This window comes from Nothoprocta perdicaria, unplaced genomic scaffold (genome assembly GCF_003342845.1).
Source record: "Nothoprocta perdicaria isolate Ctin4 unplaced genomic scaffold, notPer1 scaffold_220, whole genome shotgun sequence".
NCBI lineage: Eukaryota > Metazoa > Chordata > Aves > Tinamiformes > Tinamidae > Nothoprocta > Nothoprocta perdicaria.
The window spans coordinates 1,115,482-1,187,570 of record NW_020455416.1 but is presented as its reverse complement, the minus strand read 5'-3'; the positions used below and the strand labels follow the sequence as shown (position 1 = coordinate 1,187,570).

The 72,089-nt window shown below is 36.5% G+C and overlaps 1 protein-coding gene across 2 annotated transcripts; it reads left to right on the top strand.

Moving 5' to 3' along the window:
- The first annotated feature begins 27,136 nt into the window (after positions 1 to 27,136).
- MANEA (mannosidase endo-alpha) lies at positions 27,137 to 38,081 on the top strand. Of its 2 annotated transcripts, none has more exons than XM_026039179.1 (5): positions 27,137 to 27,150; positions 31,099 to 31,691; positions 34,919 to 35,028; positions 36,332 to 36,408; positions 37,164 to 38,081. In XM_026039179.1, exons 2-5 carry the CDS (start codon positions 31,142 to 31,144, stop codon positions 37,798 to 37,800), a joined length of 1,374 nt encoding a protein of 457 aa, XP_025894964.1. In that variant the 5' UTR covers positions 27,137 to 27,150; positions 31,099 to 31,141; the 3' UTR covers positions 37,801 to 38,081. The 2 variants fall into 2 exon arrangements, with proteins under 2 accessions (XP_025894964.1, XP_025894963.1); XM_026039178.1 differs by lacking the exon at positions 27,137 to 27,150 and adding an exon at positions 27,390 to 27,514.
- The last annotated feature ends 34,008 nt before the right edge of the window (positions 38,082 to 72,089 follow it).

Sequence of the window (72,089 nt, the reverse complement as noted above, 5' to 3'; positions counted from 1 at the left end):
TTGCCTGCATCCTTTCAAAGGTGGTCTGTTCAGTGTCAGGTTTTCTTAGTTTTTCTAAGTTTTTCAATACATTGTTCTTAGTTTTTGTAATGTTGACCTTAATGTTTTCTAATATTACTGAAGCATATTCTTGAAAAATATAATAGAAAATAGAAATGCAAGATATTATCTGGGGTGATGAAAAATAAAATTAGTGCAAATAAACAGAAGATTATTCCTATATTAGAGCCTATTAAGAGCTTATTCTCTTATTGTATCATTTGCATTTATTGTAACAGACAAGTACTTTCAGCAAGGATAGGAGAAAAATGAGTTGGCTGATGAGCAGGTCATGGCTAAGTAATAGTCTGCAGACGTCCTTTTTAATTAAAAAAAATTAGCAACAAGTTAAGATGCTACAAATGGAGAACCACTGAAATATATTTTAAACCAAGATATTTAATAGCTTCCCTCTTTTGCTACGGAAGGAAAATATAGGAAGAAGCTAACTTCAAGATTTCCAGCCTGTGTAACAAGCAATCTTACTACCACCCACTAAAATACTATTGAGGATTATCATCAGTCTTAAGTGTTACAACATAAACCAGTCAATGCAACATTAAAAGCTACTCTGAATATCCATCACTCACAAGTCTGCGATGCAGAAGTTCTATCTTGTGTTTGACAGCTGTCACGTATCTATAGTGCCTTCTAAAATGTTACTCTTTCCATTTTCAATTACTAATGTACACACACTTAAAGACTGACAAAAGAGCCATATATATATATTGGAATTTTAATCCTGGGATAAAGCTTCTAATTTGAAATAAAGCTTTTGTATCCTGCACACTGACATTTAAACAATAAAGGATAAAAGCAGCTTACAAATATGAGGGAAGTGCTACAAGAAAGTCAGCATGCTAATATATTACATAGCTTTCAAGGTGCAAAATGCGCACAGGAAGTATGGTGTTCATAAAGGCAAGAAAAACAGAAGCATTAATGGAATTATAACTGATGTATAATTAAAGAAATACTCATCACCACAAAGCTCTTCAAATCTGGAAGAATAACCTCCTATTCCTCTTTCTTTTCTTCACCAAGGTAACTCCAGTATTCAGAATTATAACCTATATGCATATTGTGATAGAACATTTATGCAATATCAGGAGCAGCAGAGCTGTTAGCTGCTGATGATAGCTACTCTGTCTTTAAATGGCTTTCTGAGAGCATAAAATTGAACATACTATATCTGCAAGATATAACATTGCCTTTTTAAGAAACATTGCCTCAGGCTAATGATGTTTGCCAACATTAGGAACCAAAAAAGATAAATCAGGCTAATTATATTTTGTGATAAGCTTGCCACTATCCAATAGCTTTAGGGACTCTAATGGAATTTGGACAAATCAGACAATCTTGGGCTGAACAGTCAGGTTTGACTTCCCCTGCTGAAAATGCACAATCCATAAAACCTTCTCTTCTAAACCTGACATTCACTTCACTGTTTACATCAGTTGCACTCCTGCAAAAGGTATCTAAAATAGTACTAATGAGGCTATAGTTTTACACATATTCTTGTTGCTAACCGCAAAATCAAAGCAACATGATGAACTGACGTGTCCTTCTCTGCCACTGAAGATCAAGTCAGGCCTCTGAGGTAAATCATATACCTGGCAAAGTAAATTAAACGCCTCTGTGATGCTGTCTGTCTCAGCTTTTAGATTCCTCTTCTCTCACTTGTCTCAAGTGTCTCCGAGATACGTGGACCTCATGATAGCCTTCAGAAATTGAAGAAATCACAGACAAGAACCTTGAGGCAACTGGAAGCCCTTGTTTCTCCACACAGTCTTCAGATCACATGGATCTCTCGTCCCATGAGTGTGGCTCTGCCCATGGCTAATGAGGAGTGGACCACGGCACAGAAAAGCTCAAAGACCTAAACAAGCCAACATGGAGCTCAACTATTTTATAGATATTTGTGTTACTCAGGGTCAAATAGATAACATACCAAACATAAGAAATTTGTCTACTCTTGACTTTTTACAATGTATTCTGACCTTTGGTATAGCACCACAGCTGTTTAGAAATAAATCTAAGTTAAAAACTTTTTACTAATTCTTTTAGTATAAGCACATATTTCAGGATAATTTTAAGTGTAGCAGTTTAAACTTTGGCATATTGAAAATCATTTCAATAGACAATATGATAATAATAATTTAAGAATAAATCAGTTTTCATAGTTTAGGAGATCACATTATAGATATACAATGGCAGTGCAAATTTTACTTTCCCTTTTGGAGTCTCCATATTCAATTGGTAATCAAAATAGTGATTAAAACACTTTCAAAGCTAATTATTCTTAAATTATCAGTTGCTTGTTCCAGCTGTGTTAATTAAAACAAATAGTAAGTAGCTATTATTCTTCTGTCACTACCCTCCTCTTGTAGTCGAAAGCTTTTTATTTCATATCTTTATGGAAATTAAGGTGTGCTTTTGCTAATTCTGTCTAATTTATTGTCCCATACAGTAAAAAATTCCTTTAAATTCCCCACAGTTTCAGAGGCAAATGACAGTGAATACAAGATGCAGAAAAATAATATCACTGCAAAACAAAAACAATTATTTGCTACAGTGGATTAACTCAGCATATTAAATGTCAAAGCAGTGATCTGGAAGACATACTTACTTAAAAAGCAAAAAAAAAAAAAAAAAAGTTACATAAAATCCATCCTAGAAAAGAAATAATATGGTAATGTGGACAGAATCTGACTATTTATTAAGGCGAATTCACAAAGGACATTTTACATTTCACTGTCTCCATTACAATTAGGCTAAAGAAAGAAAGGATAGCACTCTACAATAAAACTTAGTTTTATAAAGCAAATTTTCCTTCTTATCTCCTCAGGGAATTCACTGCGGTAATAGAATGAGGGTGAGAAATAAAATTCTTATGATCCTTACAGGCTTTGAAAAGCTCCCTTAGGAAAAGGTATGCTGTATACAGAATAAACTGTGAATTTTAATGATAGTGTTTGGGGTATTTGAGCAATATTTCATTGGCAGGAAGAGGGGAAGGAAGTGGTGCTAAATTCCACCCTACTCTAAACAGTAGCTAAGAGTTGTTTTTTTTTCCATTTTTAAAATAGTCTCATGAGATTTAGGTTATTGTATAGTTATACTGCTCAAAGAAATTCAAATGACATGTCTATGACATTTTTCTTCTATTTGGGAAATTACCCTTGTTCTTTAAGAGTGTTTTGCTTTCTAGCATAGTAAACACTATGCACTCCAGAGCTTTGAGGTTTTGGGGTGGTTAGGAAATTTATTTTTGAGGAGAGGAGGGGAAATGAGATATGGTAATGGAAGGGGCTGTTAAGGCAAGGGAAATACTTTTACAGATAGAATGAGGAGTAGGGAGATAGAGAGAGCCCAAAGGAGCTCTGCTGATATTCTGGATGTGTCTATCACATCCTAGATTCTCAGAAAAATACATGCTGCTAGATGTCGTGCTGTGCAAGTTCATTTACAATATTGCAGATAAGATTTCAACTATAGGGACACTTTTTTTCTTGAAGATTCAGACAACATGGGAGGAAAAAAAAAATCTGTCCCCTGAAATTAATTTTTGCTTGTGATATTTGAATGAATCCTTATGTATGCAGAGCATACTTTTCAGGAAGAAAATCTTAATATCAGAAATTGCTTAAAGAAAAAAACAGATTATACATCTAGTGCATATAGGGCTCCCATGGTGTACTTCACTTGAAGTATAGATATATTTGTATATATGTATATGTATATAATAAAAAAAGAAAAAAAGAGGAAAAACAAAAAGAACATTATTACTATTTGTTCCTAGCAAGGCCAGTTTTGGAGCAAGGCAACATTCATCCACTCTACATCAGCAATGCAGATCATTTTTATACATTTAAGTATATCCAAAACATTTGTTGCTTCCTAGCAGAGATCTAGCCCAGAGATCTGCACACTCAGTCCTCAGCTCAGCTCCTCCTCGAGGGTCTGTCTGGTTGAAGTGCACTGTTCATCCCCACCTCTCCACGGACATCAAAGCCCACGTGTCCTGGTGGGAGCTCCCGGAGGAAAGGCAGGTTCCGCAAGAGGGAATGGGCATCCCTGCCTGCCCTCCAGAGCAGACTGAACGCTTATGGCACAGGTACTGCTATCATATGATGTATGATTTAAGATTTCTATTTAAATCACATGAAACAACAATACATTTAACAGGGCGAGATAAATTTATATGTGTTTGCAGGTGTGCACTCTCACTGAGTTGCACACACAGGTATTTGGCTATTCCAAGTGTACTAGTGCTCTTAACACTACTGAGAAGTCTCTTCACTGAATGTTCCAGTTTGGAGAAAGCATTTGAGCTTGGTAACATGGATGTCGGATACTTATTTAGCCACATTAGGGAATTTTAAGCAACCAGGCTTCCAACTCTTACAGAAACTGCTGATTTGCCCTATTCTTTCAATATAGGACGTCTTTCAAATTTTAGTTTCCATCATATATGGAAGTATACCAGTTGGGGACAGAAATAATATGGTATTTGTGGCTCAGTCTCTGTTAAATATCCCAGATGTCTTTCTGTTCTCCTTTTCCTCAAAACATTGATAGACAGCCTGAAATGTGGTAAAACACCACTCTGCCATGACAATAGAATACTGCAGCAAGAAAACCTGTACTTTCCTTTATTACTATTATTATTATTATTATTATTATTGTTTAGTTCAGGATTATTATATATATTTTAATAGCATTATCTTTTTTTAGAGATTTCTGTAAGTTAGGTGTTTCAAAAGTATGAATTTTACAAACAAACAAACAAAGGCCCAGGCTTTCTAGATTTATGAACATCTTTGCCCTACTCTCTTTATCAACTTTTTCTTCTTCTTTTTTTTTTTTTTTTTTTTTTTAATTTTTACTTTTCACTTTCCCTCTGTAAATGAATAAGACGGGGCTTCATTTTTTGTACATAATATTTGTGTTGTAAGCCTGAGAGGAAAGTCAAAACTTTCATGCTTTTAGGACAAGGCCTCTGCATGGTCTGAACATTCACCACTAGCCAAGGTTAATAGCTACAGTTTAAACATTCTGCTCCATTCATGTGAGTGAAATCTCCTACATTAAGGCTTTGTTTTAGATCCTGTCAAGTAGAAAGGTATTTGTAGGGAGGAAAGGAGTATTGTGAAATTTGCTATATCTCCCAGTGCTATTCCACCGAAAATAAATAGCATAGTTTGGGTGGGGAGTTAATTTAAAAAAAAATAATAATTCGTCTAGTATTATCATATGGACATTGGAAAGTCCTCTGAATTCCACCATCACAGACGTTATCATAATAACATAAGGCAAATAGTACAATAAACTCCTAATTCATCTAAATAATTTCAAATATGTAAAGGAAAAGGGTATAAGACTCTGCTCCAGTGAATAGCTCACAGGAAAAAAAAAAAAAAAAAAAAAAAAAGAGAGAGAGAGAAAGATTGCAAAATTTGATTCTACTTCCAGCTTCACTGCAGATCTACTCCATGGTCAAAGGCAAATCACATTAGTGTGCTATGACTCTGGTCTCCTTTATGAGCAATAAACACAACATTTTACAAAAAGCTTGCATACTTATGGTTGAAACCTGCTGCATTTAGTTGAAATCCAAAATTTTCAGGGGTGCTCGCTTAAAGCTAGGATTTCTCTTTAGTTTAAAAGTGATTGTAATTAGTAAGAAGCAAATCAGTTACAATTTTTCTTGCTTTTGCAGGCAGAGAACATTGATCTTAAATAAGAATCAGGGGTTATTTAACTAAATACAAGCCTAAATAGCAAACATTATCTACACAGGTATGAAGATTTTATTTCAACTGTATTTTGAGAGGTTTTTTTTTATCTTGAACTCATAAACTTATATTAGCAAACTGTTTTTTTACTTTTTTTTCTCCATTTTGGGGAAAGCATACTTGCTAAATAATAGTATCATGGCTTTGGAACAACAAATGAAACAAGTTAATCCTTTTGTTTCTAACTTGCACTGAATGATGTTAAATGGGGCTTTGGCAGTTACTCGCTAAACCCAACATCACTGATAAATTTACAACAATCCTAGTGAAATATATGTATGATTCAGCAGAGTTTCTCTGTATTAGATACATATACAGTGAAGTTTAGCTGCCCAAATTAAAACAAAACAAAACAAAACCTTAGAATGCTTTTGTGATTATTTCATTACTCTTCTTTGCAATGATAATTTGTATGTAGGCAACTTTTTTGCCCTCTCTGAACATTTAGAAAAATTACAGGAACTGCCTTAGCAACTGACATGTTACGCTTTAAAAGCTTTAAAGAATGCCATTGCTTTTAGCATATACTTTTCCACAGTTATTAATGAAGCATCATTTGCAGTAAGTGAATGTCTATTGCAAAGCATGGCAGGCATCATTTTCCGTGGATTTTTGGATCATCTCATTTTTATTTTGTACAAAAATACATGTGTCGACATATTCCATATATCTGTTTATCTGCTGACTCCTATGCCTTGTCTGATAACCCAAGCCTGGCAGGTAATGGGTGAATGAACATAACATATAAAAATCTATAACAGAGTGAAAGGTAGGAATAGATTAATGGCTTAGCACTTGAAAGCTTTGACTTAATGGGTAAGAAACAAAATCTATCTGTCTTGCTGATTTCTCAACCAGTCTGGTTTCCCACAGTGAGTGCATTATTATTAAAATAACTTCATGTGGATGAAACTGCTGATTCTTTTTTTCACACGTGTAATTTCCCTCCCGGATTTCTCTCCTCGCTGGCACTGCACCTTGGAGCATTAAGGCAATCAAGAAGCACCATTAGCCGAGTCAGGGAAGGAGATTGTGTCTCTCTCACACAGTGAAGGGTCTAATGTTTCAATTTGCTCTTACTAGTAGAGATTAATAAACATCATCACACAGAGAAGCTGTAGCTTCCACACTAAAGAATCTCATTATATACATCAATCCTACGGATAGGCTGAAATGCCTGCAACTATTTTTTTCTTTTCTTTTTTTTTCCCCCCAGAAAGCAAGCACTGCAAAAGTAATATGAAATTCTACTGCCCCAACATCATTAGGACATAAGTTAGAATATATTAATCTTTAAATGAAAAGAAAAAAAAAGCATAACTCTCCTGGTTAAAACAGACTTCTCCTGGTTTGCAGAGCCAGTTCCCCCGGGTACTTCCAGGACCCTTGCAGGTTGTTAAATTCCTCTAGGCAACTTTCATGCCCGCGGAAAACTTCCTTCCCCAGCCTTGGAGACCCTGTGGTGTCCTCTCCCTGTTCAGTTCCATGTTCTCCATCTCCGCTGCAAAATCCCCATATCTGTTATTTCTACCCAGGCAACCTGTCTTCTTCTGCAGGTTCTCCCAGGTGGGTAGCGTCAGCTACCTAGAGCACGTCATTGCATTTGCAGGCAGTCCTTCAGCAGCTCCCTGCCAAATGGCTCTGTACTTTTAAATATACACACACACATACACTTATATATATATATATATATATATATATATTTACATGCACTACTGTGCTGATCTAGGAGGTAGCATTATTAGTTTGGCTTATCTCTCAGCCTGCAAGAGAGCTGCAGGTTTTCAGGAAAGGAACTCGGTCATCACAAGCTGTGACCCTCAAATACAGAGGGCTGTAGGTGGAGAAAGCAGTGCCTGCTGATTACTCTTTATATACCTGCCTTGGTGAATCCATACACACACACAAACAGGTTTTTTTTTTTTTTTTGCTGACTAGGATGGATATGATTTGACTGATTAAATACAGCTTGCATTTTCAGTATTTTTCTTCACTACAGTGATATTTAAACATTAATTTTGAAAATCTTTAAAGCAAGTCCTTATAGCTCCAGAGGGCAAAAAATCTCTTTCCATAAGGGTTGGGCAGTCATCCAGACCAGTGTAAAAACAGAGCTAGAATCCCAGAAAAAAATGCTATATGAAGCTCCTCTCTTTTAGTGAGTTTGCAAGGCATGGAAGAATATATCTCTGGGATCAACATTTAGCCAATACTCAGCTCCTATTCCTGAGTTTGAATTTGCAAATCAAGCATGGTACAAAAAGCTCTATGGATGACTGAATTTCTGGCAGGCATTGATTATTTTCAGTGGGGAAAAGTGAGGTACTGTGAAAACATTAATATTTTAAAATCGTTTTCTGTTTCTGATTATTCAAAATATTCTTCTGAATCTACTCAGTTTTTAGTTATATCTACTCAAGCTCATAGCTTGCTTTAATAAACGCAGTTCTGAATACTAGTAGAAAAACTGATGATGAAAGAATTTCAGTGAACATTTCTGATAGAGATTTCAGTCAATACTTTCACGTGCACAAACACACATATACATATACATTTGCATTCATTTGTGTATACATACGTATACACTAATATATATATCTGTGTGTCTACACATATGTACACACATATACAAATATATAGAAGTGTTTGTATGTATATAAAAACATATATAAAAGCGTGTGTTTTTTTATCCATCTGACCTGTTGTGATATCCTTTTTCCCTACATAGATCCAGTAAATACAATTCATTCTTGTTTTTCTCCAACTTTTTGGAAAAGCATGTCTTTGCCTTTGAAAGAGAGACATAATTTTGTTATCCAATAGTTAAAAATGTCAAACAATATACGAAACAACCTCCAAGAGATGAGAAATGAGCAAATAAAAATGCCAGATATTATACTGCAGAATATTTTGTAATCCTGTAATTAAAAACTTCTTACTAATGCATATCCCTACCTCAAAGGAATTACCGAGGATTAGTAATGTTTGTGTAACATTTTGAAGACATGTGAAGCTATATAAATGCTAAAATGTTATTGTTGCATATGACAGCTATAGCTGAGAGACTAGTACAACACAGGAGAAAAGTACTGCTTAATATACAGCTCTGTGAAGCATTTTTTTTAACACAGGTGTCAGCTCCTACAGGTGTTTTTCCAAAGATTTTCTGCTTGACAGAGTTATCCTGAGTTTTACATAACTAGCTGCAATGACCAAATACAATTTGAAAGGTGTCAAAAAAGAATGTATTAACACCAACGCCTACATAAGTTATGAATGTATTTACCATTTAAACATTTTAAGACTTTATATTTCAGTGGGTTTATTTCATATTTATTAGGCATCTCACAAATTTGTCAAGGTGTGATAATCAACAGTATGGCACAGTAAAAAATATGGAGAGATAACAAATCAGTTAGACCACTAGAATTAGGGAGTTATATATTAAGCCATGTTAACTATAGTTAACTCTACTCACAAGAAATATAAAATCCAAATCTACTGAAACTCATAACTATAGAACTAAAGGAAAATATTCAGGGTAATAGCTGCCTCCAAGTCTGAGATGGTGACATATGCTACGAAATAAGAGACAATATTAATCACAGATTTAGTTGACTGGATGCAGGCTGGGTGAATGTTATATCAGTTCATCATCTGAACTACTACAAACTACAGTAAATGACTCCTTCTTGGAGTGATCAGTGAGGAAACCCATAAGAAGACAGCTTCTTGTAAATTGTAAAATCACTAATGTCATGGTAAAGTACTACAGGAATAACTGCTTTCTATTTTTCATAAAGCAATAATGAAAAAAAAATCAATGAACTATCAGGTAATAGTTTAATCCAATACGCAGTTAAATTGTCGGGCCACGTTGCCATTCAAACTTGTAGCAGATCAAGGCATAACCAAGTTCAAAAGACAAACATGCGAATTAATGTAGGAAAACTGTGAGTAGAGCCTCTCATTCACAGAGTCCCCTGAACAGCTCGTTGCTGCAGGCAACAGGGCTACCCTAGGGGAGCTGCCACAGGTTCCTATCTTTACTGCTTGGGCCAGTAGTCACTGGCAAAAACAGGATATGGGCTGTCACAGTACAACTATTCTTACATTTTTGCTATGCACAGGTGCAGAGGTGCATTTCACGCTGAACCTCTTCCAGAGTAAAACAATTCATATGATAAATTCACTGAGGGGAGATTTCAGGAGTTTGCTGTCTTGGGCCAATAAAACCTTCTACAAGAAGGTAGACGTTACGTGTTATACAAATCTCCCCAGGAACTAAAACCATTGCAAAGTTTGGCAGGAATATAAGCACTTTCTTCTGACCTGTTTTCAGATTGTTTTCAGATTCAGACTGATGAACCTCATAGCCTTCTATGATGGGGTGACAGGCTGGCTGGACGAGGGGAGAGCCGTGGATGTTGACTACTTCGACTTCAGTAAGGCTTTTGACACCATCTCCCATACCATCCTCATACGGAAGCTCCAGGAGTGCACGGTGAGGTGGATTGAGGGCTGGCTGGATGGCAGAGCTCAGAGGGTGGTGATAAACGGGGCCGAGTCCATTTGGAGGCCTGTGGCCAGTGTGTTCCCCAGGGGTCAGTACTGGGCCCGGTGCTGTTCAATTTGTTCATCAATGACCTGGACGAGGGCACTGAGGGCACCCTGAGCAAGTTTGCAGACGACACCAAGCTGGGTGGAGTGGCCGACACTCCGGAGGGCTGTGCTGTCATCCAGAGGGACCTGGACAGGCTGGAGAGTTGGGCAGAGAGGAATCTCATGAGGTTCAACAAGGACAAGTGTAGGGTCCTGCACCTGGGGAGGAATAACCCCAGGCACCAGGACAGATTAGGGGTCGACCTGCTGGGAAGCAGCTCCACGGAGAGGGACCTGGGAGTCCTGGTTGACACTAAGTTAACCATGAGTGAGCAGTGTGCCCTCGTGGCCAAGAAGGCCAATGGGATCCTGGCCTGCATCAGGAGGAGGGGCCTGTTTTCTCTGGAGAAGAGAAGGCTCAGAGGGGATCTGATTAATGTGTATAAGTTCAGGAAGGGAGAATATGGGCAGGAAGGGGACAGGCTGTTTTCACTGGTGGCCAGCGACAGGACGAGGGGTAATGGCCATAAGCGGGAGCACAGGAAGTTCCATCTCCAGGTGAGGAGGAACTTCTTCACTGTGAGGGTGACAGAGCAGTGGAACAGGCTGCCCAGGGAGATTGTGGAGTCTGCTTCTCTGGAGGTCTTCAAAACCCGCCTGGATGCCACCCTGTGCCACATGCTGTAGGTGTGCCTGCTTGAGCAGGAAGGTTGGACTAGATGATCTCTAGAGGTCCCTTCCAACCTTAAATATTCTGTGTTTCTGTGATTCTGTGATTGGTACACAGCCACACGTGCATTACAGGATAGCACAGCCGCCAGACCAAGAGAACTGCAAAATCTGCCACTCGCCACACACTTTTCCTTGGGAAAATTAAAAAGGGAGGAATCAAGCAGCACATGACAAAGGGTGTCCCCGATGGTTAATGAACTTCTGGAAGGCACTCAGATTGTGATTTCATACCATAATCACTGCATCATACAAAAAGTGAAAAAAGTGGGAAAAGAAGTAATCAGGTTACAGAATATTTCATTTGTTTCCATTTTATATTGAAATCCAGTATGTTAGACAAAAGGAAAATGTAAGACCTTTCTTACTCAAGTCAATGGCCTAGAAAATCATTATCAAACTCTGTTATAAAATAGATTTTCTGCAGTTTGATATTGAAGCTTCTCAGGGGACAATGACTTCATTAAACTACTTGACTTTAATTATGTCTTATGAAATAACAGTAATAGTATATTTGAATGATGCTTTTCTTAGCAAATTATACTTACAATTTCAACAAAGATGTTCACATTTCTCTAGTTGGAAATTATAGATAATGCAATACTGTATTTTCCACCTTTCAAGCTGTCAGAATAAACACCATGTAAGAGAAATCTAAATACAGCACAAAGCAAATATGCAAATTCTTTGCTTAGATGATTCATTTATTATTCCCCTTATTAACCACACAGCTGTATGCCACATCATGGGTGTACGTACTTGGAGAAGTTCATAATGGGTTAGATTTCTGCTCATTAGGGGAGCCAGTTGTAGCAAAAGTAATACAGAGAATGTTCGAAAATTATTATTAATAAAGAGTATGCTTCTTTGAAGATAATGAATACAGAAAAGTTTAGTTCCTATCTTTTTTTTTTTCTGGTATAATATTCTTATTCCTTTTTAATAATACTTGGCAGCAGATAATATATCAACTGGTAGGCTTTTAACCCTGAACTCATTTGTTTTGTTTCCCATCCATGAGAGCCTCATTTCATCCTTACCATTCTTACGTTGCTTCTGAACCACTAATCCTTCTAAAATAAATCTTCCCCTGTCTTCTCCCATTTTTCAGTTGTCCCGTGTCACATGTTTTCAAGAAGCCTATTTGCCTAATGATATTAGTAGTAGATAGCAGTGCTACCAGTGACAGTCTTCCCTAGGCACGGATCTGCCCCATCCAATAACCAGCACCAGCCTTTTTTTCTGCTGCAGAATGTCAGGATCCCAGCTCAGAATTATCGTATCCCAGATCCTTATCCCCCTTTAAGCCCTCTGCTCCTCTGTCCGCTTCAACCACACATTTCAAATAGCAACTGGTTTCCTCCTGTCTTTGAAGATCTCAAGCCCGTCCTGCACAATGCAGATCCCTTGTTCTAAGGATTTAAGAAATCTTGACATGACACAAATTTTCCAAATGGGAATACGAAAAGGAGTTTGGGGCTTCCTGAAGATAAATATGAAGCCTAAATTAATTGTTTTTTATACAATAGACATATCTGTTGACTATCACCAAAGAAAGAAAAAAGGAAGGCAGGAAGGCAGGAAGGCAGGAAGGCAAGGCAAGGCAAGGCAAGGCAAGGCAAGGCAGGAAGGAAGGAAGGAAGGCAGGAAGGCAGGAAGGAAGGCAGGAAGGCAGGCAGGAAGGCAGGCAGGCAGGCAGGAAGGAAGGAAGGAAGAAAGGAAGGAAGGAAGGAAGGAGAGAATAGGGGGAAAGGGGGGAAAGATACAGCCTAGTCCTCTTAATCATTTGTGCAGAAGAGGTGCCAACACTACAGTGCTAAACAAAGTGTAAGAAACTACCCACACTAGAACTTGGCATACTATTTCCAAATAAAATAAAATAAAATAAAATATATTTATTTACTGTGTTCTTATTTATTATAATGACAGAAAAGGGCAACATGATGCATTTCCTGTATCCTAGAAATGATTTAAAGTAGATTTAGTATACAGTAAAAGTGATTTAAGATCCTGCTAGATAAAGCTAACCATGATAAATAAGACACCTAGGAAGACCAGACAAGCTAGAAAAGTACAGTTTCCCTATTTTGAGAAAAGGTATTCATCACAAGGAAGCACAGCATATTTGATATACTTCCTACTTAATTTTTAGGGATTGTCACTAATTTTATCGGTTTTATTTGTTTCATGGCCATTTCTATTCTATATGGATCATTTTGGATATTCCTTCATGTGATTGCACACATCATAGAATCATAGAATGATAGAATCATAGAATGCCGAAGGTTGGAAGGGACCTCAGAGGTCATCGAGTCCAACCCCCCTGCTCACACAGGGTCACCTAGAGCACGTGGCACAGGGCTGCATCCAAGCGGGTTTTAAAGATCTCCAAAGAAGGAGACTCCACAACCTCTCTGGGCAGCCTGTTCCAGTGCTTTGTCACCCTCACAGTGAAGAAATGCTTCTTTAAGTTCCTGTGGAACTTCCGATGCTTCAGTTTGAAGCCATTTCCTCTAGTCCTATCCCTGCCCACCACTGAAAAGAGGCCGCCCCCCTCCTCCTCACTGCCTCCCTTGAGGTATTTGTAGACACTGATCAGGTCCCCCCTCAGCCTCCTCTTCTCCAGGCTGAACAGACCCAGCTCTCTCAGCCTTTGCTCATAGGGCAGATGTTCCAGGCCTCTGATCATCCTAGTAGCCCTGCGCTGGACTCTCTCCAGCAGCTCCACATCACTCTTGTACTGGGGAGCCCAGAACTGGACGCAGTACTCCAGATGTGGCCTCACCAGGGCTGAGTAGAGGGGGATGATCACTTCCCTCGACCTGCTGGAGATGCTTTTCTTAATGCACCCCAGGATCCCGTTGGTCTTCTTGGCCACCAGGGATTTCATTCATTATACCTTTCAGTCAGAGAAAAATTACAAAAGATTCAATCAGTGCTCACATCTGATCATTAAGGTGTCTGCACAAGTAACATAGGCCAAATTCTTATCTAGGATAAGAATTCTTATTTAGGATAATTCAGTGAATGTCTAACAGAAATGAGATACTGAATCTGTGCTTAGATTTGCAATATTAGCAACAGATATATTTCTTTCAGAATCTGATCCCATCTGAACTGCAAATGTAACCAAGACCTCTCCAAGTCCCTGATTCTGTTTCATAGGACAGTCCCTGTTTACAGTGCAAAGAATGTTTTCAGATACTAGCCCTCCAAGTGACAGCAATCTGCAAGGGGACTATCTGCTGCATGACAGCTAGCAATACTGGAGCAAGAGGCTGGGAGGGCTGGTGAGGGCTGCTCACGGCAAGAGAGCGAAAGGAATTGTGCTCCGGGTGCCCCTGCTGGAGCAGGGGGGTTGGACTAGATGGTCTCTAGTGGTCCCTTCCGACCATTCTGGGATTCGGTGAATTGCTTCCTCCTCCCTTATAAAAGTAGAAGAGAAATTTCTAAGCACGTGATAGTCCTCAGCACATGGGAAGACGCAAATCAAGCACTGTGGCCTACCACGTGAAGAAGACTGCAATGTCCTGGCACAGCAGCTTGCTGCAAAGCAGCTCTTCCAGCAACACTAGGCCAAGGAGAGATGACTTGAAGATGGATGGCCTTACACTACAGCAATACATTGCAATTGTTTCACAAAGTCTTGCCATTAGCACCATGGCCTGATAGACTCCTCCAATAAGAAGAGGGTCTACTCACACACATAATACAGCAATTTGTTTCTAATTATTATGATTTCTTTCTTGTTATTATGATTTCTGTCTTGTTCATACCTTACCAGGGAAGCCACAGACTTAAAATAAGAAGCAGCACTTGGTCTTGAAACTAATGTCTTTTCTTAGTAGAAAATGTCATTCTGTTGAAATAGAGATTGTTTTTATTTAAGTCTCTTTTGACTATTTATTTTCAGAAGACACAAAAATACAGGATGTATTTACAAGAATATCATAATATGGTGGCCTTTCCAGAAAAAAAAAGGAAAAAGAAAAAAAAAGGCATTTTAACTTTTTACATATAAGTTTCTATATAAAATGTGGATTTTAAAAATGCAGCTTGAAGCATTTTGATTTTTAAGTTTTCATTGATGAAAGAGAAAAACTATTTGAAAATTCTTACTAAAAATTAGAGAACATATAATCAATAAAAGTTTGATTTTTGCAAAAGAAAACATCTTGTCATATTAATTTTGCAAGTTTCTAACGCAAAGCTGTTTTGATGCTGTCACACCATTTTATTAACATGACAACTTGTAATCTTGATATTTTGATTCTGGAGAAAAAAGAACTGTACAAAACTATTTGTAAATATTTCTAAGTATTATATTTCAAATACAATTGTATTGATAAATGCATTAGATACAATCAGAAAAAGGTTTCAAAGTGTTCTAAAAATGATTTTTTTTCTGATCCTAGAGCTTTCAGTATAGAAACAAATAAATAAGGATCTAAAAGAAAGTGTCACTAATGTTAGTCTGCTCATGGCCAAAAATAATTTCCAGTCCGGTTCAGCAGCAGGCTAGTAGTAATGATGGCTTCATGTTAGATAACACAAAGAAAAGAAACCACACTAGTTCAGTAAGCAAGAATGTAAGATCAGACAGGGAAGCAATCAGTACTGCAGAAGGGGATTTAATGTTGCAATGGATCATAATGCCTGAAGAAAGGTTACCAATATCATTCAGTTGTGATAAAAAGCAAATGCTATCCTGCGTTTTATAAGAAAGAGCACTGACTTTAGAACATTCAAAATAAATCTATTCCATTCAGACCTCTTTGCAGCCTGCAGGACTACTATTTAGGAAGGATAAGCAGCAAGCAGGGAGAGTCCAAAGGGGAATCTACATTGCTTGATCTACAAAGAAAGATTGAAAGCATTGAAGTCATCTAGCAGAGATATAATCAATTTTCAAGAATGCAGAAGGAAGAGAGAAAGAGGAAGAATATGCATCCTTCTTTCTGTTCTCTGAAGACAAAATAAAACGCAGTGAGATTAAAATGAAAAGGGATTTAGGTTAAAAACCATGACAACCTCTTCAGTAGCACAGATAGTGAAGCATTAGAGTATATTACTTAGGAATGCTGTGCAATCTTTTAAAGAAAAAATTTGACAACCATCTCTTAACAATGACATGATTAGAGGTGATACTCCTTTCATGCAAGACATGGACTAGAAAACCTCCTGCCGACCTATTTGCTATGATAACTCTGATGATGAAGGAACAAAGGATATAGTTTACACTTACAAATGATATGTAATAAGATACATGATAGGGTATGAGCCTTTTTCCTGGGGAAAAAAAAAACAGCACTGGAAAAAAAAAGAAAGAAGAAAAAAATAAAGAACATTGTTTGTACTACTATACTTGGTTTAATTCTGATGTCTAGAGTTCACACTATAATCAATATAAGATTCAAGGAAGACTCATGAGAATAATCAAAGCTTTGCAGAGCACACACCATACAAAGAATGCAATCTCTGTAACCTATCAGAGAGAAGAATGAAGTGTGAACTTAACCTCTCTACCTACATGGGGATAGAAATTTCAAAAATAGAAAGTTCTACAAATCAGAAGATGAAGATATAACAAAAATGCAACCGCTAAACAACATAGAGCAGACACTTTTGATGATTGAGCATGAAGATTTCATTAGGACATATACTTTATAAAGATAACTGAAAAAGATGCTGTACTTTAAATTTAGACTCAAAGTAAAATTTTGCTTTAACCCATGGACATTTGAATTTTCTTTCAGTGAGAGTTATAAGAATGAGTGTTCAAAGCACCTACTGAATTTTGCATTCAGAAAAAAAGAAAATGCCACAATGTATAGGTATCTTTGGCTTATGCAGAAACTGCACATATATTTTCAGAATTGCACAAATATCTAAATCACACTTGAAAGTGAGACTGAAGCTCTGGAGTTCCATGTAGAAGATGTGAAGCACTAGGGAGACGTTTGTGTGGGATTCAGCTGCCTCAGGTTACACCCCTGGTACTGTTCAATATTCCCCGGGGTATCTCCCCAGAAGGCACAAGGCCTGAAGGCGATGTGGGTTATCTGCCAGCACCCTATGGATGATCCAGATAACCTAGTGAATCTCAGCTAGCACTGGTCTCCTGACTGGATATCCTACCCTTGAGCCTTCTGCATCCTCATGGGGTAGTGATGCCATCATTATTTCTTTTTTCTGCTCTTGAAGAGGGATTGGTAATGTACTTCATGCATCACTTTGGACTCCTGTTGCCTCCCTCCACTAAGAGAGCATCGCCTCCTGACTGAAAGCACTGAACAGAAAGAGGTCATGAGAATGAGGAGTCTGAGTCTTTTAGTGCCACAAGAATTTCATTCACCATTGCCAGCATACCTGTCTTAGTTCAACATCGGGATTTAAATCTCCTTTGTCCCTTTTCAAAAACACCAATTTTAACTAAATGACCATTGACCTTGAACCAAACGTTTGTATGACCTTGCTCAGTAATTAGTGGTTTAACACTTTACAAAAGTCAGCAGAATTCATGTATAAGATATTTCCTTTGTGATCAGACTATCGACAGAAGAGGACATTCCTTATCTGAATTAAGAGCTGCACCAGTTTACCGCGACTCTTTTAATAAAAAAAAAATGGGTGAAAACAGGTCAGGATTATTTAGGTTGCACAGAAACTCTAAATAAATAACTGTACTATGCCTCAGTAAGCAAATGGACATTTGATCAATTAGTATAGTTGGAACAGTTATATAATATTTTAAGAAAGTTTCATAAATCTGATTTCTATGAAATAATATAACAGAGTTGTTCAATTAAGTTTCACTCTAATTTAAAGAAACAGAAGTTTTAAAATATCTTTTAAATTATTCAAAAATTTTATTTCCCTTTAGATTTCAAAAGAAAAAAAGAATTCTCCAGAAGATTCCTCAGTTACTTCTGTCTATATTTCCAAAAGACAATGAGTTGTTAAGTCAGCATTCCAAGTATTTATCCACGAAAATAAGAGTCCCCAATGGATCAGCAAGTCCTAAAATACTTGTACTTTGGAAGTTTTTCTGTGTGTCAATGATTTATTTCAAAAAACTCTTAAGTGACACATCAAAATCCATATCCGTGATGCAGAAAAATACAGCTGGTACAGATGCTATTTGAAATGCTTTCTAAAACAAAAAGAAGAGTGATATGAAAGAGAATTTTCTGCTTCAATTTAAAAACAAAAATAATGCAGGAAAATAGGGATAAAATGATGTTTATACAGTATTGGTTTTCTTTCAGTAGTCAGTACAGGCTGTAATCAAAGATGAAACTCAATTAAATCTTAATAGCTTGTACAAAACAGAGAGATAATTTCTATCCCCCTAAAACTATCTCCTATAGTTCCTCTTTCTTCTCTGATAAATAAGGCATTTAATGAAAAAAGGAAATGCTTACTCTGGGAAAGGGTTAAGAAAAGAAAGGGCTTTGGGTTATTTTCCAATGCAGTCTTATATCACTTATTTCCAAGCACAAAAGAAAGTCAGACGTGTATTTGACCTACTGTTCCAACAGGTGCACAAAAATTCTACCTATAAAATGGATGCTTCGTATATGAACACTTTTCTCCTTTCAGAATAAACTGGGGAATAGGAGTCACTTCAGGCCCTGTGAAGAAAAGCAAAGTTGGTAAACTATTATTTGCCTCTTCATCCTCCATCTTTCCCATGTTGCTTAGGAATCAATCATTTCCAGGCACCTGTTGTTTTTAATGGCATGTTGACAACACAGAAGTCTACAAGGACATCAAAATATCATGGTTTGTTTTTAGAAAGGAGCAACTGAAATATATCAGTGCTAATATTGTGTGTTTCTTTTTATCTTCCATTTCTTTGTCCCATTGTTTCTATTTTGCATAATCTCCTTTCAAAAGTTACATTTTAAGTTATTCTCTTCAATTTGATATATTTCTGCTAGTTACATTAATCCTTTTTTTTTTAAGCGCATACTAAACATCCCTGGATAAAAGGAGCTAATCTATAACGCAGTCTGATGCCCATCCATGACTCTGTTTAATGAGTGCTCTACTCCACGGTATCCTGCAAGATATTAGAATTGATCAGGTATCAGGATCAGGTATCACACTACAAGATCACGTGAACCAATGTTCTTGCCCCAAGGCTGAAGTGTGCCTGCAGACAAACTCATTATTTTTATAGGTGTGTTTGTTTCCCATAGCATACCTGTGCATCCGCTCCTTCCTATGGATAAAATGTCTTTCAAAAATGTTCTTCTGTCCTAGCCAAACAGAAAGTGTCATTTATCATAATTTTCTGTTTCTTTGTCTGAAGATTTCAAAAATTATGAAACACACTGAATTGTTTTTAATTATAAGATGCGTTTTATGCCTATGATATGCTTATCCATGACTATCTGGAAGAAATTTAGCCCTACATAAGGCTGTTAATCAACTTCCCCATTGTCTGCTGCATAATATCATATCATTAGGCAGGACTAACCACCTGTAAAATAGGAAAATCAGTATGTAGTTATTGAAATTATTTTCAAATCATTTTCTCTGCTATGACCTATAGTTTGATTAACCTTTTGGCTCACATAAGCTGATTTTTAAGAAGTGGGTGGAAAGCACGACATATAGTAACTCTTAAGGTTAGGCACAAGATTGAGTAGCATTTCTAGATGTTTCACTGCACTGCACTGCAGAAAGGTATATTTTCCAGGAGGAAGGAAGACAATCTCTCTCCCTAGCAAAATGAAGTGTCAGGGAGCATCAAGGGCCATTTGATCCTTAAGGAAGGATCCCTAAGGGCCTTGAGCTGGCAGGGCCTCATCAGTCATGGCTTAGTCCTATAGGACTTACCAAGCAAGGCAAGCAGCACAGACCAAAGAGACCACAGCCAGGTTCAACCAAGAGATAAACTTGCCAGGCAAGTCTATGGTGAAAAGCCAAGGCCAAGGTCAAGCTAGGAAATCAGTCCACAAGTTGGGATCACAATCAGAGGCAGTGATTGCCAGGCAGGTCCACGGTGATGGAGCTGGGCCCGTGGCAGAGCTGTAGCCCCGCACTGCTGTGGTGTCACTGGGCAGCGGCCGACAGGCTGCAGCAGGACCCTGGGCCACACGCAGGCTGGCGTGGAGGCCCCAGATGAGGCCAGGCATGGTCAACATGGCCTGGTGCTCTGCAGGACCCTGATATCAAATCCCCTACCTATTTCCAGCTAAGTACCAGCTGGCACATCACCTCTAGACAAAACTGCTCTGAGAGAAAATCTAGAAATAACCACACACCTGGGTTTGCATTTATATTAGAACAATGTAAACATGGACAGAATATGCACTCTAATTACATGTTTTGCTACCAGCTTTGGTATTCAGCTGCCTTCTCTGCAACTATTTATACTATCCTATCACACCTTCTGCGAATGTTTCCTCTTAACAGGCCTGCAATACCACTAATGCCCATCTCCAGACCAATTGACTCTGCAGCCCTTACAAGAAGCCAGCCAATTAAAAACTACTTTTTATTCAATTATTTGGTAATACTAATGCTGTAATCGGCAGTAAGACAGGATAGTCATTAATGTCTTATGACTTAAAACTAACTCCTTCACTTTTGTGTTATAACTCTACATTAAACCATGTCTGAGGAGCTTGTAGACCTCTCAGGATAGGTAATATCTCCTTTTATCTATTTTGAGAAGCACTTTCATGCATACGAAATAACTGGTTGTTGCATTATGGAAACACTGACCAATAGAAAATCAAGTGCCTTCAATAATCTAATGCCAAAAAAATTGCTAGTAGTTGCAATAATGAAAACTGCAGTGGTTGATGATTTGCCAGCTCCACGAAGTTTTCCTTTTCCACTGGTAATAAATCAGCTGCCAATTTTATCTATAGTCTCAAGTACTACAATAACTGCATGAAGTTCACCCTCCTCTCATCACATAAAACAATAAAAACTTCAAATTAATTAGACTTGCCTTCATGATGCAGGCAGTTTTAACTGCGTAATTAAAGAAATTACTGCACTGACTTGGCAACTATTCAGCATTAATGCTTGACTATACAGTGCATATAGATATTTTTGTGGACCGATATTCCCTCTTACCATATTTTTGACTGCATGATCTTGCTTTACTACTCCTAACAGCCTTCCAAAATGAGACATTCTTCCAAAACAGATAAAATATTTTTTTAGGTAGGTACAATTTGTACAAAGAATGGCTAAAAGAACAACAAGGATTCTATTCTGGTAACATAAAACAAACATGCATCACATAACTATGCAGATGGAATCAGTGCTCTTTTGTAAAAGAACAATGCAACAAAAATGATAATGGACATTTTATTCAACATTTGGGAGCTGAAACTAACTGGGATGGAAGGCAGTGGAATCAGGGATATTTTTAACACAAATGCATCTTTTCAAATTAGTAAAATCTATGCTTCATAGTCATCATGCCATTGAGACAGTGTCATCTTTTAGTTCAACATCTTTCTTCCTGCTCCTCTCCGACTCCTTTAGTACCAGCACTTTTGAAAGTGCAGAAGGATTTGGCAATATATATGTTTCTCTGAGACTTTCTGTCATTGTAGCTGCACTATTATTAGATGGTGCAATGCTCTTCAGCAGTTTCAGACATTGCAGACCTTGGATTTACTTTGAGCAAGTACCTATGCTTAATGTCTACAAATTTAAACTTTGTTTTAAATGCTTGCTGAGTAATGAGACAAATAATTACCTTAACCAGCAAACTTATGTATAAATATACATATATTTGCATATATATAATCTATATTTTTATTGATGTTTACTCAATTGTAATTAATTGCAATTAATTATTTTCCCAGTGGACAAAATGAAAATGCAGTTGTCCTTGTATGATAGTTACATGTCTTTAAATAAAACTTGTTAGTCTTCATTTATTTCTAAAAAAAATACTAGTAGGAAGCTGGATTTGCAAACACAGCATATTGTTTTATACTACTGTATTTTCAACACTGATGTACCACAAAATAAGCCACGTTAATTATATATGCATATGTATATCTATAAAAATACATTTCCACATAAATAGCCTCAGAATTAATACTTGGTTCCATTGAACCTCACAGTTTTGAACACTGGCAATAGTCTAACTGTGCAGCAGATTGTGTAATCTCCATCTTCTTCGGTTTCCTCACAAGACTAAATAAAGAAATTACTTTATCCTATGTAGCTGTCCTGACCACAAATCAAAATCACTAACCATAAGCTGTGAGAAACTGAAGTGAAGTTTCCTAAAACTATTAGAATATAGCCTATTCTGACACACAGTAAGGGGAATCTACGCATGCATGTTTGCATTTTATATGTATATTACCTCACATGTCAATAAGAATAATACTTCTTGTGAAAGCCTGTATGCATTAATGCATGACTGAATGGAAACTGAAAGTGTCTGATTGTTCTTAGAAGTGGGATGACGTATTATTGAGATAATTTATTTTCTTCATTAATACTAAATCAATTAAGAATGGTGAGATGGTACTGGAAGACTGAATACAAAATGATATATTTTTAAAGAGTACTCATAGACTAAGTTTGTCTAGGCAAATTCATACATTCCCTAAATGCTCCCTTATTTTGGCTCCTTTCCTGTCAACACCAACTATCTCATATTTTTAAACCATATATCATACTGACTTTTCACATAAATATTTCAATACTTACATCATTTCTTAGGTAGAACTGTTTCTCCTGCTGAAATTGATTAAAAAATTACTGCACAGAACTATCTACGCTCAATCACATTTTCTGCCAGCAGAAGAAAACACCATTGTCTCATTACAGTTCATTTAAGTTCACTCAGCAGCAGTACAAATAAGGCTTCTAATTTCTCAAGGAGATGAGACTCCAAATCAAATACATCCACAGACTGATAACCACTCCAGGGAAAATCTTGAAAACAATATGTAAATTTTATCCTTACAATTCTTCCTATCAGTAGAGAGAAAAAATACTTTTCCCCTCCTTAGAATTTTATGTAACTTGGTTTCTAGTGAGATTAGAATCACCAAACCACAGAATGTTCAAGATTGGAAGGGACCTCTAGAGATCATCTAGTCCAACCCCCAGCTCCAGCAGGGATACCCAGAGCATGGAGCACAGGGTAATATTCAGACAGGTTTGGAAGATCTCCAGAGAAGGAGACTCCACAACCCCCCTGGGCAGCCTGTGCCAGGGCTCTGGCACCCTCACAGTGAAGAAGTTCCTCCTCACCTGGAGATGGAACTTCCTGTGTTTCAACTTATACCCATTAGAAAGCTTTAAGTTTACTAACTGGCTACACTCCTCCAGAAAAGGTATTAACACTTCATAACTAATGAAAGGAAAAAAAAATTAAAAAAGAATTAGAGCTACATATATGGTAGCATAACCTACATGTAACATATTTTCTGCACTCATCACCCATCAGTGGGACAACCTTCATTCACATTCAATACATACAACAGCACACAGACTTCAGTATGCTTGTTATGCATTACTGTATTAATATCATATACAATTTTTGACATCATAAAATTATTAGCTATATTCCTCTGTATCAATAAAAGGCATTCCTACTCAGATCAATATATACATTGCCTAGACATAAAAAGAAGTAAATGGAACATTTTCAGGGTAGTACAGTACATTCCCGACGGCTATAATTCTTACCTTTTTCTACTTCATCCCCAATTTATGTTTTTTTTTTTTTACAACACAATGAAACACTGTTTTTACAAACATTTTTCTAGATTTGAAGTTTAATTTAAAATCTGGCATAATTTGTATATGCGTTGAAAGATTTAATTGCTGAAAGGCTGGAACAAATCTCTAACATATACAACAGGTTACTGAACCATTCAATATATCCAGGGATTAGCTTCACTACTGAAAAAGAATATGACCTTTAATAAGACCTGTTCGAAGATTTACTGTCACTCACAGCACGTATGCAGATAATGTAGGTGAGTACTGCAAAGGTTTCCATAACCAAAGCCTTCATTGTTCTAAACAACCCATGCATCCGATCTTTCCTGTGGCAAAATTAACTCTTCAAATTTGTAACAAGCAAGAAACAGGGCAGAGCCATCCAAAACCAAAAAGCAACCAGAATGTTACAATATTTCTGCAGCCCTTGAAAATGAGAACAGAGTGAAAAATGAATCAGTATTATGAAACTTTTTGTGCCAGAAAAGCGACTTAATTTTTAACTTCTGCACAGGAAAATGTGGGAAGCGGGTCCTGACGAGACAGATTCAAAGACAGAGAAAGATTCAAATCAAATAGAGACTGATGAAATTTGGAACTCTGGTATAAGAATTAGGTAGATAGAGAACAAAAATATTTTTCTCTCTCATGTCCAGAGGGATTCTATTTTATCAAAAGTTCACCAAGGAAAGACCTACATTAAAAATGAAGCACCAGGATTTGAGCATGGAGCCTACACATTTTTAGTATGAATAGGAAAAAGGATGTAAAAGGGAAAGTAAAAGAGAGATGTACATACCATGTTCAAGGCAGTATTCTCTCTAGGGTGGGTTTCCAATCTAGAAATGTAATTCAGAATTAATTTCCAATATTAGATTCACTTTCATATTTTTCAGAAATTCAAAACATCATTTGTGCTGTCATGAAATGAACTACAATGGAACAACAAGGTTTCTAGCTAACAATTTCTCACCTGACTGTTGCCCAGAAGGCACAACACAATTATTTTTCGTAATTATTTCTGATTATTAGCTGTCTGCTAAATATTCTAGCATAATAGCAGAAACATTAAGGAAATGTATGAAAAAGGAAGTGAGAGACTCTAATTTTGACACAGACAATTGAGAATAAAAGTAAAGATATGACAATAAAAAAGTGTTCTTTATTCAAGAACAGATTATTTATTCTTTTGTGCGTATTCTGAAGCCAGAACATTTTATTACAGCTATTATATCCACAGACAAAGACTGAGTGAGAAGACAGAGAATATAATGGAGGAAAACTCATGGAAGCTGCAGAATAGCAATGTACACTGAAGGCAGGCTAAGGAAAGGTACATCTAAGTTTAACATGGAAAAATGTTAGGATAAGACAAAAAAAGACATAATATAAATAAAAAAGTTATCTGACAACTCACGATTACCATCCCTTACCAGAAAGAATGGCTTACAGAAAATTCTATGATATAAGAATTTTCAGCTTTTTTAACCTTAGTAGATTCAGTCTTTCCAGGAATAATAATAGTAATAACAATAAAAAAGACATAATAGAGCTATGTCAGAAGAGCAAATATCTTTTTTTTTTTTCTCTAATGTGTCTGTTGTCTCCTTCATGCCTATTTCACAACGCTAATAATTTTTTTACCCTGTAAGCATGTATACGTAATGGAACATGCAAAATCAAAGCTTCAGATTTACTTCTCCCACTCTGAAGCTTCCTGACAATTTTATTTTCAAAGATTTTTGTTTTGTTGTTTAAAAGATTTTAATAACAGGTCTTCCTCACTGCATAGCGAAATTAAACTGAATTTACGAAATACAAAGAAAAAAAAAAAGAAAAAAGGGGAAGCAAGGAAGCAAGAAATAGATGCAAAAAGCACTAAATGAAAAAAAAAAGTGAGACTGTCGGACTGATATAGGTATCATATAGTCAAGTTTGGACTGTAGTCTTTTCAGATGCAAACTCATTTACTATTGTATTATTTCTGAATCATACAATATGTTCCCTGCTAGTCAAATTATTCAAATATTCACAAAGATATTAAACATTACTGCAAATGTATTCCCCACCAGAGCATTCAGATAGCACAAAATAAACCATGCAAGTCTTGCTTATTGATTTTCTCAGAATTGAGAGAGTACCACAAAAGCTGTTGAATTTATTTGTTTAGCTTGTTTATGCCTATACTGCAAGATTCTCCTTCTAAGCCTTAAGCATACTAGGTGATACAGTGCTTCTGGTGAAATCAATGAGAGCTTTGCTATTGATTTCAATGAAACTGCAATTCCAGTCACTCTGCAGAACATAATCTATTCTGTTTCTCCCGGGGCTCAGAAGGGTTCTTACAAAATCATGCAAACGACACCACAGGGATCCAACTCATTATAGATGTTTTCTACAACACAAATGAGAAGAAATGTTTTCTTTCTATAGGAAAACCACACTGTTTATCTAGTGAAACAATCTGTATCAAGTCAATTCGAAGTATTCCTCAAAAAGAGTTCTTCCTGACAGGCATCGTGCAGTGGAATGGGAAACGGGTGCACATTTCTTCACGATTTGGTTACTGATGTCGTGAAGACAAGATGGCAACTGTCAACAGCTCATGGTATGTTTTCAATGCTTGGAGAAAAAGGGGAAAAAAAGCACAACTTAAATTTGAGACAGCTACCAACATAATTTATACTGCTGCAATAAATTGTAATTACAAAATTAATGTATATTAAGGTAAGTATTCACCATAATCCTATCCATATTTTTTTCTATGTTTAAATAGAGATGACATCTAGAGGCAGGTGGGACCCAAGGCAGGGTGCATCTCACCCCATGGTGACATGTAGGTTATGCTGCTAGGGGTGACCCCTTTTTACACAGCTTAGACCCTTGTTCCCTAACCTCCTCCCTAAATGAAAACAAAGCAAAACGAAAGAACTAGGAAAGAAAAATAAGAAATGTGTTCAGTTGGGGGGGGGGGTAGAAAAATGTAGAAGTGTCTAATATGCTGCTATCCACTTCCTTTCTTCACAAAAACCATCCAAGACCCTCGCCGGACAGCTCCCCCAGCGCGGGCCGCGCAGGCTAGGGAAGACACTCAAGCCCCGCCGCCATGTTGCGGCGGCGCCGCGGCCCTTCCCGCCGCGCGTTCACAACGCCGGCCGGCGCGGCTGCCACTGCGCATGCGTCTTCCTCCCTCCCCGCGGGCATGCGCGCGGGGGCAGCGGGGCCGCGGCGCGGGCGGGTGCGCGGCCTCGGGCGGGTGAGTAGCGGCGGCGGCGGCCGGCGGGGCGGGCGGTGACCGCGGGCCTGGCCGGTGCGCTCAGGGCCGGGGGCTGCCTGGGGGAAGAGCTGCCTTCTCCTCGCTGCTCTCCGGGCGGTTTTTCCGCCGCAGCCCGGCAGTCGTGCGCGCCCCCGCGGAGCCGGTGCCGGCCCGGGAAGCGTCCCGGTGCGGGCGGTGCCCGTGGGGCAGCGGCGCTCCCGGCGCCCGCCCCCCGGACCCTCGGGAAGCGGGCGCTCCTGCCTGTCCGTTAGACTGTGCTCGTTACATGGCCTCGCTCCCGAGCTCGGTGGGAACCGCCGTGATGCTGAAGCTGGAGGCCTCCTTGTCCCGTTTGAAAGAAAACGTAACAAAATGGTTTTTTTTTTCTTCTTCTTGCTGCTCCCCTTCCTGAGTTCAAGTCAGATTATTGAAAAATATTACGTGTTTTCTGTGTAATTTAAAAATATACATGTTAGAATAGATAGCAAATAAGTATCAAATTTGGATGACTCAGAAAGAAACCTTATATTGCTGGAAATGTTAGAAAATAAAACTTTTCTTCCCATGTAGGCTTTTACAAAATGTCAGTCTGCCTGGTAAAGTGTCATCTTTTATTATATTTAATGATTTAATTCTGTGAGAGTCTGTAGAAAAAGACTTTTTCTGTACTGATATAAACTTCTGGGAAGTTTCCTGGCTGCTCTGGTGCTAGAAACAGTCCTGAGATAGTCCCATGGAAGACTGTGAAGACCCAGAAGCCTCAGGTCTGGCCTGATGTAAACTGCCATTTCAGAGTTCTGGGTCGTAAAGACTAAGCTCAGCCAGTTAAGCTGAGAAGTTTTGATCCACCTGCCATGGGAACCAGGTTACTTTGGATGGCCCAACCTTTACCCACTGGTGCATCAAGCAGGGGGGATTCTCAGGGCTTGCTTTTATGTTGTGTTCTTGCTTGGCCCGTGTAAGTAGCATTATAGCAAAGAAACCTGCAGGATTTGCTGGTTCTTACAAAAGCAAATGCACCTATTTAAACTGGAAGTGCTTCTGCCATGTTTCCCTTGTGGGATCAGTAATACTAAAGAAGCACATAGGAATGAGTTGAAACTTGAACTGGCATATGATCAAAATGACTTAGAGCAATTAAACTGATTTAATAAATATCCTTATTTTGGAAAAAGTTATAGGGATGCTCTGTTATCTTATGGTGGTTTAAACTAAATGCTTTTTGTATTTTTTTTTTGGTTTTGTTTTTAATTCTTGACCTATTATAGTTTTGGTGGTGGTTCTTGTAAAATGAGTTCCCAAGACAAGAGAAAGAGCTTCAGCTATTCCCACATGTGGCTTGGCTCATTTGCTGGTACACAAAGAAGTCCTGACAATGTTGGATTAGGATCCAAAAGCTACTCTTTTCAAGGAGCTTTGAAGTCATGATATGAGTTAGGCTGTGTGTGAGCTCTTAACAAACATAAGGCTGAAGGTCATTCCCAGTAAAGATGGGAACAGGTTTTAGATCCAACTGCATGGTGACTTCAGGGACAGACGCTTCAGTTGTTGAAATAGTTGTTTTGTGTAACAAGTCTGCTCCGTCTCCTTCCCTGAAACTGTGATTGATGCTGGTGTTGAAGAGTGATTTGCTGCAGTCTCCAGACTGGCTCTGGACAAGACCGAATGACAGTGCAGGCATGGCCAACCTGTATCTCTTGACTGCAGCTTCAGACAGAAAAAAACAAACAAGTGTTCAGCATGGATATTACTCTTTGTTTTACAAATTTGAACTTTATGTAGCCTCACTATGAGTATTCTAGAAGTTCACAATATGGCACAGTAGGCCAGGCTCTGTCTTTATGCTAGCCAATTTTTGAAGGCCACCAGTTGAATCAGAAAATAGTGTATATGCTACTTGCATTTCGATATACTTTAGTGTTAAATATGCCACTAGAAAAATATTGAAATAAGAACATGGAATATTGGTATCAATTTCCCAAGGTTTAAAGAAACCCTTTATGATAGTAAAAGTTCAATATGAAATTCTTTGTTCTTTAACTGAAGTTGAGTTGAAGAAATCTGAAATGCACATGTTTAACTAGGTAAACAACATTTTAAACTTCAGTCAAACAAACTCCTGATCCACTATCTCATTTCCTTAATCCTAAACTGAGTTAAATGTCTAGAAAATAATGCCTTATAAGCTATAAAGAAGGCTAGGGAGTCAAGAAAAATAGTAGACGTATGCTTTAAGAATTAATCATTAGAAGAATGGTTTGAAGAATATCTGGACTTATACAAAATTCTACGATCTCGTGAGCGTTATAAAAGCACACTGTTGTAAATGAGATGATCCTAAAGCGCTGTGAAATCTGCTAATAAAAACATCTTACACCATGTTGAGTACTGTGAGCTTAATTGTTGTCAAATCACTTGCCCTGCCAGTAGCTAAGCGCAGTTTCACAGCGCAGTTGGACAAAGTGAGCAGCTTTGTTTTCCTTCTGCTGAAGCACCAGCTGTGTTGCTAACTTGCTTGTTTGCATTAGTGCTGTGATACTCATTCAGCTGAATCAGCCCTCAAAGTAAAAGCAGATAGCTCTTTTTCTTTTTTCTTGGTTTGTGTTTAACTGAGTTTTGCTGTTTTAGTGTATGAGTGAAAATTTGAAAAGACTTAAAGGGTAAGTTCGATGAATATCAGGGCTGACTAAAAATAGGCAATAGAAGTGAATGGATTAAGATTGGAAGTGGAAACAGTATCATGATAGTAATCTAACTCGTGCTGCATTGTTAAAAAAAAATTTACTCAAAAATTCCCCGTCAAAAATGATCCTTTTCGCAGACAACACTGACAAATGCAGTCAATTAAGCAATATGGAAATGTACTTTAACGGCAGTAATAAACAGAATTCACTAAATAGAAACTAAATTCACTAACAGATTCACTAAATCAAGATATGTTTAAAATATGTGAATGACCTGTGTATACTAAAGTCAGTGATTACTGATTAAAGTCAGATTTTTAAAAGATGAATGTTGGTTACAGGATCATAACCATGCCGCCTGTAATGCCTGTTGAATCACACAATTCTCAGTCTCACTTCTCAGTTTTACACATAGACTTGTTCCATGTAGTTCAGTGGTGACCTAAAATTCATTTATTTTCTCTTGCTTTCTTGTCTTTAACATTGAACAGGAATTCAAGTTACAATTAGTAATCCATATTGTGTGTGTGTGTGTGTACATATGTTTTCTTTATCATCTTTATATTTTCACATACATGTTTTTGTATATACTTATATTTTCACTTTCTGTGCAGTGTTGTTCTTGCTTTAAACTTAGTCCTGAAATCATATAATGAAATATCGTGCACTTGTGACATTGTAGTAAAATAGTGTTGACACCTAGCCAGTAGACTTTTTTGGTTGAGAAATACATAAAATACGTATTTTAGTCAATGAATTGCTTGGTCTGAAGCCAATAAATAGGTTACTAAATGAACCTGCATTCTGAACATAAACAGAAATTCTGTTACATTTCATTCTATTCTTTATTCTTGCTCATTTGCATTGTCCCTTTTTCACGATCACTGCTTTTTTTGTTCTGTTTTTAACATCATTTCAATAAAACTTGTCACAAATACAGTATTTTTTAAATAATGTAACCAAAGTTTATATTCCATGGGATTTAATAGTGTTACAAAAATAACAGTTAAGTTTAAAAGTAGGATGTCATATAAAATATGTGATTCACCAGCCGTAGAACTTAAGTCCCTAACATATATTCTCAATTGCACATATTATCGTTTCCTTTTTTTTCACTTTCGTCCTTAGAAAAGGAATTCTAGTTAGATAGTCAGGGTGTAAATGTCATTGTTGACACAGTGCTTTTATTATGTAAATATGAAGCATTTCGTACGATTGAATTAGATAATAAGAAATCTGACCTTATAATATTTCTTTTGCTCAGTTGTGGCCAAAATCCTGCCTTTTGGATTCTGAACTATGACATCATGGCAAGATTTCGCAGAAGAACATGCATCATTTTATTACTTTTTATTTTATTTATTTGCTCCATAATGATGGCTTTGAAGACTCTCAGACCTGACAGAGCTGGCTTTGGGGATCCCTTTGGACTCGGTCTATTGCCTGAACTTCAGCAACGGACAGCGGTCTTAGAAAATAAACCGAATTCCCTAAGTAGGATTCAAGCGGATACCGTAACACACGTCAGTAACTTTCATAGTAGTGCAGTCAATACTATGAAAGCCTCTATGCCTCCTGCAAACAAGCTGGAAGAAGAGCTGTCTTCTCCTAATTATAACTTTCATGTATTCTATTACAGTTGGTTTGGGAATCCACAGTTTGATGGTAAATATATTCACTGGAACCATCCACTGTTGCCACACTGGGATCCCAAAATTGCAAACAATTATCCAAAAGGAAGGCATAACCCTCCTGAAGACATTGGGGCCAACTTTTATCCTGAGCTTGGATCTTACAGTTCCAAAGACCCTTCTGTCATAGAAGCACACATGAAGCAAATGCGTTCAGCCTCAATTGGTAATAGATCTTAACATTTTAGCATGTTGTGCACTTACCCAGTCTTAAATATTGGTTGAACATGACTGACTAAATCTTGCATTTTTCTGTGCAATTCTGGCAATATCTGAAGTGAATGTTTTGTATTTCTGAAACCTAGGCCTTCAGAGCTGTTACAGCATAGAAACTGCAAACTCTATTTCTAATCTTTCAGATGCATGTTTCTTAGCTTACTGTTTAACATATTCTAGTAATGGCATCTCTTTTGTATATAACTTCTAATTGTATAGTTTTCCTTTGAAGATGAACACTTGAATTTTAAGAACAACTTGCAATAAGCCACGTTAGCATAGCTACAGAACAGTCTGTTCATTCAGAAATGCATTTCTTCAAATACTTGTTGTGCAGCTGTTATGTAGGGATTCGTACTTTAAAGATAATGTATCAGATTACAGTTTTTATATAGTTTATATTGTATCCAATGTATTCATGAGTGTTCTGTTAGCTATATATTAGCCATATAAATCTCTAATTTTTACTTTCTTGAACTCAGGGAGAATAGTTTCAGTGTGACTAACTTGCCCTCAAGCAACATCTTTCTTTAAATAACATAGATTGATGTTCTCTTACTTATATAAGATGGAATATATAAAGTAGTTTTTAACATATTTTTGCTGCTGTTTGTTATTGTTCTTGGCTTTTATGGCTGTTTATTTGCAACATCTTTTAAATAGTCATGTATTCTAATAGTTTAGCTTTGAATGGCTTCTACAGCTGTACTTGGAACTGCATGATCATAACTGATGGCATCATTCAAGGTGAGGGCTAAGAATTGATGTACCCAGTAGTAGTGTTGACTTATGTAGGATTCGCTTTCTGTTCCCCATCCTCCCCTTTTTCATAACCTATCCTTGACTTTTTTGAACAGGGATTAATAGAAAAGTAGAGAATTTCTCAGTCTTGTCAGTAATAGGATAAATCCATTCTTTTGGATAGAAACACCAGCAATAGGCAGAAAACTGGCGGAGAACCCTAGGGAATAAGTTGCCATTAGATGCCCTCCTAGTGCTGTATAAATTAGAGAATTATATATGACAGTATGATGAAAGTAGAAAGGGCATCTGCAGCTTTTGGAGAATCAGTGACAGTTCTGGTACAGTTAATGGAATTGTTTAATAAAGCTGAGATGGTGGTAGAAGGGTGCAGAATACTAAGAAAAAATGCTTTGCAGATAGTTTTTGATAACCTGGAGTTGTTAAGTTTCCCTTAAAACACAGCAATATGAGTGAGTTCATGTATCCCATGACATGCTTTTGTAAGGTATTGACAGATATTATCAAAAGTAGATTTTTTTTTTTCTGCTGTCATTTTATTTTTGGGCTTTAAGTGCATTTTAATTTGTTATCTTCAGTTTAGATTTGACCAACTTTTTTTTCTTTTTTCCTCAAATATTTAATTCTTACAAAAAATTGACACAATATTTGGTATAGTTTGTTCATTTTTGATGTATTGTGAAGTTGACAATGTACAATGCTGTTCTTTCTTTTTATCTCTTAGCCGGTTTCTAAGCCATAACTGTATTTTGTGTTCTATCAAAAATAATTTTTCTTCTAGCCTTTTTTGAAAGGCTTTATGAAGGACCTTCCAAAAGGAGAAAAATGTAAGTGATTCTTTCAGCAAATATATTGTAATGGAATATGAGAAATTGGAGAAGCAGGAGCGTTTTATTCAGTGCTTCCTTGTAATTTTCTTGTGTTGTTCTATAATCCTTTCCTTATTTAACTTACCTAATTTAAAAATACATTGTATTCATCCATTATTCCCCAAATTGCTTAGTTGCTGGTGAAACTTATTTTGTTTTCAAAATTGTTGTCAAAATTGTCCCTATTTTGTGGAGCTCCTTTCTGAAGTTGCTCATTTGTCTTCAAGGATGTATTGCGCTGCTGTGTGATGTGGGTCCCTTCGTATGCTTATTTCACCTAGTGCATCGTGTAGCCTCCTGAAGTGGTCCATTACAAACATATGTGACTTTTTTTTTCTTCTCAGGAAAAGACCAGTGAAAAAAATTGAATAATACTAATATAGAATTATGAAGAGTCTTGGTGGGTGACGTGCTCCAGGTACCTGGAAGAGGGTTGCCTGGCTGCTGTTGCTGCAGTTCTGTTTGTCTTTTACATCCTACTCATTTGAGTTTTGTCCCTCTCTCTTGTGTTGAGTAGAAAAAATAACATGGCTGGCTGCAGTGAATTAATTTATTTCTTGTCTACCAGCAGATTTTTTCTGTGGTAGTCTATCTACTGCTTATCTATAATTTTTTTTTAATAAAATGTTCATAGAATGTGCTACAGGTAATTGAACTACCTCCCTTCAATGTAGTGGATTCAAAGCTCTGGACATTGGAAGCTGATTGTGTATTCTAATGTATCTTTTTTTTAAAAAAAAAATTGTGTTTGTTTTCATAGAGATTATTAGTCAGAAATTTGATATTAGAACAGGTAGTTTTTTTGAATATACAAAGCCCTATTTCTGTGACCTACTTATGTCTTTGTAGACTTAAGGTTTTACCTAGGTAAAAACAATTGTACTGGCTTCTCTGTAACTGTGTTAGAAAAATAATCCTAAATTAGTATTTTATGTATTTTTAATGCATTTTTTCCCTGAAGTATCCTTTTAATTACACAACTAAAAAGTCTGACTTATTTATCTGACAGTTCTATTTTAGCGGGAAAAGTTCTAGCCCTTCTGAAGAGGTATGTTCTGACTTCTAGTACTGAAGTGTTTAGTAATGGAGCCATGGTATGATGCAGAAATACACCAGGAAATTTCAGAAAATAGCTTTGTCACATGTGTAGTCTTCATTACTTGAGTCTGACCCTGTGTAATCTGGGTGTTTTCTGCCTCTTCTGCAGTAATGTTGTAATTCCTTGCTTAGGAGCTCTTGTCACAACCACAAGAGTTTTGGACACTTTACCAAAAAGCACGAGGGAATGGCTATAAGTTTTAGTCTTGAGACAGTGAGTTCAGAACTATTTCCTTGTCAGAGCCTCTTACCACCTTATAAAGAAGGTATAAGAAAAAGAAATAGAGATGTTGAAAATCTACTCTTGGAAATGTTGTCATTTCATAGTTAACATGAAGTTCTTAATTGTTCAGTATATCTTACGTCAAATGTAATTATAACTGCTGATGAATGAGCTGCGTATTTTATGTTTACATAAAATACTTTCAAACTTGCTTTGTATTTTCAGGTGTAATAGCACTTTCATGGTACCCACCAGGCATGGCTGATGAAAATGGAGAACCAACTGATGATTTGGTGCCTGTAATTTTGGATTTTGCCCACAAATACAGTCTAAAGGTAAAGCATTTTTAAGAAATATGGGATAGGATTATTTAGGATAGTAAAGGTCAACAGTTCATTGCATTCTACTCATGCTGTAGAACAGGGAGGCCGTTGATGCACTGGTAACATCTGTGTCAGTCATTGCACTGTTTTCCATTCCTTAATGTTTGCAGGCCCTGACAATTGCATTATGTTTCTCCTATAAACATTAACGCAATCAAGCAAAATACTTGTCATATTCCTGGATTACAAATATTTCAAGTAGTAATAATTCTAATGATTGGAATACAGATATCAAGCAAAAGTACTACCAGGAATTGTTACTTTCCTTGTAAGTATTACACCATTAAGCATATGGTTATAATATCAGCAGCTTAAAAAAAAATATACAAAATGCGTTTCTATTTTATCTGCTAAATGCAAATCTTATGGAAATAAATATCCTGTGATTTGCCTATTATCAGCCTGTTATCAGATAATTGTGGTGCCATTCAACTTATACAACAGTCCTAGTGAATTAGTCGAATACTAATTTGCTATAGTTTATACCCAATAGAGACCCTGTATCTAAAGTGAAATTTGATCACATTGCAGAGTAGTTGAACACTTTTTAAAATTTATTTATTTATTAAATGTATAAATTGCTTGCGGAAAAAATACTTCCTTTGATTAGTGTAACATATTACTCCATTTAATTGAGTAGTTGAAATTGATGGGATTTTTACTTTGAAAATGAGTTCAGATATATAGGATAATTAACTTCCTGAGCCCCAAGGTTGAAATTCAGAGCAGCAACTATACAATCTCTTAGATGTAGTCACAGTGTTTGTTACTGTTGATGATTTTATAAAATTCTAAGTTAAAGTTTTCATATCCCTAATCTTAAAATCTCTATTTCATATTGAAAACTTTCCTTGAAGAATTACTATCTATAACAATTGTAATATATTATTTAGAAGTTAAATATCAAAATATTTCATCAGTTAATTAGTTTTTGTCATGCACTTGGTTAGTCTTTGTTTATTTCAGATTTTGGTATCTGCTGTAGTTCCTAAGTTTTGTTGAGCGTGCTTATTATCCTAATCTAGGGAGAAGAAAAGCAGTCTTTTGCATCACTGTACAATACCGCATGCATATTCTATATTTAAATTTCATAGAGCTGAAGCTACTAGTCTCTACTTTATTCACAAATATTTAGCAGTTTTTTCTTATATAGCATTAGCAGTTTGATTGGTACATGATTTATGTAGTCACCAGTGCCGGTGTGTTCCATGATATTTAAAGTTCAGGGTACTCTTACTACATTTTCATTTTTCAGGTTACTTTTCATATTGAACCCTATAAAGACAGAGATGATCGCAGCATGTACAACAATGTCAAATACATCATTGACAAGTGAGTGCTTTCAAAATATTTCCTTTAGAATCACAGAATCACTATGGGTGGAAAAGACCCTTTAGATCATCAAGTTGAACCATAAACCCATTTAGGTATAGCTACATGCTAGTTTAAATAACTTTTGTATAATATGCAAAGCCTTAAAGAATATATGAAAATCTTAACTGAGGGAACAGATGCAGAAACTTTATGGAATGGTACAAAACTCTAAAGCAAAGTCTGCCTTTCTAAATGTAGAAGCATGAACTTTATGAAGATACAGAAATGTAAACTGTTCTTAACATTTATTAGTATTATGTAGGTCATATTAGCTCAAAGTGAACGGTGAAAATGCAGTGCTGTAAGATATATATATGAAGAAAGAGGTTTTTATAGCAACAAACTTGCAGCTGCATTTGTAATGTGTTGGCTCTAATGATTTTAGTTCAATTTAACAGATCTGTTACAGCTACTAGTTGTTTTGTTCATTAGTGCTACTTAAATATTTTTCATACTGAATTTTCATACTGAATTGCCTTGTAACACACAATCGCTTAATTACTAACCTCTAGTAATTTAAAGGTTCTTTGCTGATTTATTTAATACTTTGCCCTGCGTTGGATTAAAAATGCATATAAATTGCTATGTATTGAAGCATATGTGCTGTCTTTTAAAATTAATTTTTAGAAAAGTCCTTGATTCACGCTATGAAATGGTATTTTACAGCTGGTAAATTATGTCTTGATACTTAACAATACTTGTTTGCTTTATAGATACGGAGGCCATCCAGCTTTTTACAGGTTTAAGACCAGCACAGGCAGATTGCTTCCCATGTTTTATGTTTATGACTCTTATGTAACAATTCCTGAAATATGGTCAAATCTGCTAACTGTTTCTGGATCCCAGACTATTCGAAATACTCCATATGATGCATTATTCATTGCACTTCTAGTGGAAGAAAGACATAAGCATGATATTCAGAGAAGTGGCTTTGATGGAATGTACACATACTTTGCCACCAATGGCTTCTCTTACGGCTCATCTCATCACAATTGGGCAAGCTTAAAAGCCTTCTGTGATAGTAACAACTTAATGTTTATTCCAAGTGTGGGACCAGGATATATTGACACCAGTATCCGACCGTGGAACAACCACAATACTCGTAATCGTGTCAATGGGAAGTACTATGAGACTGCCTTTAATGCAGCCCTTCTGGTGCGACCAGAAATTATTTCTATCACATCTTTTAATGAATGGCATGAAGGAACACAGATCGAAAAAGCTGTCCCGAAACGGACTGGACAGATAGTTTACCTTGATTATAAGCCCCATAAATCAAATGTTTACTTAGAGCTCACTCAAAAGTGGTCTGAGAAGTATAGAAAAGAAAAAGAACAGTGGCTCATGTGAGCTCTTGCTCACGGTTCTTTCTGAATACATCAAATAGATTGAGACAGAAATCGAGCTGAAAAATGTGTTATCAAATATCTTCTATTACAGATATGTTCAAATTGTTATATTCTTTGAATGTATATGTGCTACTACTGAATTTGAGCAGAGGAGTAAAAAATTAGTGAGCAATATTCCAGCTTATTGGATGTTTGAGGATATTCAGGGAAATGCTTGCTTGGCTGTGTTTTGGATTTTTTTTCTAAATCCGTTAATTGCATGCTGAGCTTACAAGTCATCTGTGTTGAATAACTCATATGTGCTTGAAGTAGAAAAAAAATGGGCATATTTACTTCCTTTAAGGATTTGTATAGTTCTGTTTCTACTCAAAGTAGCACTGTAAGCTAAATTTTATCTTATTAGCTTCTTGCAGGTTACATGCGTGTAGTGCATGAAATAACTACTGTCTACTGTTTCTATGCTTTGCACTTAGAGAGATATTGATACATGACAAATCTGTGGTAAAAATACTAAAGTGGTATAAAAATACTAAAGTGGTATATGTAATGTGACTTCAGTAGCTTTTATTTAAAAGATGAAAAATATATTTGAAAGATTCACAGAATCACAAAGTAATTGAGATTGGAAGGGGCTTGGGGAGTTCATCTGGACTCTGGACCCTTGCTGCTCTTGCAGAGTCACTCCAAGTGGACTGCCCAGGGTCATGTCCGGTTGACTTTCAGGTATCTCCAAGGGTGGGAACTCCACAGCCTCTCCAGGAAACCTGTCCCAATGTTCAGTTGCCTTCAGAGAAAAGTTCTTCTTATGTTCAAGTCCCTGTGTTTCAGCCTGTGACCATTGCCTCTTGTCACTGGACACCACTGAGAAGAGTTCCTCTTCAAACTCTCCTGTCATGTATTTATTGATAAGAACTTCCCCAAGTCTTGTGTTCTCCAGACTAAACATTCCCAACTCTCTCAGCTTTTCATACAAGCCATGCTTCTGTCCTTAAAATGTCATCCTGGCCCTTTGCTGGACTTACTGCAGCAGATTTGTGTCTGTTTTGTATTGGGAAGCCTGGAACTGGATACAGTTCTCCAGATGTGGCCTCACCAGTACTGCGTGCAGAGGAAGGATCGCGTCCCTCAAACGGCTGGCAACCTTCTATGTCATACAGCACAGTTTATCACCTTCTATATGAGGAGGTCTTGGGAGATGGTGTCAAAAGTCTTATTAAAGTCGAGGTAATTATGTCCACTCCTCTCTCCTCATCCACCAAACCAGTCATCTCAGCATAGAAGGCTGTCAGGTTGGTGAAGCATAGTTTCCTCATAAATACATCAGCGCCTTATGCAGTTCCAAATTCTTCCCGATTCTTTTTCAAAGATGTCCAGTCCAGTTTCCTTTATTTTGTTCAAGATGTAATACAGTCTGCTGCAGATGGCTGGATACTGACCAGTTCTACGTAGATTTCTCTATTTTACTTTGAACTTAAGAAAGTGTCACCTAAAACTTACAGTGGAAAGGGGAGGGGGGGACATAGGAGGAGGGAGGGAAGAAGGAAGAGCACTGCTGAAAATAGGAAAATATGCGAACAGTTCTAGTGTTAGAAGACTTCTACTAACTGATGGCAGGCATGGATCTAATGTGTTTGGAAAAGTGTTACTAATTTGCAATTAATATAACTTTAGGATTTTATTTTTTCTCATGTGATTTAGAAGCAATTTAGATCAATAATATCAGAAACGTTTACTCATAGCTAATTTGAAATCTGAGTTTTTTATTTTTTGTATAGTTTTTCCAGTATCCAAGGACAGTAGAACCAAAATCCATTCAGATAAACTGCTTACCAGTACCACCTGTGGAATGAGGAATGGAAATGAGTAATTCCCAGCCTGAAGTGTATCTGTTTTTGTTTTTGCCTCATTTTTTACCGCTACTGTTTTTCATTAAACTACTTTCCAGTACTCTTTCAGACTGAGCAGTCTGTATTTTCAACTGTTTTAAGTGGCTATTTGCTGTATTTCTTGATGGACCTTGAAAGTATCAGGATCCATGGATATGTCTCTTCAGAAATGTGTTTTTTTTTTGGTATTTTCTGCAGGACTTTGTAGAACAAGTCCAAGACTTTGTACTAGGAGGAACTGCAATATTTTGTACATTTTCATCAAGTGTTTAATCTGTAGCAAAATTATTTTCTTCAAATTTTGTGTGGGTATATGTTTTATACCAGTATTGTTTCTGTGGGGTAGCTGGAACTGTTGTGGCAACCTTTTGATTTCGATAGGGCTTTACTCATTGCCCACAGTAATTACTTGCACTGTTTACTCAGTTACTCCCATTATTTTGTCATGAAATTTTAGCATAAATATGGAGACTTGTGGATAAATAAAAGAAAAAATGCTTTTTTCTAAATCCTCTATTATTCTGAATTTAAAAAGTTACTACACATATTTTTAGAGTCTTTCTAATAAGATCTGTTTTTGTATGTTTCACTAATCTTAGATTTCTATGCAGTTATTAAAGACATGAGGTGTCATGTAAACAGTCTCAAATGTATGAATTGGCAGATAGATACAACCTGGCATGTTGAAGTGCAGCTCTGGAGTTAATGTGATTGTATTTGTATATCTTCTTTTTTTAAATTGTGTGTTACTACTTTGTTTTACTTATTCTCAGATACATAATTTGAAATAGGTACTGGTATGACTTAAAACAGTCACATAAGCATGGCTGAAATGTAGGAAGCCCTTGTTAGGCACTGCAAGGTTAACCACTCACTCTATCCTTTAATTAAGGGAACTGATTTATCCATTTTTAATATAAATATTCTAAATAGCTATACACAGCTTGTTTTTACTTTGTTTATATTTGTATTCATTTACGGTCCAGAGACCTTACCTCTTTTAAATGTAAGGAGATGGTCTAGCTTTTTTGAGCATCTAGGAGAGTATATATTATTAATATATTCTGAATATATATTATATTCAGAGTATATATTATATATTCTGAATTCAAACCTTTTGAAAGGCCAATCCTTATATTTTCCTTGCTTAACCTTTTTGTCATTTGTCAGGCTTTTCTCATTGTACCTGCCTGAACTGTTTATTAGTCTTGACAACTCTGTGCTCGACTTTGAGCTCCTTTTTCCCAGTGATGGTTTTTGTCCGTTCGTGAAAGTTGCACTTGTTTCTTATGTTACTTGTTGCAGAAACATTCTGAAATCTATTGGAGTTTTGCACAACTGAGAGTTTTCTTTAAAATATGATTTATATTAGCTGTGTAATAGATCTTAATTACTTGCAAAGACTTGAATAGTTGTGACAAAGTTGTATTTTAACCCTAACCATAAAGAGTTATGGGCTATGGCATATAAGTGTCTAATGGGATCTTTAGAACAATTTACTGAATTTCTACTGAAAAGAATAAAAATAAAGTGCCTAGAAACTGATCACTGCTGAGCACTTTACTGCATTTTAATGTGCTTAGTATATTTTACAATCTAATATGGAACCTGAGAAAAGTATTTCAGAGTTTAAAATTTAATTTGAGGATAACCTAGAGAGCTGGTGGAATAGCAGCCACCAGAGCTAGCCCCTCCTTACCTTAATGGTTACAATGGTTACCTTAATGGTTACAATGAAATGTAATTAAAAATATAAAATGGAGAAGACTTGCAAAAATGCAAAGACATAAAATTCTGTGTTATGAGTTGACGAATAGCATAACAAATGATGAGTGATTTAGAAGGTGATTGCTCCAAGCTTTATAGCTCCTTTTTCCCAACAAACAAACAAACAAAAATTCCAAACTGTGACCAAAATCAGGAGTGAGGGAAAATGTTTGTTATGGATTGAGACCCTAAATGGAATCTAAACGAATATTTAGATTCTATCTCACTTTGCTGTTAGTTAAACAGCTTTTTTTTTCCTCCTTTTTTTTTCTTTTCTGTTGGAATGATTTCTGTTAATGTCTTTACACTGATTAATGCAGTTGATTGTCTTTTCAAAACTTTACTATAAGTGGTTATTCAATATCTGTGTGGATTAGGCAAGACGCACTTTAAGAAGTTTAGATAGAGATCATGCCATGCAATATCTTTGCCCATATAAAAAATACCTGGAATTACAGGTTTCATACTGCTGCTTGCAGATGCCCAGGTTAAATAAGCTGGGGAAATGATCTCTGAGACAGCTAACAAGTCTTTGTGGTGATAGACAACTTGCTTTTAAATGAAGCTTTATAGATTCACTTCTGGTTCTGTCAGTTGTGTGCAAGTAAACTGTTTAAGTTCTCTCTAAGCTCAGAAGCTGAATACATCTTATTCAAAACCAAAATTTATATTAAATCTTATATAATAGTGCATGTTTCTCAGATCTATAAGCTTGTACTCAATTTTATTTCAAAGGAAAGAGTATGTGCACATGCTGTTACGTTTGTGGTAGCAGAAGATTATCGTGAATGTAGTTTCTGTGCTGGTGTTCATCACGCTTGTCTAATGCCTTTTTTTTTGTGGTGCCACTGATTTCTCTCTTAACATGCTGTTTAAGCAGAAGGGTCCCTGGTGAACACATGTAGATTAGGAGACTATACACACTATACATAACCTGAACTCACATATTTTGTATAGGAGTCGCAGGTTCTCTTGAAAACGTTTGATGAGAGTTAGTGTTTGCAGGACCATGTTGCTGCATGATAGGAGAATGTATTTCTGTGCACGTGGATAAAGACATGCTGTGTGTTTGGGGCCTTTTTTTGTGTGAATCTTGTGTACCTGAATACTAAAGAGGAAATAAAATAATTACTGACAAATTACGTGCCACTGAATGTAATCTAACATCTCTCTGCAAGTCTTGGAGCTGTAATATAGTATCAATCCTGGTCCTTCTACTTGAAAAAAAAGTCAAATGTTTCATTCCTCTCCCTGTCATCTGTTTCTTCTGACCAACATGCAGAGTGTTGCGTAAACTTTTAAAGTGACTCTAATTATAAGACTTAAAGGTTCTTTGGTGAAGAGAATCTACAAAATTATTGGTACTGCAGGAATACCTGATACAAATCCTGTGTTGTATAGATCTGGTTTTATTGTGAATGGATGGCATATCTTTATGTATTGAACATGGATAAATAAAATATATTTGAGTTGTTTTGGTACACTAACTGACTGCGATGGAGATAATTTATTGCATGCACATATAAAAATCAATGTGTGTATATATGCATATAAAGTCATTCTTTTAATGTACTATATCTTTGTATTAAATATTGGAAAATCTAGTTTATGGTTCTTTTCAGTTCTTTTTTAAAGTAGTGTTTAAGTAGTCTTTTAAGTCGTATTTCTAACTTATAACAGTGTTCACAAGGAAAAGAAAAAAACCTAGTTGCTCATGTACTTGGTACTTTCTTGAACAATAAATGAATGCCAAGAAGTGTGGCTTAAATGGAGTGTGGTAACATTTTTTTGAGTATTATGAATTTGGATAGTGAATTTCTGCTTCCCTATCAAAATACGGGTTTAAATTTGTGCAAGACTAACTGACCTGTAACTATTTTTTCTTCTAAACAGTCAAGACTGCCAAAATTTTAGTCTTCTTTAGTCTTTATTTAGTCTATTTAAGATATCTATTTAAGATACTGAGTTTACTCATGAATAATAATGGTAACAGTCTTTGAGTCTTTACATACTAATGACTTTTGACAAGGTAAAACTGAAGTTTAAGATGGATGGACACATGCATAATCAACCTTAAGGTTTGCAAATGAGTACTAGGATGCGTCCAAGAAGTAGTTTTGTCTTCTGATCGTATATAATGCTATTCAGGTAGGCTATCACAAATATTATGTTGCCATTTCACATAAGTTAGCAAAAGAATTGTGTGAAATTACCATCTTACTGTTTGAGAGGTGTGTTTTGTTATTCCCAGTAAACTTGGAAGAAGGAAGGTAAAACTAATCCAAACATATATTCCTATGCATTTCTATATATGAATCATAGTATTTTCAAAATGTGTAATTTCACCCTCCAGGTTTTGTCTATCACATAAGTGACATACCAGTATAGCTAAGAGAAAATATTTTACTATGCAATACAAGAAAAGAAAGGAAAAGAAAGGAGTACATTTTTCTCAGGAAGTGCTAAAGGTAATCAACACAGTGTACTTGAAATTTGAATTTATGTAAATATATTGCCATGTAATCAACCCTTTAGTAGAGGACTGTGACGTACTTCTCCGTGCTAGTCAGTAAAATACCTCCTAAGGAGCTTTGTGTCAGTTCATCTAAATTTCCTACTCAGTAGTAAAGAGAAAAATGAAGAGAGTTACTGTCTTTCTTAACTGCTATGTTCTTTTTACATAACATGTAAGTATATGCTCAATAAACTGTGTGTAAAGTATAAGGAAGAACTATCTTCATATATGTGTGTGTGTGTGTGTATTTCCCTTTGTGGAAAGAGTAGCTATAGGTGTGAAACTTTAGGAGACAATAAAATAAAAGTACCTGTCTGTAGTCTTCCCTTCTCAAGGTTCTATTTAGTGGCATTAAAAATACAGGGAGAATACTAAAAAATTGAAAAGCTTGTGGTGGGCACAAAATCAGGAGTTGGTGTTTTTTATATATTGTTGAAGGCCAAGTTGGAGGTAAAATAAAAAGTTTGTGATGTTTGTGTGTTACTAATGTATAAAACAAGGAAGAGAAAGATTATTTGCTAGAATAAAATTGAATTAAGTGAAAATAACAAATGCAAAAAGTAATTCTAGATTAATTAGCAGAGTATGCATCTTCACAGCTGAATTACGCAAAAATCTTTTTTAAAAGAAAGTAAATGCCAGTAAAAATACCAGTAAATGCTCATTAATGAGTAGAATTTTGCTGGCAGATAAAATTGTTCTGTCTTGTGACATGTTGTGATAGGTCCTACTATATATTATTATTCTAGATAGCAAAAATAAGATGGTTTCATTTTTTAAAAAAACTAGGAAGTGATCAAGTATGTTATGATGCTTCTCAGGAAATGGAGATATTGATGTTGAAGTATGATGTTGTTGCACTCGGGTTCAGTACAGCTATATTTGTATTTGAATACTAGTGGTGGAACTTCGTCTTGAGTGAATTAAATATGCTGCTATAATACATATTTTGTGTGTGTGCCAGCTATGATCGGCAATGCCACCAAGCTCTTTGTGAGGGCTTTTTTATGGATCAGAATAAATTTCATTCTGGAATTCATCCCAAGTTTATTTTTTGGCAATTTTTTTTCATAATTTTTCATGATCTTGAGGAAGAGGCTTTCCATACAACTGCATTATTGAGCTACATGTCTATTTGCGGTAGATAACCCTTTACAATCTATAAATGATGGGGGGGTTGTGTTGTGATTATTTTCACATGTGAAACTTTGAATCACAACTCAAAACTGTGAGTCCCTTTGAAAAAACTCTCAAGTTACTGGACCCAATACAGAGTAATTATGTGATGGTGCTATTCAGGCTCTGTTTTCAAGTAACCTAGTAGTCCTGTCACATCAGAGATGCTCAAGGTAGCCCTGAAACAATTACACTGTTTGTATAGGACTGTGTGGAAATACTCATTGAAGTCCAGGAAGCTGGAGGAGAATGGACTTTACTGTAGCTACCTGTTAGTTAAACAGTGTGGCCTAGCATAGACAGATCCATGAATATATATATATATATAAACTGGCAAATAGGTGAAGAAGAAAACTAGAAAATAGTATTTTAGAGCTTGTTTTGAATCTGTAGCTCAGATATTCTTTTATCTCCATAGTAATTTTTCATCCTTTTCCACTTAATAATCTGATCAAACTGGTAGGATTTCTCTCTCTGTCTCCCCTTCCTGCCTCCTCCAGCACCCCTGCAGCACTGAACAGGTTTATAAAGTTTTTGTATACTAAATATCCTAAAAGCCTGGATTAGAGGTGCAGATATAATACTAATACAACTAAACCTAAGTTCTGAGCTAGTTTTGAAGTTGTTCTGGGATTGATTATTTGGTTTATTTGCTTGTTTGTCTTTCCAAAATAAGCAGGCATGATGTTATATCATGCAGGTCCTCAAAGGGAAACCTGCTAGGGAGGATTGATTTCCTTATACTGAACTTCTCAAAATAAAGATTCACCATTCAGTGGGATTTTGGACTTAAATCTCGATACTGGTTAATGAATAATTTGAGATTAAAGTCTTGGTTCCATTCAAGTCTTTTGCGGGGGCTTTCTATTAACTCAGTATTATACAGTATGATGCTCTCATGATGAACATTAAATGTGTTACATTAGTGTGTTAAATGTGTTACATTAAATGTAGAGACTACTTAATTTTTTTTAAAGAAGTCTAATATTTGTAAAAATACATCTCTTTGAGAGCTGTTGCTGTACCCAGCATTTTTTTTAATTTTGCATGAAAAATAGAACTCTGCCCTTGGCAGAGGAAGGGGAGTTTACTGGTGTTTTGTCTATGCTAACAGAAGGTGTCCCCAGAACTGTCCCTCTTGATGTTCTTGGAGTCATCCAAACTAGTTCCCTTGGCCCTACAATTAAGCAGTGTGTGGCTATCAAAAGACAGGAGTCCGATCCTCTGCCATCTTTTATCTAACAGTGGACATACATTTACTGAATTTTATGTAATTAGCTACTTTTAATAATAAGTATGATTAAAAGGAAATCCTCTTAACAGAGATCTTTAATGCTGTGAAAGCGTGCAATGACTGTCTTTAAAAATGCACATTAAAGAAGACTAAAGAAGGGCTGATTTACCATTTAGAGAGAGTAACATCAAGTGCATTTAAAAAAAAAAAAAGGTAATTTGAAACTATACAAGGATTATTTTTATTTAGAATGTATATATACCTTTATAACCATCTGTTACTAACTTTGTGTAGAGCTAATGCATCCACTTGTTTTTTATCCAGTACATTGGAGTGAGCACTGCGCATGTGAAGGGAGGATCTGAGTTGGTCTTATACCTTGAAGACATTGCTATGGAAACACAGCATGATCTCTCAGTGCTCTGATTTCTCAAGCTGCAGTGTCCTTCAACAAGTAAATAAAGAGTGAACTAGAACTCCAGTTGGTTTTGGAATACTAGCGAAAAATTAGACTGTCAGGCTGATGTTACTTTAATAGAAGCTTCCTGGAAAAGTCTTATAAACTGTGACTGAAAAATACTTTTTTTGAGAATCTACTTCAGCAAGTAAGATTCATTATTCATTAAGATCAGATACCCAAGTGAAGTTTTATAAGTATGAATTTACTTGCTTAGTTTATATTTCACTAATGCAGTATCTGATATCTCTATGACTAATCAAAATGTTTTTAAATAACCACACTTAAATTTGACCATGGGCTCAAAGTTTAAAATCTCAAAAGCTGTGTGCATCTCTCTGTGAATCTCTTGATAGCATATGAAGCGGGGTGGGGGTGTTAGGGAGACAGCAATACAGCCTGCAGGAAATGCAGCAGTTCTTATATTGCCTCCCATATGCCTCTTGGCGAATGCACACATTTTATCCTGGGTGTGTGAAGCATCTACTTTCAAAAATATGTTTGAAAGAAATTGGCATTAGTCTTGTTGTTGAAGTGCTAAGAGATCATCTGCTTTTTTATTAAGATGTAGGCTTTGGCAAGCTCATGGTCTGCTAGCACTTGAATCTTGTTGCATATGTTTGTACTATTTTTTTTCATGAAACTATTGTAAAAGAGAAGAAGCAAAAATTTAAAAATTAGAAATCATACTACATTATTGAAAAGATATGATACATAAATATGAAAAAAGCGCTCAGAATAAGTCTGTGGTTTATACAGCCTATATAATATTTGGATTATTATATCAATCAAAGGTTTTAATAGGAATAGAAGTCAACAGAGCTAAACAACAGAAAACACTAAGAACAGTCATCTTGGAAAAACATTCTTCAGAATATAACGAAGGAAACGAATAGAGAACAATTTTCAGTTTCTTGGAAGAAAACAGGACACTGTTACATTAAGTAGCCTACTTTTTTTTTTTCATTCACTGCGGTAAAATTGTCAAGCTCAGATTGTCCCAAGATACTGTAGAAATCAAGTATAATAGGCAAAAGATGTTGTGGCATTGATCAAATTTTGCCTACTGAACACTAGTCCAGATACAACTTCTGACTTAAATTCCTGAACATTTGACAACCAGAAGGCAAGAGAGAGTATTTGTAGAAGGCCCTGTTGTAAAGTCCTACTTAATATATTTGTCTAGATATTTTGTGGTAGGCATTGTCTGTATTGATTTATTTGTGGGACAAAGAAGCTTTTCTCTTTTTTTTTTTTCCTGAAATTAAGGTTGATACTCAAACGGGAAGTGCAGAAGAGAAGAGGAGGAAATAAATCCTGTGATTCTCTGGTGATAGCTAACTTTTTTTTTTCTTTTTGTTGCTTTTGTGTAACCTAATAGGATATCAAGCATGACATGTCTTACTCTTTTCTTGAAGACATCCAAGACGTTACAATGTTGCAGTTTGTCTACTATGTAAGGGAAAGAGGGGATAGAAGTAGGAAAAATCACTTTACCCTCCTCTATCTCCTTCAGCCTGGAGCTGTAGATGAGCAGTTAGACCATAGCAAGTTAACCCTTAGAACTTAGCAGAGAGATGCCGAGGAGCTTGGACATCTATGCACATGGGTTATAGAAGTAAAGAAGGGGACTAACAGAATACTAATGATAAGGCTTCAGGGGATCCAGCACAGAGAGTGCAGTCTGGTAAACTGTCTTCATATATCCCAAAATTTCTCCTCTGATTAGCAGCAAAAGGCCCATTCAATAGCAGCCAACTTTGTACGAAGTTGACTTTTTTTTTTCCCCTTGTGCTCTCATTATATATCTGCGCTGAATTTCATTTGCCATTTCATTTCCTAGTCATTGAGTTTCATAAAGTCTTTCTGCAGTATTTCTGCAGTCCTGCAAATTAGCCTGTGGCTAATCTCAGGACATGAAAAGAAAAAAAAAAAAATTGTTTACTTATAATGGTCAAATGGCTGACCTAGGAAAACAGCTGACTCAGCTGACTGGTAGTTATGAATTGTGACAGAATGACTGTGGGATTAATTCTAGATAGTTTTACCATAGAAGATGGCTCAAGCCATCTACAGATATATCTGAATGTAAACTAGATCTCATTTTCCAGAATAAATTAATTCAATAGGATTGGAAATGATGATGGGTCTTCATCTGAACATGGCTTCACAAGACCAGCATGCAACTACTCGCTTTTAAAAAACTCTAAGTACAAGATGTTTTCAACCAAATTGGAAACCATATTCAGAAGTGTTTTAACTAGAAAAACTAATGATTAGGCTAGCAACTCACAACTAAAGGTCAGATTTTGAAAAAAAAGTCTTATGAACTCTGAAAATAGACAACCGTAACAAAATTGACTCATTCTGTGAATGCCAGTGCTGGATGTAAATTAGCCATTATTATCTAAAACACTGAAATTTAATGGGGAAATGTTCTGGTGTCATTAAAGGTGCTTATTAAGGTTTAGGAAATGGTGTTCTTAAGTTTTACAACTACCTATTTGTGGTTGACACTCTCAGAGTTTAGAAAAAGAATGTAAATTTATATTACTCTTTCCATTTCTTCCCCTGCATGGTCTTTGCTCAGGTTGCTACACAGATAATTTTACAATGAAGGAATTGTTGGCAGAGCTACAGCACCAGAGCAGAATTCATTTGTACAACATAGCTGGCTTATTTTTGTATTTCCGAGTATGTTTCCTCTTTCCTAGCACAGCTGATGATGAACTTAATTATTTGGGCATTTGTGCCTTTAAATGACTTTAGCATATTAGTCTGTCTTGTATACTATAAGTAGTTAGTCATTGGCTGTATATGTAAATCATAGTTGATTGTGCTCATTGAGCTTTTAAATGAATGGATTTTTAGACATAAATATAGAGTAGCTTTATGCATACATAGGTACTAATTTTAATACTTTTTATATAGATATAGCAACTCATTTAATTCTTTGTGTCTTTTACAGCTTATTATTTAGTTTCTAATTATAGCCAAATGATTGTTTGCCTTTTTAAAAAAAAAAAAGTTTAAATAATTTTCTTATTTTTACAAGCTCTCTTCGTTTTGTTACTGAGTCCAAATGAAACTTAGTCTGGAGTTATCATTCATATTGCAAGTAAAGTGTGAGGTTGCTACTTCCAGCTCATTGCTGTTTATCATCACTGGTAATTGTGGCATTTTAGGGTTTCTAGTGTCTGAGGATCAAGCTGAAATGAAGTCTGTGCAATTTTCTGTTTCAGAAACATACCAGGTTTATTGCCACTTTCAGACAGAGGAGACTGCTGCATGCGACAGCTCATCCTGTGCCATGTAATAAGTTTACTGAGAATGCGCATAATTCTCATTACCAATGAGCCAAGGCTGCATTAGGAACACGAGTGCTAATGGCCCTTGTAGGGAACTATTAATTTGTATATGAGCCTGTTGGAATGCTTGTTGGAAACATAGGGATTATGGCACATATACAGAATAGCCATTCACTAGGGGTGCACTAAATTTGTGTATCTGGAAGTGTCAAAGGCAATGCCTGTGTGCAGGACTGAGCTGTTGCACATGCACGGGATGGCTGGCACTTGTGCAGCACCGCACTTAGTGCACGTGGTCAGCAGCTCTGGGGCTCCCAGCACATGTCAGTTCAGCACTTACCAGGGGTACAAGAGGGGCAAGACCTGAGACCTCAGAAGAGAGGTGGGAGCTGGATGCTTTTTCATGTTCTTTCAGGGTGGTTTCTATGTCTTCAGACAGAATGGGGCTAGCATCAAGGTAAGCAGCTCTGCCCTCTGAAAAAAGGAAGGTCAGCAGTTTTTCAACAAAGAATATGTAATTGACATAGGCCAGAAAGATGAATAAAGTGGAGTGGAAGCAGATACAATAAGCAAGTACAGGCAAATGGTAAGTCAAACTCTGGTCAAGGAAAAATGCTTGTAACAATCATTGATGGTTTGATTAGAATAACATTTCTATTTCTTAGTTCCTGTTAACTGACAATCAAATAATGCCTAAAACTATAGTCTATACAAATCTCAGCAATCTATTCAGTAATTAACAGAGAAATGCTATATTGAATTGTTCTGGTTAAGAAAAATGTCAGTAGCATTTAATGTAAAAATATGCACTACCAGAGGTGACATATAATATTTGCTAAGATCCCATTAAATTATTATGTATTTTTTTCTCATAATTCAGAAAGTATTTGGAGAATGATTTCTTTCACCTTCTCCCCAGTTAATTTCTACCTTAAGGAAAATAAATGAATGGATAGTTTATACCCTTTCATATAAATGAGACTATTGACAGTTTAAACAACAGGAGATATTTAATAATTCAGACAGCACTTGGGACATTAAAAATATTTGGGTGGCTAAATTAACAAAATCTCACTTCCAAAATTGCCATAATTTAAATTCCATTTTTTCCTCAAAAAGTGAAACATTTAGTATTACCATTCTTAAATGGAACGTGGAAAAGAGATTATATTGAGCTTTGAAGAACCTTGCAAATGGATATCACACGTAATTAAAACCTGCAAATTATATAAAAAAAAAATACAGGTAAACGTTAAAAATATGAGTATGGTCTCTTACCGTGGTGAACTGTATTTCTGTTTAAGCACATTATCAGCAATACTGAATTGAATGGTACAAACCAGTCAAGAACAGAAGCTCTGTACAGAGAAACACCGACATTCTCTACAGATGTTGATGCACACCTATTTTTCCTTAATTAATGCAATTCTTGCTCTTTGATTGTGACTCCTTATTTGCATAATGCATGTCTGTAAGACCTAATATCTCATAAACAAGTTGAGACCTTTCTAATTGCTCAGCTATATCCTTTGCATTCACAATGTTGTTTGCTGAGCTTTCACCTCCTGTAAGTTGGAAAAATCATTGTGCAAAAAGAAGAAAAATGTAATAACAATGCATATGCACACATACAGCAATGCACACATTGCGTAGATAGACCCACAGAGTTTATGGCCATATTCTTCAAAATGATTGTGTGTTTTTGAGAAAAGAAAGCTTGTATTGACCTTTGTGTCTTTCTACTAAGTAAAGCGACTATGATACTATTGAATAGAATAAAGATATTGAGTCTAGTGTATGAAGAATTAGATGGATAATTAGACTGACTAGGAACCCTGTTCCTGACTTTGGGATACATCTTCAGCATGGCTTTTAGAAAGCCGTTTCCCTGTTTTGTGCCTCAGGCTTCTGCTGTGTCATTTCAGACTAGTAATACTGATTTATAGAGTACTGTGAGATCTACAGATGGACAACACTATCCAAATAGCATTTGTTTGTTGGAAATGTTTCTTTGTATTTGGTAACCCTAGCTTTAGTGTCTGGCCTCAGCTCTAATAAATAATGAATTAATATTTTCATCATTTTCACGTTATATATCTAAAAATGATGTTATGAAGAAATTCAAAATCTTGATTCCTGGGTTCACATAATAGCTGGTGAAGGCAGACCTTCAGGAGAAGATTTAGAACATCTCAGAACAAGATAATATTTTATTCTAAATATGTTGTATTTTTTGTGACTGAGAAGAGCTCAACTGAAGTTGAATGGAGGAAGGTTAATGGAATAAAAATAGAGAAAGCAAGGGAAAATAAATACAGAAAACATGAAGAAAGAGGAAGGGAGAACAAAAAAATTACAGTTAAACCATTTTTTCTTTCTTTAATCAGATAGCTCATTTAATACTAGTCTTTTCATTCTGTCATTTGCAACTGAATATTTAATTAAAATTTCATCCTAATGGTAGCTTGAGGTTTCTTCCAGATAATTGAGCAGTAATAGTGCTATCCTGCTCTAATGAACTCTGAGGCTTTTGGCCTTTGAGATTAACCTGAATGTGATTATTATCTAATAAATAGAGAACTTCCTCAAGCTATCATATTATTTATAAATCTTCAGACTATACTAATAAATAGTCTGTTTTACATTGTAAGAGGAACAAAAATGTAGTAATATGATAGCATGTATGCTGCTCTCTGCACGTCTGTGCTCAGAGGATGAAAGCCGTTCCCGGAAGAATCTTCAATGGAGTTTTGCTTTGTTAGCAGAGCGTAAAACTGAAACCCTGAGTGAACTATTCTGCAGAGCAGAGACTAGCATTTGTATTCACTCCACATTCACAGTGATCTTTTAGAGCACAGTACTGCAAGGTGCTCAGTATGTGCTGAGCGATCCAGGGCCACGTCAATCCTCATAGAAGCCAGTAAGTTAAGGGCACCTTGCTACCCAGAGAGACCTTTATTTGAGAGTATTTCAGAGTCACTTAATCCATTTGTCTAGTAAAATGAATGGGAAAAGACTGATGAGAAAAGCACTCTACCTGCAGCTCCCCTGAGGTGTATCTCCACAGCCGTCCCAGATGTGCACGCTAGCTGCTTTGGCACAAAGCTCTGCATGGGCTGCAAAGCCTGTCTCGGAGATTCAGCATAAAGAAAGAACAGCACCTGCCATCAAGGTTGTTGGGCACGTGATAGAGTTTTCAGAAAACATCTGCCAAATTCAGTCAGGGGTAGAAGATCGTTTCCAATTCTGACAAAGCAGGGCTGTGAATTGAGCACCAGTGTGCCTGCCAGTGCTTGGTCTTGTCAGGACTTGGATAACTTTGAAGTATATGTAAAAATAAAAAATGAAGAAATGTCAGACTGTGTCAGCAACATTTTCTTGGTATTTAAGCCTTTGTATGCTTCAGAACATCCTATCCTGCTATCCTGGACCCAGGAAGGCAGCAAGGCCCAGCTTTCTACCTTCTGACCTTGGGCCCTTACCAAAGCCTAGTTTCCCTGCACCCTCTCTAAAGACAATCATAGAATCATAGAATCATAGAATGCCAAAGGTTGGAAGGGACCTCAGAGGTCATCGAGTCCAACCCCCCTGCACACGCAGGGTCACCTAGAGCACGTGGCACAGGGCTGCATGGAGAAAAGTTGAAATCCAGCCACCTGAGGCTGCATCCATATAAATTAATTTATGTCAAAAACATTCCCAGGCACTGTGACGACTTCAGCTGTGCTGGTAATAAGTTGATGGGCCTGACACATTTTTGGTTGATGTTAGTTACTATCTCCTGACACTTGTACCCTAGACATCCCCAACATTTCCTGAGCATGATTTGACCATCAGAATGATCTGCAGTCATTTCCAGAGGGTGGTTTGTATGTGAACCCGTTCTGGACAGCACAGGGGTTGAACAGTGTAGATAGAGGCCGTTCTACCACCAGCAGATGCCACAGTGGTTGTTAGTACATTTTATTTATGAGCATAGCAGAGTTGTTCAGTCCAACACAAAACACTGGTGGCAGAAGAGATGTTTGCTTTTACTGAGAGTGTTAGACTAAGAGGCTCATCTCAAAGGGGAGGTGAGAGCCCTGATACCTCTTCCTAATCCTATTTTCCCTATTTTCCAGAAGCTTATTCTAGCTGCCAGACTGTAGACCTAGCTTGGGTAGAGAGCAAAGGTATTTGTCATTTCTTTTGAAAGTAGGTCAAACAATTCAAGCAATGAGAGCAGATGAGCAGATGCTGATGATGAATGGGAGTCCTTCATTCTTGTTCTTGTATAGGTCGTCTTTGGATAATGTAGGGCAGATCCCAACATCTGAAAAATAGCTTCTCCAGCCAAGGAAGTCTTTGTGTCACAGAGCCAGAGAATCAACATTGTGTCTTACAAGATAAGAAATCAGAGCAGTATTTTGAGAGTCTATTAGATTCAGGAGTGCCAATGTTCCTACAAAAATACAGTGACCTCTGTACTTCCTGGTAAAATAATGCCACAAATACTTTCTCTTATGCATCTAGGTCAGGCACATGCCATTTTCAATATTTCCCATTGCCTTGTTGTGGGTAGCTTTTTTCTCCCTGAAAACTGCTCCAACACATGTGTACCCATGGTCAGAGCTTACAATTCATTTAAATTTTCTCGAGAGTTCCTCCAGAAAACAAGGACGTCAGCATTTACCCTAGACTACCTAGCATAGTTCAGCATGCTTAGACAATGGATGGTACAAAACATCCTAAAATAACTGTGATGAGAAACAACTGTGGAAATGAGTTGTTTTCTATTCTGTAATCAAGACATACATTATATGTTCATGTTATTCTCTGTTGTATTTCACTAATGGCTTCACGAAAGAACTTGTACAAAGGAGATGTTATTGCAGTGAAAGTTGCATATGAGGAGCCAGGAAAGGGGAGAGAAAAAAATTACAGCCTGCAGTCTTAGCTTTACCTGGCAAAATCAAAAGAGAGCTCCTTAGCAAGAGGATGCCCTTCTGCTATAGTTCAGGATACTCACTGGTTATATGCACAAAGTGTTTAAGAACTGCAGTAAATTCAATGTTCTTAAACACAGAACTTCTTCAGATAAGATCTAAGTATATAAGGCTAGATATCTACGCTCAAATTTCTTGGCTATTCCATATTCATATCCATATTCAGTTTGTAGTGTTTATAGCACAATAATTCCTGAGCTAACAAATAATAATTCAGAGTTCTATGACTTAATCTTTGATCTTGAAAGTAACTCTAATCTTTGCAAATTATCCCAGTGGATTACCAGGAAGAACAATGCAACATTTAAGTTATTTCTAAAGCCTGTTAGTAAATTTGTGAGTCTTCAGATAGTATTTTGAATCCCAATATTTTCTTTACATCTTAAAAAGTTTGGCATTTAAGTGTGCAATCAATGCCAATAACAACAAAGTAACCTTTTCATATTATAGGGGGTAAATACTGAAATATATTTAAATATGGTACAAAGACGCTGGAACCTTTTCTCTAGCCAAGAGGAAAGCAGCGGATCCAAACCAAAGCTACTCCCTTTCCTTAGACACCAGCACGATTTCAGGATAAGACCAAATACTTGCCATCAGGTGTCTAGATAGCCATTCAAATTCAAGCACAAAATAATCTCAGACTAGAAGACCACAAGCAGGTCTGAGAGAAGCTTCACATTCCTGATAGTGTGCAATGTACCAGTATCTGCCAGATGTTAAAAAAAAAGCATATTATAAAACACAATAATGCATATTTGAAAAATTAAATGAAAATGGCTTCTGTGTCCAAATCACATGTGTACTTGTATAGACTAGCATACACATGTTTGCTTGAATAATTATTTTCTACTACTAATTATTTTCTACTGCTGGTTTTTACTTTGTAAAAAAATCTTGTCCTGTGTGCAGCGAAAGCACACTACAAACAGCAAAAGGCAAAAAACAAGTTCACATGAATATTATATATAGCCTACCCTACAATTCCTCATTATACTAAAACATACTTGCAAGAAGCTTCTTTTTAACCTAGGGAATTAGTAATTGATATGTAACCTGGAGAATAAAGATTTGAATCCCTCAGACATTTTAAGATGTCTCCTGTGCTGTTTCATATTTTTATTATTCTTACAATAGCATTTGAAATCCTTTTGTACTCTTTCCTTCAAAGTCAGATTAGGGCTGCTGTGTATAAGCACATTCCTTTCACCACATTGAATACAGGGTCAGCCAATTCTGTTGAGGGCAAGGCTCTGAGGAAGGAGAAGCAGATGACCTTTTCTGTGTTCTCTACATTCATACGTTCCCTAAAGCACCTCACTTCTTATTTGTCTCAGTTGCATTGCTCAGATCAGTGTCTTCTTTTTTTCCCACAGCATGATAGAATACAGGTGTCAGGACTGCTGGCCATAATCATTGTTCCAATCATTGAAATATACAGTGTTCACCTGTCCCTGAACACCTGCATGATTTAGCAGTTTTGAGCACCCTGCTGTGATTTGTTTTTCATGCTCACTGTCAAGTGGGTGCATGGGTGCGTGCATGTGTGTAGAGGAGTGGCTAATGGATTGCATGCTTGGGAATTACTGCTAAGGCTGGCTAAGCTTGCACAGCCAGACTGACTGCAGATAGCCCTTACTTCTCCTCATACTGCCTACATGCCCCAAATACATTTTCAAAGTGTCAGGTTTGATCTCTGTCTTTCTCTCTCCTCTTTCTTCTTTCTGGTGCATGTAGCTGAGACCAAGAAGTGGATTTCTCTTCCATTTGAATTTCACTGAGTTTTTAGCTTTTATTTGCCTGTAGGCAGAATGACAACATCTATTCCAGCCTTTTCCACTTCGCTGTTAGAAATAGCTCTCAGGACAACCCTGTATGTGGTCTGTACTTAAGCATGACCAAAGGCACTTCCATTCTGGCTAGTTTTTCCTTTCATCTTGTTTTCCTTTTGTGTGTGTGTATATATATATATTAAAAAAAAAAAGCTGTAACCATTCAATACATATTCCTTTGTGATCTTCTGAGCCACTGGATCATCTTATCAAGAGCATAGATAAGGTCAACACCACAGAGCTTCTGCCAGCCCGGCTTTGTTAGTTGTGAATATGGAAAGTTCACCCCACTTAGCTGGCATCATGCTGCTAGCAAAGATCCTATGACAAAAAAAAAAAAAAAAAAAATCTACTTTGTTTTTATCTTGGTTTATGTCAGAGTCATAAAAAGCCAGAAAAACTTTGGCTAACTTTCCATCCATGATAGGATGGAGCACAGCTTCTTCAGAAGCAAGTATGCTTGTAGAGTCTTGATGCATAAAACACTGTAATGTAAACACAGCTTTAGAATAAATTCCAAAAACAGAACTTATGGGTTCTGTCACACTTAAACACAAATTAAAAATTCCAAACTGAATTTCTGACCCTTCTTACATCCAAATGGCAGCTGCTTAGTCTTGAACTTGTGAGGGTTTTTGTTGTTGTTGTTTTATTTTTTTTCTCTTTTTAACACAAAATTCCTTTAGTGCCTAGAGTACCCCTTTTTATGTGAACAATCTTGACTAATAGCATGGCTAAATTATTCAGTGCCTGTCACACAACGAGTGGTGGTGGGACAGAGGGGAGTGGTGAGTGACATAATGCACTTCACTCGTATGAAAGAAATAATAGGATTTATTAATATGGACAATGATTTCACGAGATTCTATGGCAAGGTCACTTATTATTTACTGCATGGAGGTTTAAGATAATACGTGATTATCTTAGATACCATCCCGTTGAGTCACAAGGTTCAGATTAGACCCCCTTGCTTTCCAAGCTCCTTCTGAGAGTCCCAGACCTGGTCAACAGTTTATGACTAAGGGTTTCTGTGCACAGTTACAAAGTAATGTTTAAAGAGAGCGCACTATAGATACTTACCACAAATCTGTTGTGGAAAGGCATCTCTCAGCCTCAAGGAGTATCCTTGAGAGGCGTCCCTGCTTAAGGGATGTGTAGCCCACTGCCATACCAGGAGAGCTCAAGGGGCTCTTGTCCGCATATTTATAGGATAAGATGATTGACTTATAGTCATTCTTCCATTTCAGAGGCCCATTGGCTAGTGTATTAGCCTTATCTCCCCGTTGGGATGCAGCCTTCAGGACTGTTATGTTGATGTCTGAGTGGGAGAAGAAATCATGATGGGGGCGCCTACTGGGATTAGATAAATCCCTGGTGGTTAGCAACTGAACAGGGCTGCATGTAAGGTACAGGTCAGGTTGATCTGGGAAAGGAGCATACCTCTCACAGTGCCCAAATTGGTTCCATGTCCAGCAAGTTTCTATCAGAAGAAGAGATCTTAGAACATCCAAATACAGAGGAGAGGGACAGGATCACTTAAAAAACACAATTATGACAACTTCTTTCTTTTTAGAAATAGTCTACCAGTTTAACACTTGCTAAAGAAGTGGGAGGACCAACCTCTGTGAGAATGCGCTTTCACCTACATCCTTCCAGAAATACATCTTTAGTACTGTGCTACAAGTCATTTAAATTAGTGAAGAACAATTATCTGGAACAGTTTGATTTTTTTTTCCGTGCACTTTGTCAAGAACATAAGAATATTTTGTTTGTAAGAATATTCTGGGCCCTAGGCAATATCAGTACCACCTTCATGCCGAGCCAAAGGCTATTTTCAGCAGACCTCAAAGGCACCTAGAGATTCAGGACTTCTACTAAAGGTACTAATTTTCAGTGAACCGTTCCTCTAAATATAGCACAGCCACAAAGCAGTTCTCCCCTCTATGTAGGGAAGACAGTATAAATGCCTGACTCTCTCTGCGGTAGCTACCGGGAAACTCAAGGGGCAACCATGTCAGACCTGTGAACACTGCAAAAATTGAAAACCAGCATGCTCCAAGGAGCCTGCAGAAAATCTCACCCTTGGATTGAGCTGATGTTACCCTGTCAGCATGAATCACTACTGGAAGGAGAGAAGAGGAACACTTTTCTACTTCTAAACATTCTCCTTTATATAAGTTTAATTTAAAGAGCATGCGACACTGGGTGGTTTAATTTCTATCTATGCAGTGCTATACTGTTGGCATGTTACCTTCACTATTTGCTTAAAAATAGAGAATGTAAAACTGGAGATGTAAACTGCAGTGAGGATGACAGATGGAATTCTTCTTATGCAAAAAAATGCAATGTAATGAATATGTATTCAATCGCTTTTTTTTTGCTGTGTGGCAGTGCAAGAAACGGCTCTTTTGTACCTATATCATAGCCCTTGTAATGTTACAACCTTGGGAAGATTCTCATATAAATCAAACAGGGCAGAAGAATCTAATTTATCCTCATTACCTGCTAGGAAGGATGATTCACATTATTTCAGGTTATGCTAAATAAAAATCATATAGATGTTTAACTGAAAATATTAAACATATTTTTGTAGACCAAAAACAAAGAATATCATAAGAATAGGAAAAGGAAACACGGTACACATTGAATATAAAAAGGTAATTCCTTTCTAGCAGTGACCATTCAGCTTAAAGACTTGTGTTCAGTCTGCACGCACATCTCTTTATAACAAGTGTCTATATAAATTTACATTAAAAAAATAGAAATCATATGGCTGGATAGTAAAATGAACTAACAGTCAGGTTCACATGCTGAAGAAATATTTGCCTAAGAAATTAGGGTCTTATTCTGTAAACAGCTAATGGAAATGACATCCAACGAAGTGTATGACCAATTGCACTTTGAGCACTTACTTACTGAAAATTGCCAGTGAGAGGTTCATAAAATACATGTTTGATGAAAATATATGTTGACAGAACAAATCATAAAATACACAAGTAGTCAGACAACAAAGTATCCAAGGTCTGAAGCCTTCAAGTCAGAATTCTCTCTAGAATTCTCTAAGGTATTATTTTATTTACCACATTTACTGAAGAAAGAAAATCTGCAGAAATTATTTTTTACCTGAGTCTAGTAACAGGTAGGTAAAAATCTATCAGTTACTTTTGGATAATTTAATAATGAACAGTTCACTGATTCAGCAAAGAAAATTTTCAAGAGAAATAAAACCTTATACCGTTGATCCAAACAAAATCCAGTAATTTAGTAAAGTGTAGTTCATACTCTATCCTCTGGAATACTGAGCATGGCTTAATACTCTCAAAAACATCTGAACTCTAAGTACTCTGCAGTATGAATTCTTTCTTATTCCTACCTTGCATTGTTTATGAGCCCTCAAATCTAATATCCATTGTTTAAAAACTAGCATTTAAATCACAAGATCTTCTGGTTTCATTAGGGATAATTCTCCATATAATTTTGGCTCCCTGGCCAATTCTGTTTCTCAAGTAATTCTATATATGTACTTATTTAGAATGTATTATTCACTATTTTTGGTTCATTTTGTTTAACTTCTTATGATATAACAAAGCAAATACTTGTGAAGCAAATATGTCCTTTTAGTCACCACAGTATAGATCTATTGTTTTTAAAATGTGCACTGCTTAATTTACAAGATAATTTAATCTGCTCTTTTCTCCAGCAACACAATGGATTCTGCCAGTCATTGTACTAAATTTGCTTAAGTGATAAGAAGTAAAATGAGCTTGTTCAGTTTACCCATCTATCATGGTATGCAACATAATTAAATGTTGTCCTTGAGGAGTTTACATATTGCTTATTTGTATTCTGTGTTATTTGTATTATAATAAGAAAATTGCCGTGACTTGTATCCTTGATCTCTCCTGAACAGTATCAAAGACATGTTTATTTAGTATATTTTCAAATAGGAGAGAGATTATTTCAGAAGATAAAGACCTCACAAATATGTTTGTACTGACCCAAAGGAGTAGTCCCATAAAATGTAACTGGGAGGCCTAAGCCTGGGAATGTCAGCGTGGGTCAAGCTGTTCCCACAATCCATCCACAAGCTGCCCTAGTCTTTCACAAGTCAACTCAGTTTACCTTGCAGGAGTATTGTCTCACACTTCTGTTGGAAGAGGTCCTGAGTTGTCCTAAAACAGTGTCAAATAGCATCAGGAATCAGCAAGACTGGTCTGTTCTTCAAAAAAAGTGAGCCAGGAGCCATGGGTGGCAAAAAGGCAGGGAGGGCAATATCCTCACTGACATGGGTCATCCCCATTGCACCAAGTGAGAAGAGAGGAGCAGGCTGGTGGACAGAAAAGGTCAGTAAAGAGCCCAGTGGACAAGTCAATTGTGATGAGGCAGATCTGAGATCAAGCTGGAAAATCAAATTAGCATGTCAGGAGCAGCAAGGTGCATGGCCATGGTGCATGGGTTTTACCTGCAACATTTTTTTGGCCAGCGATAGGACGAGGGGTAATGGCCATAAGCTGAAGCACAGAAAGTTCCGTCTCCAGGTGAGGAGGAACTTCACTGTGAGGGTGACAGATCAGTGGAACAGGCTGCCCAGGGAGGTTGTGGAGTCTCCTTCTCTGGATGTCTTCAAAACCCAACTAGATGCCACCCTGTGCCACATGCTGTAGGTGTGCCTGCTTGAGCAGGAAGGTTGGACTAGATGATCTCTAGAGGTCCCTTCCAACCTTGAATATTCTGTGATTCTGTGATTCTGTGAGCATAGTTTTGCAGGGGACAAGGACAAGGACGTGAGCCTCAGCACAGCTCCTGGGGGAAGCTGGAATATTAGAGTGAAGCCCAACAAGGATATTCTTAGACACTCTTGATAGGGCTCTTCTCAAGCAGCTTGCCTCCAGGCCAGGTAGATGCATCATCTCAGAGCTGGCCTGAACACAGAGCCAGGAAAGGAGGCAGTGAAGCTGCTGAGGTGCTCAGTGCCCGGAGACATAGGATGAATTAGAGGAGAACTACTGAGGCCACCATAAAGCACTGTAGTTCCTCTGTATTTTAGAGTACTTTGGAAAAATTTCCCTGTTGCTTCTACAGCATAGTCTGGGTATTAAAAATATATTGTATTTTTAGTCTCTCCTTAGTGTCATAGCTACTAGCACTACGAATCTGATGACATGCTAGATCTCTACCTGTACATAAAGCTAAGAACATCTGTGGTTGCAAGTCCACAGATATTGTTACATGAATAGATGTTTGACTGTTTGAGTCATTCTGCTTTTAAAAACTAGATACTAAACATGCATTGTCCTTTGTAGTTTTTGTAAGCACAGCCTGTATGGCATACATGAATACTATTCACTTAAAACATGATTTTAAAGCATTCATGTTCTGTCAACAAACCTTGAGATCCAACAATATTTTGCACACAGACAAATTAGTAGGATTACATAATTAACCCTATTTTCATACATTAATTTGCTCATTAAAATCAAGCAAAATGAGTGCAGAATTATGCAATCATTAGTTTATTGAATGCCTTAAGAAAAATGACAATTATAGAGAAACACTGGCCAATGTTTAAAGCAACGGGGAAAAAAAAAAAAAAGCTGAAAAGCAGAAGAAAATGAATATAAAGACATGAATCATAGTGTTGCTTTTAAACTTCTGATGCTCCTGGTAAGTGCACGGCACTGAGCTCTGCATAAAAAGCAGTGTTTGAATATAATTGACCCTTCCACTAAAACGCCCTGTGCAAGATCTTATTTGCAGTTTCTTAGGAGGGACTCTGGCCTTTTCACAGAGATGGTGGTTGAGCATCACCTGTTCTATTGAAGAGCTCTTGTAATGATGCCCTTAATATTGTAAAGAAAATTAAAATAGCTCTGAAAAATATAGTACATTATCTGCATTTTTTTCCTCTACCCATAGATTTTCCTCCTCTTCTATACTTTTCAATAAACAAGACAGAATTTTTTAAGGAATTTAAATGTTTTCAAAGTGCTTTTGGGATAATTAGAGTCAATTTTTCCAATAGTACTATTCTAAGTTATTGAGCAGATATGCAGGTCAATTTCTATAGGCAACAGCGGGAAGTTAGCCCTTGTCACCTCTGCCAAGGTAGCATGATGAATATTAATAGAAACTAAGTGCTGAAGCAGCCTGCCTGGACATGTTTTCAAGTGTTAAATCTGCTGTACACACTCGGGAAATGTTCAAATATTTTTGAGTAACGAGAGTGAAAACTAAAAGGAGTTTTAGAAATGTACACTTTTTTCCCAGGTATTCCAATTTAAGTATTTTTGTCTTTTTGTGGTAGAGGGTTCACAAGCACTCAGTAAAATAAAATAAAAAGTGTAAGTTATTTCTGCTGTCTTGTTCCAAGAAGTAGAACAGCCTCAGGTAACACTACGTGCCAGATATCACATAAACAGAGTCAGAAGAGAATTTTTTGAATACTTAGCAGGGAAGGATGTGATTGTCACAGTTCTTTAGATGAATAGCAAAAGGAAAGAGTTGCTCTTTCCTTTATTCATTCAGGGCTTTGTTCAAACATGTTCTTTGAATGTGGAATATACATGTGAGATTACAGGCATCAAAATTGCTGAGTTATGATGAGTTCCAAGTTATACACAGGAAATCCCTCAGATGGAATGAAAAATAACATATGTGGGCCATCCTGCACATTGATGTCATTCACTCATCCCATGTTCCCTCTTCAAGGTGTCAAAGGAGTGCTTCGGTCCCTCACATGGTCTTTTGGTCCTTCAAGTGCTCTTCCTGTTTAAACCTCAGCCATCTGTTTTGCAGATGTACTAAGTGTGTCTCTGAACCAAGGTCAAAGCCTGAATCTTGTTCATTTTATATGCCCTATGTCTTGACCCAAAATATTTTCATGTTTTTAAAGTGACATGTTTACCTGGGAGACAAAAGGAAATGTTTCCTCAAAAAGTTAAGAAAAAAGTTGTAATATTTTTGAGGTAAAGGTAGCATAAACTTAACCTGATCTGAAATTTTAACATTTGCTGCATTTTTTTTCTTACTACCTCAATGCCCTCTTGGTTTGTAAACAAGTTTGTAAAATGTTAAATCTCCTGAGAAACTTTTCAACTCAGATTCTGCACTTTGACTGCTTATTCTGGTGAATTGTTTTAGGACTCAATTTGGTGAGAAATAGTTAATAATGATAATTACACTTCAGCCAAAATCTTAATGAGGAGGTTGCCATTGACTTCATCGTAAGCATTATCCTTCTCTCCTCAATAAGTTTACAAATTTAATCTCACTACTTTTCCTTTTGATAGTCAAACTAATAAAATCTCAAGCCAAGAATAATTAATTATATTTCATAAAATAAAGAATATATGTTAAAGACTGACATGACTTTTGGTAAATATTACTTTTTACATCTGTAGGTATCTATTTTTGGATAGAATGTCGGTACTGAAAAATAGATGAAAACTTCTATATGTGATATGAAATGACAGCACAAACTGTGGAGATGTCATTAATACAGTCACTTAGTCATATAGTCATTTTTTTGTATGACTAAGATTATGAAAAACAATGCCACATAAAATAAGATCATTTTCATATCTGTGAATCTATCCTTACCACTAAAGCCTGCAAATTCATATATAATCCTTCATATTGGAGGACCTATATGCATATACTTACTTTAGGGGATCAAATTGAAATGTATTCAAACACTTGGATACCACAAAATCAAGAGAATTTGCAGAACTGTCAGGGTGAATAGATCCTTATGATTTTTTTCTTACATGCAAACATTATCTGAATACAATTTGTAGACATACATTATATGATATGAAAATGTCTATTAATGCAATTACAATCTAATATATTATAATTCAATTTCATTAAAATCAAATCAGTCATCTAGCTTTATGTAGCCAGGGCCTGGCACTCATGACAGAGGTTTGTTTCTCTTTATCATGCATTTGCTATCCTCAGTCAGAGCTACTTCAGTCACAGTCCCCAACGAACCAGGATTTGCTGGTTTTTATATATTCAGCTGCCTGTGGGCATTGTTGCTATGCCTTTCTTCCATTTTTTTTTGTGTTATTTTCGACAGATGATCAGTCCTCTTCAGTGTAGTTGATGTGATCCTGTTGACAGTCAGTGCTCCTTTGTGATTCTGCATTAGTTTATCCCTCTTCCTAGAGTTAAAAGTCAGTGCTTTCCCCCTTCCTTATACCACATTTCTTTCCTTGAGCCCTTCTAAAGCTAAAAGTAGATTTTCAAAAGTGCTTAGAAGCTGGCAGTTCTTGTAGAAATGCTTTCAGAGCTCCTAGGCACTGAGCTCTTCCAAGCCATTTCACTTGGGTGCTTAACAAGGAAGAAACTGCCACTGGGTTGCCATAATAAAAAAAAAATGAAGAAAACCTCTTTGAACATTTCTATCAATATTACCAAAAAGGCATTCACATGGAGAGCTGCTCATACAGGAAGGTTTTATTGTTTCTCAGTATGGCAAGTTCCAAATAGTTGATTGTCAAAACACTGTCCAGATTAGATCAGCCACTTTTTTGACCTCAGTTTTATTTTGTCCAGTGATACAAAACTCTTCAGAAGAAGATCTGAACTTCTGATTAGAAGTCAGTTCTGCATTGTTTTTTTCTGCATAAAAGAGACAAATGTAACATGCTGATGAGCTTAAATCTAGTTTCATATGCAAGCACAGAAAGCTCGTGACAGTTCTCTGTAGATGACACCAGTGAACTGAGGTTTTGTTGTTTCTCTCACCTCTTCAATGAATAACAGTCAGAAATAGCCATTCCCATCAGCACTGAAAGTGTAGCACCCTAGTTGTATCTGTCCTTCTCAGGATATGATAATTTGACTGGACAAAACACTCATAAACAAATAATACATAATATTTACAACTTAGATGTGGAGACAGACTACACATGTAAAGAGTCTTTTTACTTCCAGTATTCATTAATCAGGTCATACTTAGATACATATATACTTTGTGGCTACACTGTGGAAGTACAGATTAAGCTTGGTTGTGAATTTGGCACAGTAGAAAGCATTAACTTTTATTATACTTCCAGAGTGAAATGTGAAAATAGTGTTTCAGTGTGGAAGGAGAGTATCAACAGCATGGGTTTGAGCTGAGCACTGGTAGCAAAAAGTGGAATAGCTTTACCTGACTAGTGTGGAAATGAAAACTTTCTGTTGTATGTTATATTCTAGAGTTTTGTTTGCTTTCTCGGGGCCTTCAACACACCATGAAGGACTGCACTTTTCCAAACCTTCCTCATGGCAGTTTTTTATTACAATGAAAGGGAATCAGAATATCAGATCCTTCTCACGTGTTATGTGACACAAGTGTCCTTTACCCTTTCAAGAATTACTTTTTAAAATCAAATAACAAACAACTTTATTTGCTATTCTCCTTGAGGAACTCCAGAAGAGGATCTACTAAAGAAAGGCTAAGAACAATTGCTGTTTTTTGCAAGTGGATCTACAGAAAATCATCTTTGAATCAAACAATTTAGGTAGATATTACACCATTTAGGCACCTTGTTCTCTTTTAGCACGTTTTATGCCATGACAAAAGTTTCAGCAACCTCTAGTTTTCTGCATAATGCCCTCATATGCTAGTCATAGAATTAGAAAATTGAAGAATAAGATTTAGTGAAAAAAAAAAGACAGTTTGATTCCAGCTCTATCAAGAGAAGAGAGAGTTCTAGAGTGTTGACACTATAGTATTTCCAATAACCAATTTGTATAAAAGAAAAACTTTGTTTTCAAATTTGTCTTCACAGCCCCTTCCCACCTCTGGGCTGGCTATGTTGCCAACCGCTTAGAGAGACCTAAATTATTAGTGCAGTCACAACACAGAATTTTAAAGTTAATTTCCAAGAAACAAGATTCAAGGGAGAAAATTATCTGTTCTGAGAACTTTTGGTCAATTCTTCAACATATATTCTCACAGGAAGGGACTAAGAGAGCAGAGGAATCTAGCTAGTATTGTCTTTGCTTCAAACAGTTCAAAGACATCACTACAGAGCAATCCTATACAAGCAGCTGAATATAGCTAATAATGGGACAGAAATAATTTTTGGTTTTGGTTTTGTCTTTTAATTGCAATTTCTTGGATTTCAAATTCTAAATAAATATTTAGTTTAATTAACTCTAATTGCATTTTATTATTATTGAATATTTCTTATTAATGTATATTCATTTATTATGCCTTTATAGATAGTGTTAAATTGTTCTTTTTCTTAAATGTCTTTTTGTTAACAGTCATCATTGACAAATGGAGGACTACTATAAACCTTTATATGGGGTGAATTGGCAATTGTCAGAGAGTCTATTGCTCAGGCAGAATTACAGAGTTCTCAAAAACTGCGCTTTCCATCCCAGTAAAATTTCTGTGCTGGGGAGTGGCCACACTAAATGCCACATTACTCAAGCATAATCTCTTCTGGCAGGCAATAATCAAAAGTTTTTGGCAAGCAGCAAGTAGAATGTTTAAATGACTTCTAGTAATAAGTTACTCATCACTAATCGCTTTCCAGGGAATAAGCCACACGGAGACTCAAAACCAAAAAAAAACCGGCAAAACCCCTGTGTGAATTTCAGGTAGAAAATATTATATTCTGTTAGGTCTATGAAACTAATACCCAGGCAGATTTAAGAGCATTTTAAAATAAGATAATACAGAGACTTAGCAAAAAAGTGTCAGTTGAGATAAGAGATACTATATTTACCATTTAGCCTTAAATTTAGCTTATGTCTTAATGTAATAATCTCTGCATTTCATATTTCAGGGTGTGTTATGCAACAACTACTGTCACCTTACAAATGTTCTCAAAGCCTTACTGTATGGGATATTTTGTAGAAGTACCTCCTATTCCTACAACACACAGAAAGAATAAACTTCAGCACACTTTCTCTGTTAAAATGCCCTTGATTGAAATAGAGTAGTAATTGCACATAGATCAAAGTACTAATCATCTTGGCTGACAGTAGATTGATGCAAGGCACTAATATGCTACCCACTATTCTCTTTGAAAAGTTCCCTTCCTGACTGTGAAATACAGACATATTTTGTATTCAGTGGTTTAATGCATTTGGAATCTCATAAAGCTGGGTTTCTACCTTACAAGTTTTTCTTTGCAGATGTCTATCAGTATCTTTTCATTATGTTGGCAGTTACTGTAAGAATCATTTAATAACTTAGCAGTTTTCTCCTGGGGAAGCAGTTTGCTAAAGGATTCCCTCATTTATTTTACTGATTTTCTATAAAAGAAAACTAGATGATGATCATACACTTATCAGGGAAGGAAATTATCTCATAGTAGTGGGATTAGGTTAAAAACCTCCAGCTTCTAAAACCTATGGCACTCTAGGGAGAGACAGATTCAGTCACCTCTGCCTTCTCAAATGACCAGATACTCATTTATATCACGGTAGATATAGTAAATGTGCACAAGGCTGAGGTCTTGCTCAGACTTGCATATGGAAACTATAGGGATATAACAGTATACCAGTTCACCAAATGAAAACAATACAAAAAGGTGATGCAGAGGCAGATTGACCACTTTTCCTCTTATGTTTGCAAAGACCAGGACCAAGAGGTCCTTGTAAAAGAGATTGTAGTCTAAAGCTCTATTCCTGAAATGATCTCTCTGCCCAAAGATCTCTGAATCAATGAAGAATTTATTATGTGTGCCTCTGTCTGTAAAGAGATTTCTGGAAAATGTGAGTTAATGATAAACCAATCTAGCATATAGGGCAAGAATCAGTGAAACAAAAAATAGAAACATATTTTTACACATTTAAAGTGAAAAAAACTAGAATTCGCTACTCAGATGTGTTCATGTAAGTGAGACAAGGTCAACGATAATATGGCAAGAATATAAGTAGAGTAGTGTATTTTTCAGTACTTTATTCCTATAAGAATTGGATTTCTAAGCAAGTTTAAAAGACACAGCACTAAATCAGGCATTATCAAAGCTCTAGGCTTCCACAGACACTGCCTTGACCAGACCTGTGGGCTGCTTTAGCTTCAATTGTTACTACAGGTATTTCATGTCAAAATATTGAAAGGTGTTTCCGGAGCAAAGAATAGGCAAAAAAAAAAAAAAAAAAAAAAAAAAAAAAAAAAAAAAAAAAATATCCAAAAATATTGTAAATACAAAAAAAAGAAAAAAAAAAAAAAAAAAAAAAAAAAAAAGAATTAGGAAAAGTATATGTTTTAAGGATGTGAACACTACTCTACAATGTAATCAATTTAGGTATGGAACAAAAGAAAGATTGTGTTGAGTCACCAGGTTATTTAGAATATGAATATTGCTGTGATTTAATATCAGGAATGAGGAAGCAAGTAGACTTTTACAGCCATTTTACAGCTGTCTAAGGATATGAATTAGGCTAGTTGTGTTAGAGAAATAATGTAACATGTAATAATGTTCAGCTTTGCTGAAAGAGCTAGAAGATATTCACATTCCTTCTACAGAGTGGAAAAAGGAGTCAAAAAATCTAATGTTTAATGGAAGATAAGATCAAGTGAACAAAGTTCTGCTAAAGTTTATTTATGCTGTTTCAAAAGCCTGAATTTGAATAGACATACATGGAGAAGAGGGAGAAGTTTGCAAGACCATAGGAGAAAAGGAGACCCTAATTTTGGTGGCAAGCAAGAACTATTTCCAAAATAATATGAAATATTAATGAATTAGTTCATGATCAGAACAGAAAGAGGAATCTTTATTTAATGCACCAGAAAAATAATATCTCTGTGGGTCTATGCTAGTTATATAATTTTAAGTATTTCACAGAATTACGAGATTTAGTTCCTAGGTTTGTCTTTTGAAAGTATTTTATAAATATCCCAGGAGAACAATATTTGAACAGTCAAAGATGAAGCTCTTTTGTGGAAAAGGTTTTCCTTTAGTAGCTGTGTATTTATGTCCTGAATCGATTGCTTGTGTGAATTCATTTTAAAACACAGTGGAGATGTTTCATCCAAGTAATTTCTGAGATGCCATTTTGTGCATTAGATGAAATTCTGAAATGAACTTTAGATGATGATTTTATTGTGAGAGGAAACATAGTGATCTTTATTACTAAGCATTATAATTTAATAGAGTAACCAAAGATCAACATACTCTATCCACAAAACAAGTTTCCCTTAAAAAACATGATTTATGGATGCTCCAATCATTTAATCTGGGAACACACATATAACCCTCTTAATTAGTCCTAAAGACAATGTTCACCAGAAAAGAGTGTTCCAGAGAAATAAATTACATTTGAATACCATCCTATCTTCTATAGTACAAACAAAGCAATTTAACCCATCCATACACTTCTGCAGGTAGATAGCTATACACTATCCTCATGTTTGTCCTATACTAGAACGCATATAATCAAATCATTAAACAATTACAATCTATTTTAAAAGTCAATCCCCTCACACCTCTCTCCTGGGCTTTCAAATACTTCTCCAGAGTTCGTCAGACTTATCATCAGAAGCTTTCCATAAGTCATCACACATCATACAAATGAATGAGTTGTCATCACAGCCTTGCAGGCATTGCAATAAAGGCTTAAGTAGATCCAAGCAGGGTCCCCCCTAGTCTGATAGTTCTAACTCCAAGTCCATAATAGGAATCCTACACAGGTAATCTAAAACTAGTTGAGTGCTCCTGTTATTCTTTTAAGTATGATTTTTGATAGCCCTATAGCATAGGCAGGCTTCCACAGGTCAATCAAGTCATGCCAACAGAAAATGTGGCTATGGTTAGGAAATTCAGATGCCTGGTTCACCATCAGGGTGTTCTCCTTTGTTTCTGGGGCCACATCCAGGCATGGTGGAATTAGGTCAGATGCAGGTATGGGCAGAGCAACAATAGATTTATTGTCCTGTTCCAGGCTGTGTTGATCAGGTACAGGTTGCTCAGCAAACACTCTCAACCAGCCCCTTAGACTTCTTTTTCCAACTGTTTTCCTTGCTCAAGTTCTTTCCTTTTACCACACACATCTCCTTCCAAGCAAACAGTCCACCCTTGTTTACTCTTTCCACAAAGACTCCATTTTTGTTGATTGTTTGGTATTTATGATATGATTGTTCTAGAAATGTCCACTTTGGTCAACAATTTCTTTAAGCTATCACCCTCCATTTTTTATCTGTGGTTCTCCTCTTAGGTAATGTCTTGTTTGTGCTGTCACAGCTCTGGGTGGCCATTGGAACATGCCTTAACCAAAGGCTTTAGGTGATCCAGCTGTGTTGGGAACATGCTGTTATTACCTCTAATTGAAAGTGATATAGCAGCAGTCTGCTTGGCTTAGTAGAAGAGTAGGTTCAAATAAGAAAAAAATAGGGTGTTAGTATATTGCATACACTGGAAATAGATGTCTAATATCCTCTTGATCAAATATATAAATGATCTTTTACTGCATAGAGTTTACCTTTACTCACACTCAACACTTGATATCACATAGTTTCTATTTGTCTGATTCCTCAGAATAGCAAATTTAACGTGTTTCATTTTATATTGCATTTCATAACAAGCAAAAAAAAAGTGTTGGAAGTATTATGAATAGCTTTCCTCTTACAACACCATCATGGAGGGAATAAAAAGAATATATATATATATATGTGTGTGTGTGTATGTACTGAGTAACTGAAAAAAGTCTGGAGGCAATGCATCTTGGAATCTAGTAGCAAATGCAACAAAAGGAACAGGAACAGGAGCTGAACCTTGGAAAAGTGAGTTTCTTCTTCAAAGAAAAATATCCTGTTTCCGAGACTGCAGTGTAGGAAATATTTTCAAAAGGACAGTGCAAGAAAGTTGACTTTAGGTAATGCTGCAGCTTATAGTTAACAGGCCAATAGAAATGTGAACTTTCCAGCCAGCTACTGACATTTTATTGTTCCATCAGCACCGTTTGTCTCCCAGCAGTCATAAAGATAATATAGCAAGTGCTCCATAATTGTTGTTCTGTTACATAAGCTCTCACAGAAGCTGCTATTGAAATATCTCTATATTAAGGGTAGTAACTAGCTTCAGAGGGCAACTTGGAAGCTATTCAGTCAGAGTGATGAATTTTACCTTGCCTTTTCCTTGACATAAAAAGGCAATATGATGTATTTTGGAAAAGTGTTAAA

What these genes read in the sequence shown, in the direction of transcription:
- MANEA (XM_026039179.1), top strand. Translation starts at nt 31,142, where the DNA reads ATGGCAAGATTTCGCAGAAGAACATGCATCATTTTATTACTTTTTATT. An exon ending in AATGCGTTCAGCCTCAATTG is followed by an intron (nt 31,692 to 34,918) that starts GTAATAGATCTT and finishes TTGTATTTTCAG; the next exon opens with GTGTAATAGCACTTTCATGG. An exon ending in CCCACAAATACAGTCTAAAG is followed by an intron (nt 35,029 to 36,331) that starts GTAAAGCATTTT and finishes TTCATTTTTCAG; the next exon opens with GTTACTTTTCATATTGAACC.